General features: G+C 44.6%; 3 protein-coding genes across 4 annotated transcripts; 1 reads left to right on the top strand and 2 right to left on the bottom strand.

Moving 5' to 3' along the window:
- Positions 1 to 33,668: 33,668 nt before the first annotated feature.
- LOC123122700 (histidine--tRNA ligase, chloroplastic/mitochondrial) lies at positions 33,669 to 37,316 on the bottom strand. 2 transcript variants are annotated; one of them, XR_006460348.1, is made up of 3 exons: positions 35,827 to 37,316; positions 34,365 to 34,769; positions 33,669 to 34,208 (listed from the first exon to the last, which is right to left on the bottom strand). XR_006460348.1 is itself a non-coding variant. In XM_044543022.1 (2 exons), exon 1 carries the CDS (start codon positions 37,243 to 37,245, stop codon positions 35,845 to 35,847), a length of 1,401 nt encoding a protein of 466 aa, XP_044398957.1. In that variant the 5' UTR covers positions 37,246 to 37,316; the 3' UTR covers positions 33,669 to 34,208; positions 35,827 to 35,844. The 2 variants fall into 2 exon arrangements, 1 of the variants encoding a protein (XP_044398957.1); XM_044543022.1 differs by lacking the exon at positions 34,365 to 34,769.
- LOC123122701 (7-methylguanosine phosphate-specific 5'-nucleotidase A) lies at positions 37,283 to 44,699 on the top strand. The gene is made up of 9 exons (XM_044543023.1): positions 37,283 to 37,577; positions 37,661 to 37,721; positions 37,824 to 37,956; positions 38,496 to 38,619; positions 39,408 to 39,464; positions 39,539 to 39,635; positions 40,033 to 40,240; positions 44,307 to 44,367; positions 44,476 to 44,699. The coding sequence occupies exons 1-9, from the start codon at positions 37,317 to 37,319 to the stop codon at positions 44,527 to 44,529; spliced, it is 1,056 nt and encodes a 351-aa protein (XP_044398958.1). The 5' UTR covers positions 37,283 to 37,316; the 3' UTR covers positions 44,530 to 44,699.
- An 836-nt stretch (positions 44,700 to 45,535) lies between these two features.
- On the bottom strand, positions 45,536 to 49,102 carry LOC123122699 (uncharacterized). Its single transcript, XM_044543021.1, has 4 exons — positions 48,455 to 49,102; positions 47,776 to 47,928; positions 47,024 to 47,665; positions 45,536 to 46,881 (listed from the first exon to the last, which is right to left on the bottom strand). The coding sequence occupies exons 1-4, from the start codon at positions 48,791 to 48,793 to the stop codon at positions 45,796 to 45,798; spliced, it is 2,220 nt and encodes a 739-aa protein (XP_044398956.1). The 5' UTR covers positions 48,794 to 49,102; the 3' UTR covers positions 45,536 to 45,795.
- Between the last annotated feature and the right edge of the window lie 22,987 nt (positions 49,103 to 72,089).

Below are 72,089 nucleotides of genomic sequence, written 5' to 3'. Positions count from 1 at the left end.
CTCTAGCGTCACCGAACCTTAAGTGTGTAGACCCTACGGGTTCGGGAGACATGCAGACATGACCGAGACGACTCTCCGGTCAATAACCAACAGCGGGATCTGGATACCCATGTTGGCTCCCACATGTTCCACGATGATCTCATCGGATGAACCACGATGTCGAGGATTCAATCAATCCCGTATACAATTCCCTTTGTCAATCGGTACGTTACTTGCCCGAGATTCGATCGTCGGTATCCCAATACCTTGTTCAATCTCGTTACCGGCAAGTCACTTTACTCGTACCGTAATGCATGATCCCGTGACCGAACACTTGGTCACATTGAGCTCATTATGATGATGCATTACCGAGTGGGCCCAGAGATACCTCTCCGTCATACGGAGTGACAAATCCCAGTCTCGATTCGTGCCAACCCAACAGACACTTTCGGAGATACCTGTAGTGCACCTTTATAGCCACCCAGTTACGTTGTGACGTTTGGCACACCCAAAGCACTCCTATGGTATCCGGGAGTTGCACAATCTCATGGTCTAAGGAAATGATACTTGACATTTGGAAAAGCTCTAGCAAACGAACTACACGATCTTGTGCTATGCTTAGGATTGGGTCTTGTCCATCACATCATTCTCCTAATGATGTGATCCCGTTATCAATGACATCCAATGTCCATAGTCAGGAAACCATGACTATCTGTTGATCAATGAGTTAGTCAACTAGAGGCTCACTAGGGACATGTTGTGGTCTATGTATTCACACATGTATTACGATTTCCGGATAACACAATTATAGCATGAACAATAGACAATTATCATGAACAAGGAAATATAATAATAACCATTTTATTATTGCCTCTAGGGCATATTTCCAACAGTCTCCCACTTGCACTAGAGTCAATAATCTAGTTACATTGTGATGAATCGAACACCCATAGAGTTCTGGTGTTGATCATGTTTTGCTCTAGGGAGAGGTTTAGTCAACGGATCTTCTACATTCAGGTCCGTATGTACTTTACAAATATCTATGTCTCCATTTTGAACATTTTCACGAATGGAGTTGAAGCGACGCTTGATATGCCTGGTCTTCTTGTGAAACCTGGGCTCCTTGGCAAGGGCAATAGCTCCAGTGTTGTCACAGAAGAGAGTCATCGGGCCCGACGCATTGGGAATAACTCCTAGGTCGGTAATGAACTCCTTCACCCAGATTGCTTCTTGTGCTGCCTCTGAGGCCGCCATGTATTCCGCTTCACATGTAGATCCCGCCACAACGCTTTGCTTGCAACTGCACCGGATTACTGCCCCACCATTCAAAATATACACGTATCCGGTTTGTGACTTAGAGTCATCCAGATCTGTGTCGAAACTAGCATCGACGTAACCCTTTACGACGATCTCTTCGTCACCTCCATAAACGAGAAACATATCCTTAGTCCTCTTCAGGTACTTCAGGATATTCTTGACCGCTGTGCAGTGTTCCATGCCGGGATTACTTTGGTACCTTCCTACCAAACTTATGGCAAGGTTTACATCAGGTCTGGTACACAGCATGGCATACATAATACACCCTATGGCCGAGGCATAGGGGACGACACTCATCTTTTCTCTATCTTCTGCCGTGGTCGGGCATTGAGCCGTGCTCAATTGCACACCTTGCAATACAGGCAAGAACCCCTTCTTGGACTGATCCATATTGAACTTCTTCAATATCTTGTCAAGGTACGTACTTTGTGAAAGACCAATGAGGCGTCTTGATCTATCTCTATAGATCTTGATGCCTAATATATAAGCAGCTTCTCCAAGGTCCTTCATTGAAAAACACTTGTTCAAGTAGGCCTTTATGCTTCCCAAGAATTCTATATCATTTCCCATCAACAGTATGTCATCCACATATAATATGAGAAATGCTACAGAGCTCCCACTCACTTTCTTGTAAACACAGGCTTCTCCATAAGTCTGTGTAGACCCAAACGCTTTGATCATCTCATCAAATCGAATGTTCCAACTCCGAGATGCTTGCACCAGCCCATAGATGGAGCGCTGGAGCTTGCATACCTTGTTAGCATTCGTAGGATCGACAAAACCTTCCGGCTGCATCATATACAATTCTTCCTTAAGAAAGCCGTTAAGGAATGCCGTTTTGACGTCCATTTGCCATATCTCATACATAGTATGCGGCAATTGCTAACATGATTCGGACGGACTTCAGCTTCGCTACGGGTGAGAAAGTCTCATCGTAGTCAACCCCTTGAACTTGTCGATAACCCTTAGCGACAAGTCGAGCTTTATAGATGGTAACATTACCATCCGCGTCTGTCTTCTTCTTAAAGATCCATTTGTTTTCTATCGCTCGCCGATCATCGAGCAAGTCTGTTAAAGTCCACACTTTGTTTTCATACATGGATCCTATCTCGGATTGCATGGCTTCAAGCCATTTGTCGGAATCTGGGCCCGCCATTGCTTCTTCATAGTTCGAAGGCTCACCATTGTCTAACAACATGATTTCCAAGACAGGGTTACCGTACCACTCTGGCGCGGAACGTGTCCTTGTGGACCTACGAAGTTCAGTAGGAGCTTGATCCGAAGTACCTTGATCATCATCATCATCATTAACTTCCTCTCTAGTCGGTGCAGGCACCACAGGAACATCTTCCTGAGCTGCGCTACTTTCCGGTTCAAGAGGTAGTACTTCATCAAGTTCCACTTTCCTCCCACTTACTTCTTTCGAGAGAAACTCTTTCTCCAGAAAGGACCCGTTCTTGGCAACAAAGATCTTGCCTTCGGATCTGAGGTAGAAGGTATACCCAATGGTTTCCTTAGGGTATCCTATGAAGACGCATTTTTCCGACTTGGGTTCAAGCTTTTTAGGTTGAAGTTTCTTGACATAAGCATCGCATCCCCAAACTTTTAGAAACGACAGCTTAGGTTTCTTCCCAAACCATAATTCATATGGTGTCGTCTCAACGGATTTCGACGGAGCCCTATTTAAAGTGAATGCGGCAGTCTCTAAAGCATAGCCCCAAAATGAGAGCGGTAGATCGGTAAGAGACATCATAGATCGCACCATATCCAATAGAGTGTGATTACGATGTTCGGACACACCATTTCGCTGAGGTGTTCCAGGCGGCGTGAGTTGTGAAACTATTCCACATTTCCTTAAGTGTGTGCCAAATTCGTGACTCAAATATTCCCCTCCATGATCTGATCGTAAGAACTTTATTTTTCTGTCACGTTGATTCTCAACCTCACTCTGAAATTCCTTGAACTTTTCAAAGGTCTCAGACTTGTGTTTCATTAGGTAGACATACCCATATCTACTCAAGTCATCAGTGAGAGTGAGAACATAACGATAGCCACCGCGAGCCTCAACACTCATTGGATGGCACACATCAGTATGTATGATTTCCAATAAGTTGGTTGCTCGCTCCATTGTTCCGGAGAACGGAGTCTTGGTCATCTTACCCATGAGGCATGGTTCGCACGTGTCAAATGATTCGTAATCAAGAAACTCCAAAAGTCCATCTGCATGGAGCTTCTTCATGCGTTTGACACCAATGTGACCAAGACGGTAGTGCCACAAGTATGTGGGACTATCATTATCAACCTTACATCTTTTGGTATTCACACTATGAATATGTGTAACACTACGTTCGAGATTCATTAAGAATAAACCATTAACCAGCGGGGCATGACCATAAAACATATCTCTCATATAAATAGAACAACCATTATTCTCGGATTTAAATGAGTAGCCATCTCGAATAAAACGAGATCCTGATACAATGTTCATGCTCAAAGCTGGCACTACATAACAATTATCGAGGTTTAAAACTAATCCCATAGGTAAATGTAGAGGTAGCGTGCCGACGGCGATCACATCGACCTTGGAACCATTCCCGACGCGCATCGTCACCTCGTCCTTTGCCATTCTCCATTTATTCCGCAGCTCCTGCTTTGAGTTACAAATATGAGCAACCGCACCGGTATCAAATACCCAGGAGCTACTACGAGTGCTGGTAAGGTACACATCAATAATATGTATATCACATATACCTTTGGTGTTGCCGGCCTTCTTGTCCGCTAAATACTTGGGGCAGTTCCGCTTCCAGTGACCACTTCCCTTGCAATAAAAGCACTCAATCTCAGGCTTGGGTCCATTCTTTGGCTTCTTCCCGGCAACTGGCTTACCGGGCGCGGCAACTCCCTTGCCGTCCTTCTTGAAGTTCTTCTTACCCTTGCCTTTCTTGAACTTAGTGGTTTTATTCACCATCAACACTTGATGTTCCTTTTTGATTTCCACCTCCGCTGATTTCAGCATTGAATATACCTCAGGAATGGTCTTTTCCATCCCCTGCATATTGAAGTTCATCACAAAGCTCTTGTAGCTCGGTGGAAGCGACTGAAGGATTCTGTCAATGACCGCGTCATCCGGGAGATTAACTCCCAGCTGAGTCAAGCGGTTGTGTAACCCAGACATTTTGAGTATGTGCTCACTAACAGAACTATTTTCCTCCATCTTACAACTGAAGAACTTGTCGGAGACTTCATATCTCTCGACCCGGGCATGAGCTTGGAAAACCATTTTCAGCTCTTCGAACATCTCATATGCTCCGTGTTGCTCAAAACGCTTTTGGAGCCCTGGTTCTAAGTTGTAAAGCATGCCGCACTGAACGAGGGAGTAATCATCAGCATGCTGCTGCCAAGCGTTCATAACGTCTTGGTTCTCTGGGATGGGTGCGTCACCTAGCGGTGCTTCTAGGACATAATCTTTCTTGGCAGCTATGAGGATGATCCTCAGGTTCCGGACCCAGTCCGTATAGTTGCTGCCATCATCTTTCAGCTTGGTTTTCTCTAGGAACGCGTTGAAGTTGAGGGCAACATTAGCGTGGGCCATTTGATCTACAAGACATATTGTAAAGATTTTAGACTAAGTTCATGATAATTAAGTTCATCTAATCAAATTATTCAATGAACTCCCACTCAGATAGACATCCCTCTAGTCATCTAAGTGAAACATGATCCGAGTCAACTAGGCCGTGTTCGATCATCACGTGAGACGGGCTAGTCAACATCGGTGAACATCTTCATGTTGATCGTATCTTCTATACGACTCATGCTCGACCTTTCGGTCTTCCGTGTTCCGAGGCCATGTCTGTACATGCTAGGCTCGTCAAGTCAACCTAAGTGTATTGCGTGTGTAAATCCGGCTTACACCCATTGTTTTCGAACGTTAGAATCTATCACACCCGATCATCACGTGGTGCTTCGAAACAACGAACCTTCGCAACGGTGCACAGTTAGGGGGAACACTTTCTTGAAATTATTGCGAGGGATCATCTTATTTAAGCTACCGTCGTTCTAAGCAAATAAGATGTAAAACATGATAAACATCACATGCAATCAAATAGTGACATGATATGGCCAGTATCATATTGCTCCTTTGATCTCCATCTTCGGGGCGCCATGATCATCTTCGTCACCGGCATGACACCATGATCTCCATCATCGTGTCTTCATGAAGTTGTCACACCAACGATTACATCTACTTCTATGGCTAACGTGTTTAGCAATAAAGTAAAGTAATTTACATGGCGTTATTCAATGACACGCAGGTCATACAAAAAATAAAGACAACTCCTATGGCTCCTGCCGGTTGTCATACTCATCGACATGCAAGTCGTGATTCCTATTACAAGAACATGATCAATCTCATACATCACATATATTTCATTCATCACATCCTTTTGGCCATATCACATCACAAGGCATATGCTGCAAAAACAAGTTAGACGTCCTCTAATTGTTGTTGCATGTTTTTACGTGGCTTCTATAGGTTTCTAGCAAGAATGTTTCTTACCTACGTAAAACCACAACGTGATATGCCAACTTCTATTTACCCTTCATAAGGACCCTTTTCATCGAATCCGATCCGACTAAAGTGGGAGAGACAGAAACCCGCTAGCCACCTTATGCAACTAGTGCATGTCAGTCGGTGGAACCTGTCTCACGTAAGCGTACGTGTAAGGTCGGTCCGGGCCGCTTCATCCCACGATGCCGCCGAAACAAGATAAGAATAGTAGTGGCAAGAAAATTGACAACATCTACACCCACAACAAGTTTGTGTTCTACTCGTGCATAGAAACTACGCATAGACCTAGCTCATGATGCCACTGTTGGGGATCGTAGCAGAAATTTAAAATTTTCTACGTATCACCAAGATCAATCTATGGAGTCATCTAGCAACGAGAGAGAGAGGAGTGCATCTACATACCCTTGTAGATCGCGCGCGGAAGCGTTCAAGAGAACGGGGTTGATGGAGTCGTACTCGTCGTGATCCAAATCACCGATGATCCTAGCGCCGAACGGACGGCACCTCCGCGTTCAACACACGTACGGAGCGGGGATGTCTCATCCTTCTTGATCTAGCAAGGGGGAGGAGAAGTTGATGGAGATCCAGCAGCACGACGACGTGGTGGTGGAAGCAGCGGGGATCTCGGCAGGGCTTCGCCAAGCTCAGCGAGAGGGAGAGGTGTCACGGGAGGGAGAGGGAGGCGCCAGGGGCTTGGGGTGCTGCTCCCATGCGCCTCCCCACTATATATAGGGGTGGAGGGGGCTGGTTTCTTGCCCTCCAAGTCCATTGGGGCGTTGGCAAAGGTGGGGGAAAGAAATCCCATCATTTCCCTTCCCCACCAATTGTTATCCCCCTTTTTAGGGATCTTGATCTTATCCCTTCGGGATATGATCTTATTCCTTCTAAGGTGGGATCTTGGTGCGCCTTGACCAGGGGTGTGGGGCCTTGCCCCCACTACCCACGTTCATGTGGGTCCCCCCATGCAGGTGGGCCCCACTTCAGAACCTTCTAGAACCTTCCCGGTACAATACCGAAAAATCCCGAACATTTTCCGGTGGCCAAAATAGGATTTCCCATATATAAATCTTTACCTCCGGACCATTCCGGAACTCCTCGTGACGTCCGGGATCTCATCCGGGACTCCGAAAAACTTTCGGTTAACCGCATACTAATATCTCTACAACTCTAGCATCACCGAACCTTAAGTGTGTAGACCCTACGGGTTCGGGAGACATGCAGACATGACCGAGACGACTCTCCGGTCAATAACCAACAGCGGGATCTGGATACCCATGTTGGCTCCCACATGTTCCACGATGATCTCATCGGATGAACCACGATGTCGAGGATTCAATCAATCCCGTATACAATTCCCTTTGTCAATCGGTACGTTACTTGCCCGAGATTCGATAGTCGGTATCCCAATACCTTGTTCAATCTCGTTACCGACAAGTCACTTTACTCGTACCGTAATGCATGATCCCGTGACCAAACACTTGGTCACATTGAGCTCATTATGATGATGCATTACCGAGTGGGCCCAGAGATACCTCTGCGTCATACGGAGTGACAAATCCCAGTCTCGATTCGTGCCAACCCAATAGACACTTTCGGAGATACCTGTAGTGCACCTTTATAGCCACCCAGTTACGTTGTGACGTTTGGCACACCCAAAGCACTCCTATGGTATCCGGGAGTTGCACAATCTCATGGTTTAAGGAAATGATACTTGACATTTGGAAAAGCTCTAGCAAACGAACTACACGATCTTGTGCTATGCTTAGGATTGGGTCTTGTCCATCACATCATTCTCCTAATGATGTGATCCCGTTATCAATGACATCCAATGTCCATAGTCAGGAAACCATGACTATCTGTTGATCAACGAGCTAGTCAACTAGAGGCTCACTAGGGACATGTTGTGGTCTATGTATTCACACATGTATTACGATTTCCGGATAACACAATTATAGCATGAACAATAGATAATTATCATGAACAAGGAAATATAATAATAACCATTTTATTATTGCCTCTAGGGCATATTTCCAACAGATGTAGCCGTGAAAGTTGTGGCCCAAACAAACATGTTCCAAGTCTAACAACTACCACGGGCTAGTCTCCAGCCAACGGACTTGAGTTTTGCTTGTTTTTATGAAATCGTACTTCCACTTCTGCATCATCTCCATTGCGAAGATCTCGTCGAGCATAACCAAGTGGATTGAATCGTTGGACTAGGAAAGTTTGCCGCCTGTAAAGAATATAGAAAAAAATACTTATACGGTAATCTATGATTATACAATTATCATAAATGATCGCCGAGTACTAAATCTTTTATTCTACTGCAATGGTGGCGTATTGGGGGTTAGAAATATCCATATTTAATAGTTAAACAATATGCAAACTTCAGTTTCAGAAGTTTGGAATTGCGAATTGCATCATATCTGATGAACCATATAGGTTTTGCACTACTCTTTGCTTACCATATGGATGAGAGCTGTGGCGTGTAAATCCTGAATGCATCCCAAACCTACTTTGCCAACATGATGATCTGAACGTTGAAGGATTTGCATCATGAATTCTATAGTCATAACTTAGATTTTGTATGGTATGGCTCTTTAGCCTTGTGGTATTTATATTCGGGTGTTGCCTATGTGTTACTCCGAACAATAAAAGTTCACCTAAAATATATGTCACATTTATAGTTGTTTCTCACTTTAACTCTCTCACCTACCAAACATTTAAAGGGAATTAATTATAGTCACGGAGCTAACTCAGCAATGCAATTCATATATCGTCACATATATATTCTAGTTATGCAAGCAATTTTACTGACAAATTTTCTTGATTGTTTTTGTCACTTGTTGGCTAGCTCATATTTTCATATATACACTATATATGAATCATGAGATTCTCCATGTACAAAACATGCAAAACTACTTATGCTCTATGAACATGCCATCAGAGAATAGGGAATATTTCACATTAGGTTGGGCGCTTTCATGAACACTTCAGCGATGTTGTGGCACAACATTTCTTCAATTGGTGCCACTGTATTTATATAAACTAAATCTTGAAGAGCTCGCCGGAATGGCGACCAGTACGGGCACGGGGGCGGCGTCACACTGGGGTAGGGTAAGGGCGTGGCCGGGGCAGGGGCGGCGGCGCGGAGCTCATGGGAGGCCCGGCGGCTGAGCGCAGGAGCTGCAGGGGGAGGCGAGAGAGGCGCGGGATTTTTACTCCATGCCGGAGCTGGAGTAAAAATAGGGAAGGGATAGGGGTACTCCCTTACGGCGGATTGGGAATCGATTAGGTGCGCGTTAGAGGAGTAAAATCGACTTTTTACTCCTCTAACACCGGATAGGGGATCGGTTAGAAATGCCATAAGGAGCAAGCAACGGCAACTTGTTTACTTGCGTGATATTGGCAAATCAATGATTTATTTCTATGAACAGCGACGAAGAAGATATCCTCGTATCCGGTAAAATGGATAATCAGCGGGGATGGTCATATTCAACAAGGAAGCCACGGATGACATTTTTGCTACAATAATGTGGTATATTGTGATCCAAATGACTTCACCTCAACTCCGACTTGTTAGTCACATCTAGCAATTATAACTGTGCAAGTCCGAGCCGTGGCACCTGTAGCCGTGAAAGTTGTCCCAAACAAACACGATCCAAGTCTAACAACTACCATGAGTTAGTCTCCAGACAATGGACTTGAGTTTTGCTTGTTTTTATGAAATTTGACTTCATGTTCTGGATTATCTCCTATGCGAAGCTCTCGACGAGCATAACCAAGTGTATTGAATTGTTGGACCAAGGAAGTTTGCCGCCTTTAAATAGTTATGATTATACAATTATCATAAATGATCGTCGAGTACTACTCTAATTCTACTACAATGGAAGCATGTTGGGGGGTTAGAAATATCCATATTTAATAGTTAAACAATATGCAAACTTCAGTTTCAGAAGTTTAGAATTGGTAATTGCATCGTATCTAATGAAGCATATAGGTTTTGCACTACTCTTTGCTTATCGAACTGATGAATTTGGTGGCCGTAATTCCCAGATGCATCCCAAACCTACTTTGCCAACATGATGAGGTTAACGTCGAAGGATTTGCCTCATGCATTCTATAGTCATAACTTAGATTTTGTATGGTATGGCTCTTTAGCCTTGTGATATTTTTATCCGGGTGTTGCCTATGTGTTACTTCGAACAATAAAAGTTCACCTAAAAAATATGTCACGTTTATAGTTGTTTCTCACTTTAACTCTCTCACCCCACCTACATTTAAAGGGAATCAATTATAGTCACGGAGCTAACTCAGCAATGCAATTCATATATCATCACATATATATTCTAGTTATGCAAATAATTTTACTGGTAAATTTTCTTGATTGTTGTTGTCGCTTGTTGGCTAGCTCATATTTTCATATATACACTATATATGAATCATGAGATTCTCCATGTACAAAACATGCAAAACTACTTATGCTCTATGAACATGCCATCAAAGAATAGGGAATATTTGATGTTAGGTTGGGCGCCTTCATGAACACTTCAGCGATGTTGTGGTACAACAATTCTTCAATTGGTGTCACTATATTTATATAAGCTAAATCTTGAATGTAGCTTCGCTAATTAGAGATCATATGCATTGATCCATCTACTTGATAATGTTGCACATCATTGAGTTTCAAATCATTACAATCATCGTAAGATATCGAATGTGTTGCCCCGAAAGCATGCATTGCCCCTCAATTTTCATAAAGATTAAAAATTCTTGATTTGCCGAGAAGTTATGTTGAAGCTCTGCATATACCGACCATCGCACCACCAGGGCATATGGTTCAAAAACTTTCTTGAGCGTGGTCGAGTGGGTTGTCTCTTCGCACTTACATTTACCGGTGCCTGCAATATACAAATTTCAATCTGAACAGTTTAGAATTGTGAAATGCATCATATCTATTGAACCATATAGATTTTGAACTACTTTTTGCATACCGGATTGATGAATCTGTTGGTGCGCAAATCCTGGATGCATCCCAAACCTATTTCGCAGTATGATGAACTGGGCAGCGAAGGATTTGCCTCATACATTTTAGAGTCATAACTTAGCTTTTGCATTGTATGCATGTCTTTTTAGCCTTGTGGTACTTTTATTCGGGTACTGCCTATGTGGTACTCGAAATAATATAAGTTCGCCTGAAAAAGATATATTGAGTTTATAGTCGTTTCTTGCATTAGCTCTTTCGCTCCACCCGTATTTAAAGGAAATTAATTATAACACAGAGCAAACTCAGCAATACAATTCATATACTATCACGATATATATTAGGATTGTGTTATTGTCGGTTTGTACAAGCAAACTTTCTTGATTGTTGTCATTGCTCGCTAGGTAATTCATATTTTCATAGACATTGTACATTAATCATGAGATTCTCTATCCAGAAAATTTGGTAAAATTACATATGCCCCGTCTTTTACCCATTGTGCCATCACAAAAATAGGGAATCGTCGACAATAGGTTCTGCACCTTCCTGGATTTTTTAGCATTGCTCGTGTACACTGATTCTTAAATTGCAGTAACTAGTACCTAGAATATGAGAAACTAATTTCTTGAACATAGCTTCACTAATATGAGAGCCTATGCATCAATACATCCTCGATAATGTCATAATTTAGTAGGGGAACGTTGGAATGCTTGGTTGCACCTGGTTCATAGGTTGATGGAGGTTCACCTATCGGATCAGCCCGATACAATTCACTGGAATTTAACTACGAATGGAATATTCTAAGTGAAAACCATGTATTCGGACCTAATTGATTCCGGGCCATTGTCGAGATCGTTGCACATTTGAAAGATTAAAGTTCCGCTTCGTATTAAAATCTTTATGTGGTTTGTCCATAAAGAAGTCATTCTAACCAAAGATAACTTGGCAAAACGGAATTGGGTTGGCAATTCTAGGTGCTGTTTTTGTGATCAAAATGAAACGGTTAAACACCCCTTTCTCGAATGTCCTCTAGCAAAATTATTATGGCGATCAATTCATATAGCTTTTAACTTTCAACACCCAAGGAGCATAAACACGTTATTTTGGACGTGGCTTAATGGAGTGGACGTACACTTAGCTAAACATATTCAGATAGGAGTATGTGCACTACTCTGGGCTATATGGAACACTAGAAATGATATGATTTTTAATGAGACACAATTCACCAATTTTTTGCAGGTTATCTACAGAGCTATAACGTGGATCCGTATGTGGTCCTTACTCATGTGTGAGCTTATGGTTATTGGGTGCAACCGTTAGGAGATGGTAGCACGGGCCATCTTCAGCCGATTTGGATGGCAAGCTAATAATAGGCTAGGTGTGTAGGCATCGTAGCTTGTTGTTTTATCGCTGGATGTGGCATTTTTCTGTTCTTTATCGCCGGTTGTGGCGTTTTTCAGATTTTATTTTGAATTCTGCTCATTTTATGAGCTTTTTTGGACCTCATGACTTTCTTACGTTTTTATTTAATAATATGGCTGCATGCATCGATTGATGTAGAGGCCGGGGATGATCCTCCCTTTAAAAAAAATAGGTTTATGGACCTTTGGGCATTCCTCCCAAAAAGAGGTTCGACCACGGAAATACTGTCTCGTTTTTTGCGAATAACAATCAGGAATACTTGTCCAACTCAGCATACTGTGGTAATCCATTGCCCCGGCGCAAGGTTCATGACAACTTAGGGCTGGATTTGTATATGATTTTTGAGGATTCAATAGTACCATAGGAAATATTCCTTGACGTGTGTTTTGGTTTGTAGGAATGAAACTAGAGGATTTCTTTTCCTTTGGATTAATTTGTGTACAATTAGACGGGAAGGCTTAATTGAGAACACGATAGGTGGTGCACGCACACCTGCATAGCAGGCAAAGTGAGCGGCAGAACGGTCACATAAATTACATTGGGAACACAGTCTTGAGGCAGACCGTGTCATTGAGATGTGGTAGCCCGGCGATATGGTCTGGCTTTTGCTTCCCAACGTGTGGTGTTGGTCCAGTTATCAGCACTAGTAGCATGGGGAAGACTAGTATGAGATCAAGAGTTGAGGTGCGATCTGCGATCCCTTATTCTGGGCCACCCGATGAATATTCAATGCTACAGATCAAGGGGTTGGTGGACATGATAGGGCATCTTGCAAAGTAACCCCTAAGCTTTTAGAGTTTAATGCACTTCAGATGTGTTTTTGCTAGATCCGTACTACTATTGATTCTGAGAACTATTCTGCTTTTCAAAATTTTGTATTGATCTCTAAATTAGGTACCTAAATAGAGACCCATAAAAAATAAAATAAAAAATATATGCTAGTAAAATGATAAACATCATCGTCCAATGTTTCAAATGTCTCTCTCCACTTTTGTGCATATTTCTTTTTGTTCAACACAGCACAACACCATCAAGGTATTGTATTCTTCAAGAACATGCTGCACATGTTCCCCTAAAAAAATGTATAGAGTATAAGATTTCACTGATAAAATAAACAAGAAGACTTCCAGGAAACCAAGTAAGGTTGCTTCACTTGCGTATAATAAATTTAACAAGAACGAACAAGATGTGGAGAAAATATGAACACTCTAGTTTTCAACTAGCAAAGCCCGCGCAGCGGCACGCCGCGCCGGTTGGTACGGTGTGTCCATATGAAGTGTGTTTACTATTCACAACAAGTGTTATTGGTTTAAGATAAGGAAAACTCTGCATAATGTGGACATAGGAAAATAAGATGGAAATTGTAAGTGCATCAAGTGCCACCCCTAGTTGGTTTTGGAGTATTGACGACAAACCTGGTTGAGGGACTAATGTGTTTGTGAGAATTGCAGGATAACACAGGTAGTAGTCCCTCATTGATTCGGTTTACCTACCGGAGATGACCCCTAAAAATGTGTGAAGACATTGAAGATAATGGTGGTCTGTGAAGATTTTCACATTGAAGACTATGACATGAGAAGACATCACATGAAGACTATGGAGCGCGAAGACTTAGTTGTTTCGTAGTTTCCTTTTCTTCTTTGTTGAGTCATAGGAACCACCGCACTGTTAAGTGGGGTCCAAGTGAACAAAGTCAGAGTGACTAAAGTGATGCTTAACCAAATCCTATGTCTTCGAGCGAAGACAATGAGAGCAAATCTTATCCAGAGTCGGATAAGTCAGCTTTACTTGCAGCCCAAGTCAAGCTGCCGCGTGTGTTTGAAATCTGACCGTTGGACACGTGTCAGTTCCTTAGTGACCCAGGGTAATTTCGGACAAATCAGGTCGGGTTGCCTCCTGGCTATAAATAGCCCACCCCCTACACCATAAATTGGTGGCTGCTCAGAGTTAGTGCACGACTTTGTCGTTTGAGAGCAACCCACCTCCGAAGCAATTGAGAGAGAGATCCTTGCGAGGACAAAGCCCAAAACACCCAGAGCCCAAAGAGTGTTTGGCATCACTGAAGTCTTTCTGTCCGCGTGATCTGAAGACTTGTTACACTTGAGGACTGTGAATCCTCCAGCCGGTTAGGCGTCGCGTTCTGAGCATCCAAGAGTCATTGTGGATTGCCGGTGAACGAAGTCTGTGAAGGTTTGGAAGTCTACCTTGAAGACTTACCAGAGTGATTGGGCGAGGACTAAGTGTCCTTAGCTCAAGGGGAATAAGGTGAATACGCGGTCTTCTGAGTTAAATCTCAGCCTCCCTAACCAGACGTACAATTGTCACAGCAACTGGAACTGGTCCAACAAATCACTGTCCTCACCAAGCAACTGGTTCTATCTCTTACTTCTCTTTACTTATAGTTTGTCCTTGTGAAGTCATTGCCTGCTTGCATTATCTGTTTGACTTCACTGTGTGACGACTATTGTTGTTTGGCTTCACACTATCTTCCATCCTGATCCATACTACCTAGCTGCTAATAGTCTTCGTGCTTTCACTTCATTGAATACTTGACTATGGCTTGTCTAGTGTAGTCTACCTTCCGCTGCATGTCAATAGGTTCATTTCTATTGTTTGTCTTTGAAACTCCCATGTTTTGAAGACTTTCATAAAAATCGCCTATTCACCCCCCCTCTAGTCGATAACTAGCACTTTCAATTGGTATCAGAGCAAGGTACTCCCTTGTTCTGTGTGATTCGGTTTAACCACCTGGAGTTTTAGCTATGTCGACTGCAGGGATAATCAAAGTCTCCGCTGCGTGCCCTGTCTTCGATGGCACTGATTACCCCTACTGGAAGAATAAGATGCGCATGCATCTTGAAGCCATTGATGTCGATCTATGGTATGTCGTCAAGAACGGCGTTCCCAAGACTGGTGAAGGTGTCACCCCTGCTGATGTCAAGAAGTTCGTTCAACTGGATTCTACTGCCAAGAACATCATCTGTGGTCATCTGACCAAAGGACAGTATGGCCGTGTGAGTGCTCTGGAAACGTCGAAGCTAGTCTGGGACTGGCTCTCCAAGGTCAACGAAGGCGTCTCAACCCAGAGAGACTCAAGGATCAGTCTTCTTCGCAATCTCTTCAACCGCTTCAAGAGACACGACAATGAGAATGTCCAGCTCACATTTGATCGCCTCACTGACATCACAAATGAGCTTCAGGCACTTGGCACCACTGAGATCACCAAGCATGAAATCGTCAAGACACTCCTGAGATCACTTGACAGCTCGTTTGACACCCTAGCCCTGATGATTCAAGAACGCCCTGACTTCAAGACACTCGATCCGTCTGACATACTTGAGAGGCTCAACACACATGAGTTTCAGCTATCTGAGAAAAGAGATATCTATGGTCCCAACTATGGCCGAACTCGCGCTTTGAAGGCAAAGGCTGTTTCCTCATCTGAAGAAGAATCTGACTGCAGTTCTGGTGATCCTGAAGACATTGGAAAGGAGCTTGCTATGCTTGTGAAGAAGTTCCAGAAATTCACTAAGAAGAAAGGCTTCAGAAAGTCTTCACGATCCAGCTCAAGAAATGATGAAGCTTCTACTCATGACCACAAGAAGAGAACATGCCACAAGTGCAAGAAACCTGGTCACTACATCTCTGAGTGTCCACAGTGGGGCAATGAGAACAAGAAGAAGAAGAGCAAGGAATATGATTCTGATGACAAGAAGAAGAAGAAATCCTCAAAGTCTTCTTCCAAGTCTTCATTGAAGTCTTCATCACATAAGAAGAGTTCATCTGGCAAGGCTCGTGCTTTTGTTGGCAAGGAGATGGATTCAGAGGAGGAGTCTGCTTCTGAGGAGGCGGAGGTGGAGTCTGAGGAGGAGTCCGACTCTGGCGTTGCAAGTCTGGCTCTAGCTACAGCCTACGTTGCCAAGTCCATCTTCAACACTGAAGACAATGGCTCCATCACCAACGCTGATGCTAATGACAAGGACGACTCTGCTCCCACCTACTGCTTCATGGCACGTGGTGCCAAGGTAAACTCACGCAATGCTTACTTTCAAACATCAAGTGAAGATGACTCTGATTGTGAATCCAAACCTAGCTACAAAACACTTGCTAAAATTGCAACTGAACAACAGAAAGCTATGGAACATATTCAAAAATTGCTAGACAAAAGCGATGACCTGTTGGACGCGGAAATGACCCGATCTCAGTCCTTAATTGAAGACATCAAAAACCTTCATGTTAAGTACGAGGAACTTGAAAGTCGTCATGATACGCTCTCAACAACTCATGAAAAGCTTTCCTACGATTATCTTCAAAGGAAGCAAGAGCTTGAGAAATTGAGAGCGGCTCATGAAGATCTTCAAAAAGAGAACGAGTCACTTCGCGCTCAACAGATCAGTCCCGCTCAGGAAGGATTTGAACCACCATGTCTAAAATGCCTTGAGCGTGATAACGCTACCTCTGTTGCTGAATGTTCTACTGCTGCTACTCTTGCGATATCTTCAACTGCTGATGTGGTAACTAACCCCTCTGCTGAGGATACCACTACTATTGCTGATGAAAATGCTAGGTTGAAGACATTGCTTGAGACAGGGATGTACAAAAGCCTCAAAGGGCATAAGACATTATGTGATGTCCTCAAAAAGCAGATTCTAAACCGAAACCCTAGGAAAGAGGGTGTTGGGTTCGAGAGGAAAATGAATGTTGATGGTTCTTACTGGAAGCCTGAGCAGTACCCCAAAACCACATGGGTTGCTGCGAAGGAACCTTCAGTGGATCCATCCACCTTATCTGGCTTTACTTGTGCTAACCCCATTATCATTGATGAATCCTTTGATGCAAACTATAAACTTTTTAAGAATCAGAATGGTGAAGTGTTTGCTAGGTATATTGGTACTAATTGCAGGAAGGGGCCACCTATGAAGAAGATCTGGGTTCCCAAAAGTTGTCTTGAGAATCTTCCTGTGAATGTCATCATGGCATTACAAGGGAAGAAGACAAACCCCAGACCAAAGGCTTCATATGGTCCAAAGGCTTCATACAGACAGAGGACTCACCAGAGCCACCCTAACGCAAATGTTTTGCAGGGAAATCATACTCAGGCTTATGAATATGAGCGTGTTTCTTCAAACCGCTATGTTCATTTCTGCTTATTCATATGAGTACTATTCACCTCCTGCAAGGCTATTTGCTAGGGCTCCAAAGCCGAAGTTCTCAGATGCTGCACTTAGACTCATTGCTTCGAAGCCACCCCTGAAAATGTGGGTGGTTAAGAAAACTTAACTCTCTTTTGCAGGGAAAGGTCTCCAACCGGAAATCAAAGGCGTCCGATGCTATTGCTGGGGACCTAAAACATCTTGTAGGGCGTAAGATAAAATGCCCAAATGGTCTTACTATGTATTTTGTTCCTAAGTCGCTTGCCAGTCATCCTATCAGTCCTAACCTGGATCTAAGCTTTGATAATCCGCTTGTTCTTCAAATGTTTATGCTTCACAATACCCTTGGTGAAGCCTATCCCCCTAACTGCACTGTAGGGTATGACACCAAAGTCTTCAGAATGGATTATGGACAGTGGATGCACTAACCACATGACTGGTGATCGAAGTCTTCTGATGGATTCAACACTACGTCCATCTGACAAGAGTCACATCACATTTGCTGATACTGGTAAAAGCAAGGTATTGGGTCTAGGTAGAGTTGCAATCTCAAAGGATCATCACATGGATAAAGTGATGCTTGTTGAATCCCTTGGTTTCAACTTAATGTCTGTCTCAATGCTTTGTGACTTAAACATGATTGTGATATTTGGAAAATATCGTTGCCTTGTTCTAATGGAATCTGACAAGTCTCTAGTCTTTGAAGGGTATCGGAAAGATGATCTGTATATGGTAGATTTCTCAGCAGGACCACAGTTGGCCGTATGTCTTCTAGCAAAAGCTTCAGAGTGCTGGCTCTGGCATCGGAGGCTAGGGCATGCTGGCATGAGGAACTTGTACACTCTCGCGAAGAAGAAACACGTCGTTGGCATCGAGGGCGTCAAGTTCAAGAAGGATCATCTGTGCGGTGCCTGCGAAGCTGGAAAGATGACAAGGGCCAAGCATCCCTCGAAGACAATCATGACTACATCTCAACCCTTCGAGCTGCTTCACATGGATCTCTTTGGCCCTACTCACTACTCTACTCTCACTACCACTGCTTGCCTCTATGGCTTCGTCATTGTTGATGATTATTCAAGATATACATGGGTGCATATAATCCTCTACAAGAATGAAGTGCAGGATGTCTTCAGACGCTTCGCCAATCGTGCCATGACGAACTATGGCATCAAGATCAAGCACATCAGAAGTGACAATGGCACAGAGTTCAAGAACACCGGCCTCGACCTTTACCTGGATACATTGGGCATCACTCATGAGTTCTCTGCTCCATACACACCTCAGCAGAATGGCATCGTGGAGCGCAAGAACAGAACACTCATTGAGATGGCTCGGACGATGCTTGATGAATACAAGACTCCAAGGAAGTTCTGGCCCGAAGCCATTGATACTGCATGCCATGTCATCAACCGTGTTTATCTTCACAAGCTTCCTGAAGAAAACATCCTATGAGCTCCTGACTGGTAAGAAGCCAAATGTAAGTTACTTCAGAGTATTTGGTGCTAGGTGCTGGATCAAGGATCCACATCACACTTCAAAATTTGCACCGAAAGCACATGAAGGTTTTATGCTTGGTTACGGAAAGGATTCGCACTCCTACAGAGTCTTCAACCTCTTTCACTATAAAGTGGTTGAAACTGTGGATGTGCGGTTCGATGAGACTAACGGCTCGCAAAGAGAGCACCTGCCAAATGTGCTAGATGAAGTTCCACCTAGTGAATCCATCAAGCTTATGGGAACTGGAGAAATCATACCTTCTGAGGCACAGGCTGAAGAGGAACTTATTATTTCTGCGCCTAATCAACCTGAAGACAATGCTCAGCCTGAAGCCAATGCTCAAATGAAGACAATGATCAGCAAGAGCAAAATCTTCGTCCAGTTCATCCTCGTGTTGCAAATGAAGTACAGATTGAGAAGATAATTGATAGCATCAATGCACCTGGTCCACTCACTCGTTCAAGAGCAACACAGCTAGCAAATTTCTGTGGGCACTTTGCATTTGTCTCAATATCTGAACCCAAGAAAGTTGCTGAAGCCTTCATGGAACCTGAATGGATTCAAGCTATGCAAGAAGAGCTTCAACAGTTCGAGCTGAACAATGTGTGGGAATTGGTCAAGCGTCCTGATCCTCGCAAGCACAACATCATAGGCACCAAATGGATATATCGCAACAAGCAAGATGAGCATGGTCAAGTTGTCAGAAACAAGGCTCGTCTCGTTGCTCAAGGATACACTCAAGTTGAAGGAATTGACTTCGATGAAACATTTGCTCCGGTGGCTAGGCTTGAAGCCATTCGCATACTGCTAGCCTATGCCAACCATCACAACATCCTTATGTATCAAGTGGATGTGAAGAGTGCCTTTCTCAACGGCAAGATTGAAGAAGAAGTGTATGTTGCACAACCTCCTGGCTTTGAAGATCCAAAACATCCTGATATGGTATACAAGCTCAACAAGGCACTGTATGGCCTCAAACAAGCCCCTCGTGCTTGGTATGACACACTCAAAGACTTCCTGAAGAGCAAAGGCTTCAAACCTGGTTCTCTAGATCCTACACTCTTCACGAAGACATATGATGGAGAACTATTTGTATGCCAAATCTATGTGGACGACATTATCTTCGGCTGCACTGACAAGAAATACAGTGATGAGTTTGGACACATGATGCAATAGCAATATCAGATGTCCATTATGGGTGAGCTGAAGTTCTTCCTTGGTCTTCAAATTCGTCAGCAGAGCAACGGCATCTTCATATCTCAAGAGAAATACCTCAAAGATTGCCTGAAGAAGTTTGGAATGCAAGATTGCAAGGGATACACGACGTCAATGCCAACCAAGAGCCATCTGAGTCCCGACGCCAATGGTAAAGAGTTCAATCAAAAGGTATACCGCTCCATGATTGGTTCTTTACTTTATTTATGTGCATCTAGGCCAGATATAATGCTTAGTGTTTGCATGTGTGCCCGATTCCAAGCGGCACCAAAGGAATCGCATCACTTAGCTGTGAAGCGAATTTTTCGATATTTGGCTTACACCCCAACACTAGGATTATGGTATCCAAAGGGCTCAGAGTTTGATCTAGTTGGATTCTCAGATGCTGATTATGCTGGTGACAAGGTTGATCGCAAGTCCACATCAGGCACATGTCACTTTCTGGGACGATCACTTGTCTGTTGGTCTTCAAAGAAGCAGAACTGTGTATCTCTCTCCACTGCTGAATCTGAATACATTGCTGCTGGATCTTGCTGTGCTCAGCTTCTCTGGATGAAGCAAACTCTCAAGGACTATGGTGTCCATCTGAAGCATGTGCCACTCTACTGCGACAATGAAAGCGCCATCAAGATTGCCAACAACCCAGTTCAGCACTCGAAGACAAAGCACATTGAAATTCGTCATCACTTTCTCAGAGATCATGTCATGAAGGAAGATATTGATATCATTCACGTCAACACTGAAGAGCAATTGGCAGATATCTTCACAAAGCCCTTGGATGAGAAAAGGTTTTGCAAGTTGCGGTGTGAGCTAAATATCTTGGAATCCTCAAATGTCCTGTGATTGGACACACATCCTAACACTTATGCATATTGATGACTTAGATGTGCAACACACGAAGTAACGTATATCTTCAATCAATGAAGACATACACTCTAAGTGTGAATACATTAATGCGGAATTTGACTTCGGAGCGCCACGATAATTGTGCGCCGTGTCTGGGTCTAATACTTCCTATACGGTGGGTAACGCCACCACCAAACTTTTGTTTGAAGTGTTTCATTTGGCGTTACATTTGCAAAGTCTTCGCATTTGGTTTGTCTTCAACATTGATTTGTCTTCATGTTTATCTTCACAATGTTGATTTGGTCTCATTCTGATATATACATATAATTGTGTTCTGTCCTCTATAGCATTCACTTATAGCTATGTCTTCATGCTTGAATCTTTTGATCTAAGTGAATGTGATCGGACCCCAACCTCTTCTATGCTTCTACCTCAAATTCTATCTATCCAAATCATATGCATTCTATTGAAACTGTCAAATGTCTTCTCTGCGTCCTTGTCAGCAGAAGATACAGAGACAAAAATTGAATCTGTTTTAAATGCTATATCCTTATTGCCTGAAACCCGGAGAAGCCGGAATGACCACCCGACAGTCCAGGCGTGCGTGGGAACATGGAACAACTTCCAATGTGTTGCATGTTTGCCACGTGTCCTTCAGATGTGAACCGCCAGGGGCACCTGCGTAATTGCGCTGTGTTGTCCCTTTCCTTATAAATACACATCACATCGCGGTCAAAATCCTTCTCCCACCTCTCCACCTCGCACAAACCCTAGCGCCACCGCTAGCTCTCGACGACGCCGGTGACGAAGCGCTTAGCTGCCGCGACCTCACCGACGCCGTCCTCACGCCGGCCGCGGACCTCGTCTCCTCCGCCACCGCCGTAGGTGTCTTCCGTCGCCAAGTTAGGGCACGGGAGATTGAACTGCTCGGCCTCCCACTCCGCTCCGTCTAGCAGTTCTTCGTGTGGAATTAAAACTTACTTTCTACTGCTTTTTGATCCGATAGATTCATCCTTCTCCACCAAAAGTGGTTTCTATGCCTACAAAATTGAATCTATCCTGTTCTGCATCTCATATCATGCCTAGTATATTCACTTATGCTTCACAACAAGTTAGATTCCTCACTTGTACCTATTCTTGGATTCGTACAAATCTGGAACCAACTCTCAACAAATAAGTGAATGTCTTCGCGCTATGAGGTCAATGTCTTCAAACTGATTTATCTTCAAAATCTTCTGAGAATGCATATGACCTCTTCCCCTTCCCTCGCACCTCTAATGTTGTCACAGGTACATGTCCGTGGGAGAATCCTTTGGTTCTCATAGTCTGCATTCATTTGCAGAATTCTTACAGCGTCACATCAATTCTCCCGAAGCCAGTTCCTGTCTGACCAGCAGACGGAAGCCTTTGCAAGCTCTGAAGCCATTCAGTTTGAACTTCATGGCCATAGAAAAGTCAGCAAGAAAGGGCGGCAGACAGTGCCGTGGGAATACATCCAAAGATTTGCCACCAGATCTCTATGAGCTATACAAGACAGACACTGAAGAAACCTATGGCGAACGCAAGACTCAAATCCAATGGATTCGCAGATACTGGGCTGAACAATGGTTTCTGTACAGATTTGTGACTGCAGAGTATGCAGAGAAGAATGCCATCAAGCGACCATGGGGAGATATTCTCTTCAAAAATCTTCCACCCAGGTCCAGAACAGAAGCCATTGCTCAGGGTATCTACCCTTGCATGGTCCGTGGACCTCAGCCTGCTAATGCCGACCCATCTTCTCTGTTATGGTGTCGTGATGACAATCTATTCAAGCACAACTACAAGTTTGCCAAGGATTCTGCTGTGAAGAACAAGAAAGCATTTGGACTCAACTTCAACCCTGGTCCATCTGCTCCTCAGGCTGATGGCACACGTGATGCTGAACCCAATGTCATCGGGCCCTTCTACAACCTCGAAGGTCTCCTCACTCACATTGCTATTCAGGGGGCAGCCGTGGAGCACTCTGATGACGACGTTGATACTGATGAAGCGCCTGCTCCACCTAAGCCACAGAAGCAGAAGAAAACTAAGGCTTCAAAGCCCTCTGCTGCACCTAAAGCTTCACGTGCGAAGCCACTGGCCACTGCTCCTCCTGCATCCAGTATGCAATCTGAAGATCTTTCTCGTGTCTCCAAGAAGACAGAGCAGTCCAAGAAGAAAATCGTCAAGAGTTCTGGACCTGCACTGACCCCAGCTGCCGTTTTGAGGAACGAAGATGAAACCATTGATCTGTCAAGCGACGAAGATCTTGGTGATGATGCTCTAGAGCTGCTGATAAAGAGCAAGCAAGAGGCGGAGATCTTCAACGATCTGCCCCTCTTTGATGTGGAAATTTTGAATAACTTCATTGATGAATGGTTTGACAACCCAAGCATCAGCATCGATGATCTTGAACTTCCAATTGGCATCAGTGTCTCTTTCCACTGTACCATTGCTAATGAGCTGGCTCTGGCTCAAAAGGTCATTGAACTGAAAAACAAGATTGATCATGAGAAAGCCCAATTCAAGAGGAACATGGCCAATCTCAGTGTGGCTGATGTTCAAAGCTTCAAGAATATGTTGCATGAGCTCAAAGAGCAGTTTCAACAGAAACGTGAAGCTGCAAAAGTATCAAGAGAGCGGATGAAACTCTCTGCCAGCAAATGTGTTCAAGTTCATAACGAAGCTGAAAAGCGCAAGGCACTTGGGCGTCCTGGCATCGACCCCAAGTTAGCTGCCAAAAGGAAGAAGCCTGCTGTGGCTCAAGCTGAAATTTCAAGGCAGGAAGCACCTCGCATTGTCTTCCCAGCCAGCATGACAGGCTCGAAGCCTATGGTCCCCACAGTTGCTTCAGAACTGAAGAAGACAAGGGAAGCTGAGGCCGAAGCCAGGAAGCACAAGAACAAGAATGCCACTCATGACGCACCATAGACCAAGAAGCGGAAGACAAAGTCTTCAAAGAAAGATCGGGCTGCTCCCTCAGAGCCCCTTGTTGTCGAGCCCATCTCTGTTGCTCGTCCTGCATCCGAACACCAAGAGCGTCAGCTAGTACTTCATAAGCCTACTTCCATAGAGGCTCCTGAAGCTGAAGCAGTTCCAGCTGTTAACCCCACCGCAGCTGAAGACATTGGTCCCCAAGACAATGTAGATGATGATGAAGTCCTTCCTCAGATCGAGCACCAAACGGTATCATCGCCTGTTCTCACGAACAGCAAACTCATCAGCATTGGTCGTCCCTTGACGCCAATCGCTCAGGATGCATCGTGGGCTGATCACCCCCAACAAGAAACTCCAAGTCAAAATTCACCCAGTACTCCTCCACCTCAAGTCACCACTCCGGTGCTTGACGATGACGACTATGTGGTCCAGCCAACTCCCTCTCCAAAAGCGTCGCCCGCATTCCGCAGGCTTTGCAAAGGACCAAGGCCACAAGTCGCTATGCCGAGCGTTCCAGCAGGAGAAGTGCAACACAACTCAGTAACATGTCAAGTGTTTCCTGAAGCCACTCCAACTGTGAACTTCTCTGTGTCTGAAGCAAAAGTTGCTGAAGACATTCTAACTGCATCAGCCGATGACCAACAAGAGCCCCGCCAAGAAGAAGAGCGCGTTGCCACACCCCCTACCAACCAAGAAGTTGTTCTCGAGGAGAACGAGTCTGTGCCCAACCCTCCAGCTACTCAAGTGGAGGTTGAAAATACTGAGGCGGCCACCAACAACACTACTGAAGCCAATGACGTTGTCATGGCTGAAGCTAATGTGGCGCCTGCAGTGAATATGGTGCCTGAAGCCAATGATGCACCTGAAGCCAATGTGCAGTCTGAAGCCCATGTCAATGCCAATGCTCCTGTACCACCTCCAAGGCCTCACACCATTGAGCAAGCATTTGATCGCGGCCAGCTTGTCACTGTTCGATGGCCTATTCCGGTTCCTCCGCCTGCTCCCGGACCACAGTTTGACTACCATGTGTAGCACAGGCCTCAGGTTCAGAAGCCAAAGCCCCGGCTGCCAAGGTTTCCAGGTACTGCGTCTTCGCCAGGATCATTCAATGTGAATGGCTTCAAAGCACACAACACCTTCTTTGATAGTGCCAAGAACCCATATTCAAGGCCAAGAATTTCATCTGATCGGTTCTGGAGCTATCAGCAGCACAGTTATTATTCTTGTGTCTTATACAATCAAAGGCACATTTTTTCCCATATGCGTCTAGACTGCAAAGCCATTGCTGGCCTGCCCTGCTTGGAAGAAGCCCTCGACTGCTTCAGAGATGCTGGCCTTCTGCAGTTTGTAACCGACAAAGAAAATTGGAATGAAGAGCTTCTGTTACAATTCTATGCCACTCTTCACATTCACGGATACAACAGGGATCCGAAGACTCAGGTCCTTGATTGGATGACAGGCAATGTACACCATGAAGCCAAAGCTCTTGATATCATTGAGCTTACTGCCCTACCCACTCCAGGTGAACTTTATGAACCTGGTTGTCAGCTTCACCGCAATGCTTTGGAGAGCATATTCCAGAAGCCTGAGCCAAATGCTGAGCATGATGAAGCCACTGCCACAAGATGCTGAATATCCAAAGGAATTCTTTGTTGAAGACCTAGAGTATCTGCCCCGCACCATCTATCATATTATAAGGCAAACTCTATGGCCCGTCAAAGGACATTCTTCTGCAGCAAAGCTTGAAGGCTCAATGAAGACATTGGTTTTCTATATTCTCAATTTCATCAGCTTCAATGCTTAGGATTTCTTCATCAGACAACTTGCTGAATCTGGCTTTGATCTATTTGGTCTGAAGTTTTATGCTCCATGGGTAATGCGCCTCATCAAGCTTCACTCTGCTATCAACTATCAGCCCTCTGCGCGCAACCATATTATCTTCTTGCCAGAGGTTGATATGTCTGTCGAAGCCATATACCCAGAGCCTGCCAAGGAGCTAATTTATCTTCACAACGTTGATCGTCAAAGTTTCACTCAACCTATTGAAGGAGTTCTTGCTGCAACTCGTGTTTATCCTTCGGCTGGAAATACTCGTGCACCTCATTGTGCCCATACTGAAGCCACTGAGAGCACTATTGCTCAAAGGCCTCGGAAGCGATCTCGTGTACTCAATGACCGAGAGCTTATCATGGCCTTGCATCAGAAACAAGATAAGCATCATGACTGGCTCAAGCGTCAGATGCAGAGTCTCTTGGTGGATGTTAATCGCATTCGCAATCTAGCCACCAAGAATGCATTTGTCACTCATGAAACCTGTCGGCGTTCGTGGAAGAGTCTGACAATTCTCAGTTCTGAAGATGATCTTCAACAAGATGGCTTCACAGAGAGATTGAAATTTGATTCCACTCCTCCCAGGAAAGTTGTCTTGCATCGGACTCCCTCACTCGAAGACTCTGAGTACTCCTCCTCAGCGGCAACTGTCAATGCCAGAGTCATTGATGACGAAGATGATGCTACTTCACCAACTACAACTTCGGCGCGTATCGACACTGCACCAAGTTCTTCTGCACCACCGGACTCCAACGTCGACCCTGCACCTTCACCTACTCCTCATGGGAACGAGTAGAGGCTCTATGTCTTCAAACCTTTTTGGTCCTTACTGACAAAAGGGGGAGAAGCATATGAGTTGATAGTCTTCAAGCGGGTCCTTATGGGTGGTTGCTTTATATTTTTCCAAGTGGTTACAACTCTCGTTTTGATACATTTGGTTCTTTGAGTTGTAACACTTAAACTTGATGGTCGTCTGCTACCTTTTCTGTCGAATATGTGATGCGATGATAAATTCCGCACGAAGTCATTCCGCAAACGTCCATTTTTCATTATGCATATAATTATCTTCGTTATATCTTTTCATGCATGATGAATTGTCTTCTTAAGTTGAAGACGATCTTCACAAGTACAACCTGCCATGTGCATTTGCATTCGAAAGCAAAATACTTATATGCACATCTTCAGGGGGAGCCTTTTGCTACTTATGAAGACAATACCTTAACCCTTACAATTTCACATACTTTTATCCCCGTTGAAAACTTCAACCAGTTTGTCATCAATCACCAAAAAGGGGAAGATTGTAAGTGCATCTAGTGCCACCCCTAGTTGGTTTTAGAGTATTGACGACAAACCTGGTTGAGGGACTAATGTGTTTGTGAGAATTGCAGGATAACACAGGTAGTAGTCCCTCATTGATTCGGTTTACCAACCGGAGATGGCCCCTAAAAATGTGTGAAGACATTGAAGATAGTGGTGGTCTGTGAAGATTTTCACATTGAAGACAATGACATGAGAAGACATCGCATGAAGACTATGGAGCGCGAAGACTTAGTTGTTTCGTAGTTTCCTTTTCTTCTTTGTTGAGTCATAGGAACCACCGTACTGTTAAGTGGGGTCCAAGTGAACAAAGTCAGAGTGACTGAAGTGATGCTCAACCAAATCCTATGTCTTCGAGCGAAGACAATGAGAGCAAATCTTATCCAGAGTCGGATAAGTCAGCTTTACTTGTAGCCCAAGTCAAGCTGCCGCGTGTGTTTGAAATCTGACCGTTGGACACGTGTCAGTTCCTTAGTGACCCAGGGTAATTTCGGACAAATCAGGTCGGGTTGCCTCCTGGCTATAAATAGCCCACCCCCTACACCATAAATTGGTGGCTGCTCAGAGTTAGTGCACGGCTTTTGTCGTTTGAGAGCAACCCACCTCCGAAGCATTTGAGAGAGAGATCCTTGCGAGGACAAAGCCCAAAACACCCAGAGCCCAAAGAGTGTTTGGCATCACTGAAGTCTTTCTGTCCGCGTGATCTGAAGACTTGTTACACTTGAGGACTGTGAATCCTCCAGCCGGTTAGGCGTCGCGTTCTGAGCATCCAAGAGTCATTGTGGATTGCCGGTGAACGAAGTCTGTGAAGGTTTGGAAGTCTACCTTGAAGACTTACCAGAGTGATTGGGCGAGGACTAGGTGTCCTTAGCTCAAGGGGAATAAGGTGAAGACGCGGTCTTCTGAGTTAAATCTCAGCCTCCCTAACCAGACGTACAGTTGTCACAGCAACTGGAACTGGTCCAACAAATCACTGTCCTCACCAAGCAACTGGTTCTATCTCTTACTTCTCTTTACTTACAGCTTGTCCTTGTGAAGTCATTGCCTGCTTGCATTATCTGTTTGACTTCACTGTGTGACGACTATTGTTGTTTGGCTTCACACTATCTTCCATCCTAATCCATACTGCCTAGCTGCTAATAGTCTTCGTGCTTTCACTTCATTGAATACTTGACTATGGCTTGTCTAGTGTAGTCTACCTTCCGCTGCATGTCAATAGGTTCATTTCTATTGTTTGTCTTCGAAACTCCCATGTTTTGAAGACTTTCATAAAAATCGCCTATTCAACCCCCCCCTTAGTCGATAACTAGCACTTTCAGAAAGAGGCATACGTATTGCCATCATGCATGCTGGTAAACAAGAAAATACACATTCATACATATTTGATACGACCAATGTTGAGGATATAGCTTATCGGGAACTTATGGGTATACCCATCTGTTGCAGTTTCTTTTTTGTCTGACCGATGACTAACTTGCATCCATGACAGAACAGTTGGAAAACATTTTCTCAGCAAGAAGCCAGGCAAAAGTAGACACATTTCACTGAGCTTTTAGAGTGACAATTATCTTATACAACGTTAAAAGGAAAAACAAACATACAACATAGGGAGACATAGCTAGGGCGATGGGAACACACCACACGAAGAAAAAGTACAGTGATGGCAGTATAAAGTATAAACCCAGTTGACTGCGCATACAAAGCTTGATTCATGAACGAAGTATTTTTTGCTCCAAAATATGCACACGCTGACTGGGCCAGCAGCGGCACGCACGCACGAACACCGACTGGGCCAACAGCGGCACGCACGCAACCCGATGACCAATAACAAGCCACAAAAGCACCGAGGCGGAAGGAATGTATCAGGCCGCGAAGTCAAACGTACAAACTGGCCCACCCACAGCAGAAAACGCTAAACGAACCAACACAACATGTACACATGTTCAAAAAATTTCAAACGAAAACCTAGATACACCACATGTTCGTACACGGTCATTTCCCAAAAAAATACACGTGCCCTAGACTGGTTTACCAAGGAGTCATTTTCAGCCAAGTGGTTAAACCTCAAAGCGAAAACATCCCCGAAAATAAGGGCTTGGGTATTAAAGTTAAGATGGAGGTTTTACCACACAGATTAGGACGTTCAAGCAATGGATAAACAGCATCCACCGGCCAAGGTGTCTGAGAGGAGCTCGGCATGCAATATCTGGTACGCAGTGGGGGTTTGTGTAAAATCTATCCACCAGTCTCCCTGCTCCAATCTGTCCCGTGGGAAATCTATCTGATGGACAATACTGATGGATCGCACGATCGCACCTAAGATGCTGATCTCATACTAGTCGTGCCCCTAGTAGCATAAAGAAGAAGAGATGTGGTGATTCCAAAGTGGTTATCCCCGCTGCAGTCAGATGGTCTAATGCAGGGATTGAGGGAGGGGATATTAAAGTTCCTAATACCTCTCGTTCCTATACATTTGAGACTGCCAACCGTAATGCCGGGAAACCAAGCAAGTCATAAACAAATGGATGAAGGAAAGCAAGAATGCATGCCATCTGAGCTTTCGTATTTATCTTCTCTTCTGTTTGAGCTAAGCTATTGTCGAGAGATACATGTGAGTTCACTGCCACGCATCACATGGGATGGGAGGCTCCAGCTTTCAATGCAAACTTATGACGGTACTGCCATATATGTCAAGCATAAACTTGGTGCCGATTGCTGTTGTATGTACGTTTTACCATTACTGTGTGATGCTTATATTGGTTTTCCACACAACAAAGATCAGGGAACGCCACACATTTGCATGCAGATTCCGGAAGGAAGTGAGTTAACCATCAACTCAGAAGGCTTAGACTTTTGACATTGCAGTGGATTGCTCCCTCCGTTTTTTTAGTCTGCATATAAGATTTGATCAAAGTCAAACTTTATAAAGTTTAACTAACTTTATAGAAAAAATATCAACATCTATAATAAAAAAGTTATATGTTATGACAATTAGTTTCATCATGCATCTAATAATATTGATTTCATAGTATGAATGCTGATATCTTTTCCTACAGAGCTAGTGAAACTTTACAAAGTTTGACTTTGATCAAATTTTATATGCAAACTAAAAAGAAACAGAGGAAGCATCATAATCCCATCGGCTTAACCTGTTTCTGCCTATGTATTTGTGGGACTAATTTTCCATCGCAGATTATATATCTATATGTATATAATAAAAAGTAGCATCGCACCACACAGTTTAACAACCACAAACCGAGCCTTGCTGGACTAATTTTCCATGCCTCTGCCGAGACTGGATTTTCTACCATTCACGGGAGGTCCCGTGCATGGTCTAATTGGCACTCTTTGTACAATACCTCATCCATACGTCTAGAAACTATTCATCAACATTAACTGAGAATAATGATACATGGGCCCAGTAATGCAAATTTCATCCCTGTGCAGAATCAGTCTATCTATACAAAAGCTAGCATTATATTTTTCTCGTGAGATATTAATTCACTGATATCTTTTCAATATTAATTCCATTTTAAAATATTTTTATATATTTGAATTCCTAACAACATGATTTTTAAAACAAGGTTAATATTGAATATATTTTAAATGAGTTTAAATTTCATCAACATATTTCAGTCATTTAAAAAAACTGATTTGACTCATTTAAAAAAACACATTTCACTTATTTCAAAATGTTGATTTTAGCCATTCCAAATGCTGCTTTTACTCATTTAGAACAAACTAATTTTGCTTAATTTGGAAAAACAATTTCAATAATTTAAATTAAATAATTTCACTCATTTTTTGTATTTCACTCATTAAAAATTCATTTCTAAGACAGATTTAATTAAAAATATATAATTAGTGAAAAGTGTATCAAAACATTGAAATTTTAACGTGTTTAGAATCTATCCAAGATTGATCTTTTTCTGAAGGCCTTGATGCAATGGGTTCAAATATATAAAAACTTCCAGAAAATGAGTTTTAGTTTTAAAGATCTGAACAATTTAAATTTTGTAAAGGAAACTAAAATTGATGAATTTTGAGAGGAAGAGACAGATGTTATCAGACATGCATGTGTCATAGTCTGTTGCGAGCAGCGGAGAGAGAGAGAGAGAGAGAGAGAGAGAGAGAGAGAGAGAGAGAGAGAGAGAGAGAGAGAGAGAGAGAGAGAGAGATGCATGGCATTAAGTGGACTGACATGATACGATGCTATACTAATGCGAACGGCATAGTCTATACATATACGATGAAGCATAGTTTGCATGCACTCGGATCTCCAGCATAACCAACGATGTATGCATGCACCAGACCTCCCGTGCATGAGAGAATTCTTTATTTGGCCCTTTCTTAAAATTCGCTTCCCTATTTGGCCCAAAACAAAATTTTCTTCTCTATTTGACACCTAAAATAATTTTTGTTCCTTATATGACACTTTCGTCATTTTTAGTCAATAACGGGGTTAAGTGTGAGATGAAAAGACCATCTTGCCCCTAGCGCATTGTGTAGCTATCCTGGATGATGTAGAAGAAGCAGTCAGTTCACCCATGTTTTAGGGTTCAACAGATGCTGCCCCTGTATATGTATGCTCTAATATTTTGTTCCTTAGGTAAATTGACCTGTACGTGTAAAACTCGTACAAGACATTCATAATACTAGCAAGTGCAACAGTAGAGAGACGGCTCACGACGCGGAGGCCGTGACGCGATCGGCAATCTGGGCGATGTGTGCGAGCTGCGGCCGTGACGCCATTGAGGCCGGCCGCGATCGGCAATCTGGGAGATGTGTGCAACAGGTAATTGGTGGATGGCAGCGCATGTGGCGGGTAGAGGAGGTTGACACAGGTCTCGACTCGTGTACCTTGTGATGAAACGGAGCTTGAAGTACGGCCGAGTACTTTCCGGCGAGATGCACGTACAAGCTAGCCCCAGCTGATTACTTTCCGGCCGCGGATCGAGAGACGTACAAGCAGTACGTAACCAACTGGATTGATTTGCACTAATGCACTTGCACGTACTACTAGTCGCCGGTTAGTAGATCGACCATGGCACAACTCGAGACACATGCACGCGAGGAACAGGAAACGCCAACTGATCGCCATGGGAGTTTGTCGCTCCCTTTAATCTCTTCATATACGTGCGTTGAACATCCCAACAGCATGTCTGAACTGATTGCTTTTCTATTTCATCTAGGATAGTTAAACAATGCATCAGGGGTAAAATGGTCTTTTCGCCTCACACTTAACATTTTTAGTGTCTAAAATAAACGAAAGTGCCATATAAGGAACAAAATTTACTTTAGGTATCAAATAGGGAAGAAAATTTATTTTAGGCCAAATAGGGAAGCAAATTTTAAGAAATGGCCAAATAAGGAATTCTCTCCCCGTGCATGGGAGAATCGCTTTTCTCTGCCTCTGCCCCATTATTCCCTCTCGTTCTCCTCCTTCATCTTCTCCTGCTAGAGATCCTTGGCATCCTTGCCTTGCAGCGGAGGCAGACCGACACGGAGAAAGGGTCACATCGTCACTGGAGCGAGAGCGACCGGCCGCCGCCGCCGCTACTCCTAATCGTGGAGGCTCATTGCATGTCCTTCCCTTCCTAGGCTGTCACAACCATAGTTCAAGGGCGAAGGACATTTGGTGAAGCCATAAAGGATGGTCGAAGACAAGGTTTAGGTTGATCCCTTGAGACAATTAGGGCTGGATTTGTATATGATTTTTGAAGGATTCAATAGCACCGTAGGAAATTTTCCTTGACGTGTGTTTGGTTTGTAGGAATGAAGACCAGAGGATCTTTTTTCTTTGGATTAATTTATGTGCAATTAGACGGGAAGGCCCCTTAATTAAGAACACGATAGGTGGTGCACCCACACCTGCATACCAGGCAAAGTGACCGACAGAACGGTCACATCAACTGCACGTGGCGGAGCTACAGCAGCAAACCTGGACGGGCCAGTACAAAGAAAGCCAACCATTTTTACCAGCATGGCCTAATTTATCCATCAATCTCCATTAAACTTGCTACAGGATGGGCGGGCCATAGCCTACGTTGCTAACACGTAGCTCTGCCGGTGCGTGGGAACACTGTCTTGGGGCAGATGAGATATGCTGGCTATGGCATGTATGGCCTGGTTTTTGCTGACCAACATGTCCAGCTCTCAGCATTAGCATCACAGAGAGTACGCGTGGTGATTCCAAAGTAGTCATCCCTTCTGCAGGCAGATGGTCTAATGCAGGGATCGAGGGAGGGGATATCAAAATTCCTGATGCCTCTCCTTCCTATACATTTGAGATTGCCAAACGTAATGCCGGGAAAACCAAGCAAGTCATAAACAAAAGGGGTGAAGGAAAGCAAGAATGCATGCCATCTGAGCTTTCGTATTTATCTCCTCTTCTGTTTGAGCTAAGCTATTGTCGAAAGATACATGTGAGTTCTACACATGGGATGGAGGCTCCAGCTTTCAATGCAAACTTATGACGGTACTGCCATATATGTCAAGCATAAACTTGGTGTCTTTTTTGTGTGTGATGGAAACACAAAGACCAGGGAGCTGATAAAAACTACCAGAAACCTCTCGCCACACGTCGATTCCAGAACAAAATGATTTAACCATCAGCTTGGAAGGCTTAGAGTGTGTTTGACATTGCAGTGGTCTATCACAATCCCATTTGCTCAACCTGTTTCTGCCTGTATACTTTTGGGACTAATTTTCCATGGCAAATTATGCATTTATATATGCATAATAAAAAGTAGCACCACACCACAGTTTAACAACCACAAACCGAGCCTTGCTGGACTAATTTTCCATGCCTCGTGCCCCATTATTCTCACTCGTTCTCCTGCTAGAAATCTGTAGCATCCTTGCCTTGAAGCGGAGCCAGGCCGACACAAAGAAAGGGTCACATCGTCACAGCAGCGACCGGCCCCCTAATCGTGGAGGCTCCTGACATGTCCTTCCCTTCCCAGGTTATCACAGCCATAGTTCAAGGGCGAAGGACATTTGGTGAAGCCATAAAGGATGATCAAGCACAAGGTTTAGGTTGATCCCTCGAGACAATGCCGTCGATGTCCCTCCTTCGCCGGCCATCACATGTTGCCATCATCCACCAGCCTCTGCTCACGACCTGCGTGAAGGAACAACACGTTGTGACGACGAAAGGGAACGCACCGGAAGAGAGTAATAGACGAGGGAGACACGTGGCTCTTGATCCTTTCTTAAGGCCCGAGATTTCCTTTTTAGAAACTTGAGACTAGAAAGAGGGGGACTTAGGAGGGCTTACCGATCAAAGAAAGAAAGGGGCAAACCAAAGGTGCTGGAACTGAAAGTCTCTTGGTATTCATTCCCTTTGGGCGCCCCCTGTCCCTCCTTTATGTACAACACAACTCACTACAGTTTAGACTGGATTTTTCTTAGTTAACGCTGGCCACCGGTGCCACCTGTGAATCTTCGCAAGTGTCAGCTACATCTACCATCAAGACCGCCACCAGAACCATCCATATACTTATTCTCAAAACTGTAATTTCTGCTTGTTTTGCGATTTCTTGCAGGAATAGTATTCGTTATCAAGTTGACCGTGCTTCGTGTACCGTCAGTAACCTTCCAGTCTTTTTTGTTGTTGTTGAATTAGTAACCTTCCAGAGTTGGCTTACTGATTTGCTATCGCAACGTCTCAGTTTTGAAACCACTGTCAACCAAATCGACATTCCTTGTCAGAAGATCTCGACATCGATAGTGCTATCGAAAAACATGATCGTTGCAATCATCCATGTTGTTACTACTAGAGGCTAGAGCATTTAACGTACAAGTCAGTGTATGGTTATGGTTAACCCTTGAAGTGAACATATCTTCTTGGGTTTGACATATGGGCTGGGGTGGAGCGTACGAAGTGAACGCCGATATTGTTTGATCTGCTTATCTAATATGTCGCCATATCGATTCAGTCTTTTGTAAAGGTCTGCATTCCTGAAGGTTGAAGCATATGAGTTTCAAATGCTTGGTGCTTGTATCTGGGTCGAAGCATGGGGTCATGTGATCAAGGTTGCGAGTTCCAGAGTACTAAAGTGATGATGCTAACTGCTAGTTTGCTACCTGCTAGTAGTTTGTGCCATCAATTTTACAACTAATTCTCTAAAAAATGCACAATAGTCAATACATGTTTATATTTATATATCCGAAACATGATAAATGGGATAATAACTTGGATACATGATTGATTAGTTCTGAAGTTTTTTTGTCGGGTGATGGTGAATGTACGTTGGCTGTCCTTTAGAGCCTAGCTTTCTTGTGACCCACATAGTTCATCAGGCATATTAGCTCATTGTATCGGTGTTGTGTATTATTTTGTATTCTGCTACTTAGTAGTTAGCACAAGGCAGTTCAATCAATTTCGCAAATAATTCTCTCATTAACATGTACTATCTGTATTTAGATCTACAAAACTGTTTACAACGGACATAAAAATGCATATCATGGTAGTATTCTTAACGCACTCGTGATGTTTTCATGCCATTGATCAGTTGTCCAGTATACAATTCGACTTATGAATATAATATGCATCTCAATACTACATGATTATTTCTTGGAGTTGCGGTTATCTTAACATAAGCCTCAACTATCATGGTCCCATGATATTTACTCTATAATATGGCATTAAAGGCACGGCTTAAAATGTTGCAAAGGGAGGACTAACAGCGGTAGACAACAAAAACGAAGAAAATATGGGCAAGGTTTGGAAGGAAAACCTCCAGATTGGCTAGCAATTACTGTAATTCGCCTGCCTTGACCTCAAATTCCTCTTTGGTAGACAGAATCTTCACACGAACCATGCCTCGCTCCCACTCAGATTTCCCAACCAGAACCAGCCTGCTAGCATTTACCCTCTCCGCATGTTTAAACACCCATTTCAGACGCTTGTCTTGCACAAGGTCTACAGATCTGCCATTCTTCCGCAGAGAGGATGCGACACAGGATGCTGGTCCCTGAAGCTCATCATCCAATGGGAAGACAATGTCGTCTATTTGGGGCGACAGATGAGGCAGAAGACCCTTCTCTTTCAGCAGTTCGACGATAACAGCGTCCCCAAACCCAAACCCACAGGCCGGCACATCTTCACTTCCAAATGTTGAAAGCAGCCTATCATACCTCCCCCCACCGCAGATCGCCCTCAGCTCCCCTTGCCTATCGAAAGCCTCGAACACGATCCCCGTGTAGTACGCAAGGCCGCGAACAACCGACGCGTCGAAACAGATCCAATCGGCGTAACCATACTGCTCGGCGAAGGAGAAGAGCTTCTTCAGGTCAGCAACAGCTTCAGCAGCACCAGAGCCCAGCACCTGTTCGAGCTCAGACAGTGACTTCAGAGAAAGCACATCAATGATGCCCTGCACAGCTTCACATGGCAGCCCAGTGGAGACCAATTCCTTCTCAATCTCGTCTCTGCTCATCTTCCCCAGCTTGTCAACAATCACACAGACCTTGGTGAACAGGTGCTGCGGCACGGAGTACATGTCGAGCACCACCTGCAGAACCTTCCGGCTGGAGAGCCTGATCCCCACGTCGGAGGACGCGACCCCGAGGCGCTCGAAGAGGAGCACAATGGCCTGGAGAAGCTCGGCCTCGGCGCGAACGCCGGGCACGCCGAAGACGTCCATGTTCCACTGGTAGTGCTCGCGGCGCCTCCCTCTGGTCATGCGCTCGTAGCGCCAGCACTGGCCTATGGTGAACCACTTGAGCGGGAGGGGCGCCGAGGTCCCTCGCCGGATGACCAGGCGCGCGAGGGACGGGGTGATCTCCGGCCGGAGGGCCACGCGGCGGCCGCCCTTGTCCTCGAAGCTGTAGAGCTGCTCCGTGATCTCCTCGCCGGCCTTGCGGACGAAGAGCGCCTCCGACTCGAGCACCGGGAAGTCCACCTCCTCGAACGCCATCAGCCGGGACACCTCCCTGAAGTGGTCGAAGAGCCAGGTGCGCAGGCGCATCTCCTCCGGCGGGAAGTCCCTGGTGCCGCGCGGCGGGTTCAGCTCCACCACCCCCGCCTCCGTCGCCGCGGAGCCATGGCACCCGTGGTCCGGCGCCGAGGGAGGGGAGGAGGAGGAGGAGGCGCAGAGGAGGCGGCGGCGGGCGGGAAGGCGGAGGAGGTGGCGGCGGAGCGCCGCCGACGACATTCTTCTCTCCCAAGGCCAAGGGGAACAAACAGAAGCAGGGGTTCGTGCTGCTCCGGCCCATTCATTTCGAAATGAGGCCCATGACGAGCCCACTGCTCCTCTCCCCATCCCCTTGCCGTCTCCTCCGCCGCCTCTTCTCCCGCGCCCCTCGCCGCCGCAACCCTACGACCCCGCGGCCCCTCGCCCCACACCTCGGCCGCCGCCTTCCCCTCCGCCTCCCGGCCTCCATGTCCTCCTCCAGTGTCGGGACCCCCGACTCCGTCGTCGCCGACGCCGACGCCCTCGCTCGCAAGGTCGCCGCCATCCGCGCCGCCGGCCCAGCTAAGCTGCAGGTCCGCTCCCTCGTCGGTCTCACCGCCTCCGTGGCATCTACCTATGGCTTTGCACTTCTAACTAGGGTCTTCCATTGGTGTAGGTGATTGCCGACTTCGACGGCACGCTCACTCGGTACTGGTACGACGGCTCCCGCGGCCAGAGTACGCCCCTCGTTTCTGCTGATTTCTCGTCAGACTTGGGAGCTTAGGATTTCGGAGGTTGAATTGTCCTGAGGGCATGCGTGTGTGTGTGTGTGGTCGTAGGTAGCCATGGGCTGCTCAGACAGGGGAATGAAGAGTTCGACTCCAAGAGGGAGGCACTGTTCGAGCACTACCACCCCATCGAGATCAACCCCGACATCCCGGTGCTGGAGAAGGCCAAGCTCATGGAAGAATGGTGAGTAGTAGTAGTTGGAAGTCTTCCACAGCAAAATGTGGAGCGTGTAAAGTGAACACTGAAAGTGTCTGTTCTGCTTGTCCAATGACATGTTGGATACATGATTGTTTAGTTCTGAAGTCTTTTTTGTCAAATGGTGGTGCTTGTACATTGGTCGTTCTTTAAAGATAGTTTTCTTGTGACCCACATGGTTTGTCAGGCATAATAGCTTTTTGTATCAGTATATTGCATATTATTCTATTTTGTATTCTGCTGCCTTCTAGTAGTTAGCAGACGCCAATTCATGTGTGATCAGTTTCATAAACAGTTCTCTCAAAGAAAAATGCACATTACTAAATATGTACTTGTATTTATATATGTGAAACCCTTTACAACAGAAATAGTAATGTTTCTTATGGTAGTTTTCTTGATTCGCTTTTGATGTTTTCATGCCATTGATCTGTTATCCAGTATACGATTTCACTTTCGAATAAAATATGCATTTCAATTAGAGATTCTGTGTAGTGTACCTTGGCCTCTGATTTCATTACTTGCTACAGGTGGGGGAAGACTCACGGTCTCCTTATTGAAGGGGGGCTTACACAAGAAGCTATAAAGAAATCGGTGGCCGATGCTGCAATTGCTTTTCGAGATGGAGTGGTGGAGCTGTTTGAATTTTTGGAGGTTTTATTTCCTTTCCAATGTTTGCTTAGTGTTCCAGTTTTAGTGACCAAGCGTTTGATGGTGTACTCATCCGGAACATGCATATTTACTTTTGTCCCTGGTTATTTTAGTACGGTTAAGTCCATCGGTAATTATTTTGTTGTGTAAGAGAAAAAAAATCCCCGTGATGAATTTGTCGAATAGGAAGGCAACAAACATCACTCCCTTTTATAAACCATTTGGATAGCTATTTTGGATTCTTTTGTTGAGTGATTACTTGTATCCACAAGAATACATGTGCTGAGTGAAAAAAGAACCATAGGCTGCTTTTGGCTGTGCATATGAGTGTGGAATTCATCTTCTCGCGTTTCAGCGAGTTTGACTTCGGATTTGAGAAGCAAACTAGTCATCCTCCTGAAGCTATTAGACACATTCATACAAGCATAAGAGAGCCTAAATTGCGGTTATGTAATTTTCCCTTAGTCTGTTTCTTGTCCTTCCCGTCTTCTGTTTATATCATTGGATGGAATCTTTCATATTCTAGGCACATGTTATTTTAGGCAACAAAGAATATGTTGTTTCCTGGAGTTTTCCGGCGCTTATTTCAATTTTTTCTTTCTTGCATATATGTTGGTAATGAAGTGATATTATTGGTAGATCAAGTTGGCTTGCCTGAGATTACAACATTTTCGGGAGATATGAAGAATGAACCTCTGTTATGGCTAGTCTAATAAAACCCTGCAACTGTTGTTGTTATGGCTACAATTAAGACATAAGTGTTTGATAAAGCCTTTAAATATAATTTTCAGGCTAGAGATATTCCAGTGCTAGTATTTTCGGCTGGACTTGCAGACATCATTGAGGAGGTAAGTTCTAAAAGGAACGAAACCAAATGTTGAACGAACTTCGTTGCAGATGACACGCCTGCTCTACCTTTTAGGTCTTCCGGCAGAAACTCCACCGATCATTCAAGAACATCAAGATTGTGTCCAATAGAATGGTCTTTAATGAAGAGGGTTGTCTTGTAGCATTTAAAGGTGATTTTTAATCCTCTACAGATGTCTATGATTCGTGGATTGTTTCTACCAGATGTGAATGCAGGATATATATGTTCATAATATCCAACTCGTAAAAAATAGTAGTTTCATGCAGTTGTCCTACATTGAACAAATCCTTTTTTATGAAAATATGTGACATGTGAAATCTCTAAGATCCAAAAGTACGGTTGTTGGTTTGCTGTTACCTGATTGTCTCATTGGACCTTTGTCTAAAGACCACTCTTTATTTGTATTGTGTATCTCCGTTCATATGGATACCCTTTATCCCTTTTCCATAAACAATCTTTTCAAACTGATGATAACACTTGTTTACGCCATGTATGCATTTTTCTAACCTTCTCATTACCTCATACAATCTAAATAATGTCTAATGCAGGGAAGACAATTCATGTTCTAAACAAAAATGAGCATTCCTTGGACATGGCAGCTCCAGTGCATGACAGTCTGGGAGATCCAAATGGTTCTATTGATGACTATTCATTGGTGAAAAAGAGGACCAACGTGTTGCTACTTGGAGATCACATTGGAGACCTGGGAATGTCTGATGGTTTAAACTACGAGAACAGGATTGCTGCTGGATTCCTGTATGTGAATTTCCAATTTGCTTGCCTTTTGCTTGATTCATTCAAAGGAATTACAATTAAACATATTGAGAATAATCACATAATATTTTTTATTCTGGTCAAGTCTATTTCGTTGGAGATGAAACCCAATAGATTTTCGTTGGGGCGTAACCCTCTCAGCGACGCGCCACATCGGAACCCGGGTGTGGTGGAAAATGGGCAAGGGCCGGGCCGTCACCCCCCAGGTGGCGCGCCGTATCTTGATCCGGATACGGTGGCAAGTGAGCGAGGATCGGGTCGTCGCATCCTTAGTGGCGCGCTACATCGGCGCCCGGATGTAGTGGAAAATGAGCAAGGGTCTTCGCATTTGACTCGACGAGTGCGAAGGGTAAGGAAGCTAGCCGAGCCTAGGAGGATTCGCTTAGGTAGCTGGAACGTAGGGTCTCTGACAGGGAAGCTCCGGGAGCTAGTTGATGCAGTGGTGAGGAGAGGTGTTGATATCCTTTGCGTCCAAGAAACCAAATGGAGAGGACAGAAGGCGAAGGAGGTGGAGGATACCGGCTTCAAGCTATGGTACACGGGGACAGCTGCAAACAGAAATGGTGTAGGCATCTTGATCAACAAGAGCCTCAAGTATGGAGTGGTAGACGTCAAGAGACGTGGGGACCGGATTATCCTGGTCAAGATGGTAGTTGAGGACTTGGTTCTCAATGTTATCAGCGCGTATGCCCCGCAAGTAGGCCACAATGAGAACACCAAGAGGGAGTTCTGGGAAGGCCTGGAAGACATGGTTAGGAGTGTACCGATTGGTGAGAAGCTCTTCATAGGAGACCTCAATGGCCACGTGGGTACATCTAACACAGGTTTTGAAGGGGCGCATGGGGGCTTTGGCTATGGCATCAGGAATCAAGAAGGAGAAGATGTCTTAAGCTTTGCTCTAGCCTACAACATGATTGTAGCTAACACCCTCTTTAGAAAGAGAGAATCACATCCGGTGACTTTTAGTAGTGACCAACACTCTAGCCAGATTGATTTCATCCTCTCGAGAAGAGAAGATAGGCGTGCGTGCCTAGATTGTAAGGTGATACCTGGAGAGAGTGTTGTACCCCAGCATAAGCTGGTGGTTGCTGACTTCCGCTTTCGGATTCGTGTCCAGCGGGATAAGCGTGCCAAAGTCGCTAGAACGAAGTGGTGGAAGCTCAAGGGGGAGGTAGCTCAGGCGTTCAAGGAGAGGGTCATTAAGGAGGGCCCTTGGGAGGAAGGAGGGGATGCGGACAATGTGTGGATGAAGATGGCGACTTGCATTCGTAAGGTGGCCTCGAAGGAGTTTGGAGTGTCCAGGGGAAGGAGAAGCGGAGATAAGGATACCTGGTGGTGGAATGATGATGCCCAGAAGGCGATTAAAGAGAAGAAAGATTGCTTCAGACGCCTATACTTGGATAGGAGTGCAGACAACATAGAGAAGTACAAGATGGCGAAGAAGGCCGCAAAGCGAGCTGTTGGTGAAGCAAGGGGTCGGGCGTATGAGGACCTCTACCAACGGTTAGGCACGAAGGAAGGCGAAAGGGACATCTATAAGATGGCCAAGATCCGAGAGAGGAAGACGAGGGATATTGGCCACAAATGCATCAAGGACGGAGCAGGCCAACTCTTGGTGAAGGACAAGGAGATTAAGCATAGATGGCGTGAGTACTTCGACAAGCTGTTCAATGGGGAGAATGAGAGTTCTACCATTGAACTGGACGACTCCTTTGATGAGACCAGCATGTGTGTTGTGCGGCGAATCCAGGAGTCCGAGGTCAAGGAGGCTTTAAAAAGGATGAAGGGAGGCAAGGCGATGGGCCCGGATTGTATCCCCATTGAGGTGTGGAAAGGTCTCGGGGACATAGCGATAGTATGGCTAACCAAGCTTTTCAACCTCATTTTTCGGGCAAACAAGATGCCAGAAGAATGGAGACGGAGTATATTAGTACCAATCTTCAAGAACAAGGGGGATGTTCAGAGTTGTACTAATTACCGTGGAATTAAGCTGATGAGCCATACAATGAAGCTATGGGAGAGAGTCATTGAGCACCGCTTAAGAAGAATGACAAGCATGACCAAAAATCAATTTGGTTTCATGCCTGGGAGGTCGACCATGGAAGCCATTTTCTTGGTACGACAACTTATGGAGAGATATAGGGAGCAAAAGAAGGACTTGCATATGGTGTTCATTGACTTGGAGAAGGCCTATGATAAGATACCGCGGAATGTCATGTGGTGGGCCTTGGAGAAACACAAAGTCCCAGCAAAGTACATTACCCTCATCAAGGACATGTACGATAATGTTGTGACAAGTGTTCGAACAAGTGATGTTGACACTGATGACTTCCCGATTAAGATAGGACTGCATCAGGGGTCAGCGTTGAGCCCTTATCTTTTTGCATTGGTGATGGATGAGGTCACAAGGGATATACAAGGAGATATCCCATGGTGTATGCTCTTTGCAGATGATGTGGTGCTAGTTGACGATAGTCGGACGGGGGTAAATAGGAAGTTAGAGTTATGGAGACAAACCTTGGAATCAAAAGGGTTTAGGTTTAGTAGGACTAAAACCGAGTACATGATGTGCGGTTTCAGTACTACTAGGTGTGAGGAGGAGGAGGTAGCCTTGATGGCCAGGTGGTACCTCAGAAGGACACCTTTCGATATTTGGGGTCAATGCTGCAGGAGGATGGAGGTATTGATGAAGATGTGAACCATCGAATCAAAGCCGGATGGATGAAGTGGCGCCAAGCTTCTAGCATTCTCTGTGACAAGAGAGTGCCACAAAAGCTAAAAGGCAAGTTCTATAGGACGGCGGTTCGACCCGCAATGTTGTATGGCGCTGAGTGTTGGCCGACTAAAAGGCGACATGTTCAACAGTTAGGTGTGGCGGAGATGTGTATGTTGAGATGGATGTGTGGCCACACGAGGAAGGATCGAGTCCGGAATGATGATATACGAGATAGTGTTGGGGTAGCACCAATTGAAGAGAAGCTTGTCCAACATCGTCTGATATGGTTTGGGCATATTCAGCGCAGGCCTCCAGAAGCTCCAGTGCATAGCGGACGGCTAAAGCGTGCGGAGAATGTCAAGAGAGGGCGGGGTAGACCGAATTTGACATGGGAGGAGTCCGTTAAGAGAGACCTGAAGGATTGGAGTATCACCAAAGAGCTAGCTATGGACAGGGGTGTGTGGAAGCTTGCTATCCATGTGCCAGAGCCATGAGTTGGTTTGCGAGATCTTATGGGTTTCACCTCTAGCCTACCCCAACTTGTTTGGGACTAAAGGCTTTGTTGTTGTCGTTGTTGTTGTCAAGTCTATTTCGATGGATTTGGTCATTTGCAATATATAGAATTTACTTAGAAAATGTGAGGATAACTCCTGCTGATACTGAAATTGATTAGTTATTGCGATGAACCGAGTAAATTACTAAACAATTGAATGGGTCATATACATTTTCTTTCTATTGTATACTCTGGGGGGGGGGGGGGGGGGGTATTCTAAGCTTATATAGTCCTGACTTTGCTCTACCCATGACGTATTCTAAGCTTATATAATCCTGACTTTGCTCTACCCATGACTTACTTTCCAAAATTCCAGCTGAACTTCTCCCCATTTGTCTTTTGACTCTTGTCATATAATATAAGTAGCTTATTTTGTTACCAGAAGTGTGAGTTAGACGTGTCATCTTCATTAATTTTTTGCAGATTTGTATACTTCACAAGCTCTGGACATAAATTGCTGTCTTTTCTTTAAAGTATAGTTTCTTTGCAGTTGCATCAAAGCTTAGCAATCACAAGAACGCCGATGTTTGTGCTGTACCAGTTTCCTTTTAACCAATGCAAGCCAAAATTTGATCACGTCACATGGAACTCCATGTGACTAATCAACATTAAATAAACCATTTTAACCAAGGAAACCGTATATTCTTCTTATCAAACTTCAACTGTTCATTTTGGAAAGCAAGCTGCTTTGTTCAATTCCTGTTTAATAGCAGGTGCAAGTGATGAGATTCAGTTTCCTTCAGATTTATGCATCAATTGAGAAAGAACCGGTTTTGCAGGAATACAAACATCGAGAAATCTCTGAAAGATTACTCCGGGGCATTTGACATTGTTTATCTGGTGAGATATGGTTTTGCACAGTGCAATCACTTTACTTATCATGGTTATACACCTTGTTTAGTTCCCAGTTCTTACATCATATGTCTATGGTGATTCAACTCTATGCAGAATGATGCGTCGATGCGGGGAGTTGTTGAGCTTGTGTCTGATCTGTGTCCTTAACCGAGTCATCTTTAGCTGAACCTAGCACCCTGAAATATGGGTGTTTATCTATGCCCGAAACTTGCTAACTTGGTAAGCTTGCTTCATGAGAAGCACTTGTACAGCTAGGCAGCAGCCTGTGTGAAATGATTATGACGTACCCAATTCCTAGGCATGCCATGGTTTTCTTGTGTGCTCTCTTCTTAGAAATTTGTCTATCATTTTTTATGGTGCCTATGTCACAGGACAAGAGGTCGTAGTCGCTCACAAAATAGTAAATACTAGTACTATGCCAGCGTAATAACTATAGAAAGATTGTGAAGGGGACATTCAAACATATAAAACTAGGGAGAAAAATAACATTATATTCCTTCTCCAGCACATGCATTGTGAGCACTAATTGGCCGCCCAGCTCGGTTATGCGTGTCCTGGCTGTTACATCACTCGTGAGCTAATCGTATTCTGACCAAGTATGAACGACTATGACAATTTTCCAAACGCACTATTATATTCAGACAAATCAAAGGTTTTTCTAGCGGCAAAATTATTTAAAAGTCAGCATGTGACGAAACGAGTTACTCCACTACAAACTAAAACTCAGGCCCGCGATACCAATGTTCTCTAGCGAAAGTTCCAAATTTGCCGGTATTCATCAAAAGGTGCCTAAAAGAATCAACTGCCATTTAACAGTATCACGAGTTGGCGAGATCACATGACGATCCAGAAAAAGATTGGAGGACGCTTTTGATCCACATCTCGCAGCAGCTCGTGTGTCGCATTCACTGAAGATGTACTTCACGCTGGTGACAGCTTTGGTTCCGGTAAACCAGCACGTCTGGACGATGCCTCACCGTCAAGAAGCCACAGCACCGGCACGAGCCAAAAAAGTTTCAGCAACAGCATTTCAGCAAGAACGGGCAGTCATTTTCAGGGGGCAGTCATTTTCAGGCAGCATCGACAGACGGTTCAGAGTTTCAGCAATCTCTGCTCCTCGCACCAAGTTTGCATACAGAAACAAGGTCAAAACTTGAGTAACATGATGGCATTCCTCATCGATTAGTACAAGGGTTATGCGCGATTACAAAGGTCGGTCGGTTAATACAAGATAGGCAGGAGCAATCGCCTCTTTGTACAAATGCAGGCGGCTGGCTCCGATGCCTGTGACAGGAACTCTATACTAGTCAGGTCATATTAGACATGAACGAGCACGTACAGGGGGAAAAAAGGCAGCAAAATCTTCGAGTAGGTTCCCCTCCATGGAAAAAACTCAGCCAGCGCAGTGGCAAGCTATGCGACGGCGACCGCGGGTGCTAGGGCGAGCTCCATCGCCGGCGGTGGCTCGGGCCACGAGAACTCGAACGGGGCTTCGATGGCGAGGGCTTGAGGCGGCGGGGCAACCTCTGCCGGGACCGCCTCGGTGTAGTGGAACTCGATCTGGAGGCGGTGGTGCAGCGGTGTTGATGCCACCGTTCCCCTCTTGATGTCCCCCTGTAGCTCCCTGATCGGTATGGCCGCCAAGAAGCTCTTGATGTACTCTTTGCACGACTCCTTGCCCTTCGACACGAGTACGTTCTCCTCGGCGTCGTCGTCTTCGCTGTCCTGCCCCGACGAGGAGCTCGCTGAAGAACCCTTCAGCGGCCCGCTTGAGTCGGGGCTAGGTTGCGCCTTCTTCTCGCCGGACACCTTGTGAATCATGGTGGTGTCGTCAAATTTCAAAATGTAGGCCTGGCTGCATCCTTCGTAGAACCTTTCTCCAAGCGTGTCGATGATGTAATATGCATCACGCTCAACCTTGAGGAGAAAGAAGTGGTCATTCCAGCTCACTATATATAGGTTAGGGTTGTCACTGGATGAGGCCTCTGCTGCCTGGCTGATCTCATCCCAGATGTTATCAAAGGACATGGCATCATTGAGGAAGTCAAGTCCTCCCATGTCATCAGCTCCTTCGGGTACGAAGAATCCGATAAATGACTTGCTGGGGGAGACTGTGAGTGGCCGGGTCTTGGCATCAAGGACAGTTTCAAGATCAAAGTGCTTGTCAGGAAAACGCTCTCGGTATGTCTTGTTCTCGCAAAGGTTTCTCCACTCTAGTGATCCTTCTCGGATCAGGTTATCAAACTGCGACTGGATAGGCATCAGATTCTGATTTGCCTGGAACCAGTCTGCAATGACAGCCACAAGTGACGTGCATGCACTCGCCCCAGCAACCCGCTCACTTCTCTGGTCTATTGACGCAAAGAACACCTGGGAAGAAAGCCTCATATGACCATCACGGCTAAGTACCTCCTTTGATTCCCAGTTCCCCACAACAAAATTGTCATCGCCAAATTCTGACATCATACCATGAACTGACCCATCTTCACTTCTTGATCGCTGCAATTGAAAGAAATATTGTTCAGCAAAAGCCACGGACATTCAAAAACAGTTCTGTGGTATACAAACAAGGCCTCTCGGCTAAGAACAGGATGCTGATTATTATTTTTTTAACGCAGTGAAAAGAAAAAGGAAATTTTACCTGTGATCCATCGGAAGAGGTTAGCAGCCGTCGATCATGGTCAATATCATCACCTCCCTCTTCTCCATTTGCTCTCTTCAACAGAGGTTCACCTTTAGCCTTTAGTGACCGTAAACCCAGTTTCCTCTTTCTCCAAGGAAGGATACTCCGTTTTACAGCTGGCAACACAGTTCCCACAGCAGTTGATGACTGTGGTTCATCTACATGGTAACCGGCATCAGATTTCCGGTGACTGTAATAGACCCAGTCCTCATGGTCACCAACATGGTTGACAGACTGCAGTGAACCATAACTGAACGATTTCCTGATAGTTGAATCCGCAACTTCATCTTCATGTGTTCTATCATCAAGATCTTCATCCACAGGCTCGGTACCATATGGATATTCAGTACCATCACTGTGAATATAGCAATTATCTTCACTGCCTTCATCGCTTTGGAACGTCTTCTTGGACCGTCGAGCTGACACTATATGCCTGAGGATTTTTACCTTTCTTAGCCCTGCTTTAATGACTGAAACCTCATCTTTTCCTCCAGGGACAGAATCACAAGATGACGGGGATAACGGAGCGGCCACAGCAGACCGTTGTGAAGCGTCAGAGGTTTCTTGATGAGCTCTCAGTTCCACCATACTCAGAGTGAGCTGCAATGAAAAAGAGGATGTCAGACACACAGGTGGCAATTAAAATGAGTTTTTCTTTTTTACGCCGAGAATCATTAGCTAGAAGCTTGTTGTTCACAACAAAAACTCACATGAAGGGACGGAGCAGACTCAGGCGCACCAGAGGGCACGGACAAAGGGAGAATTATCTCAATATCCTCTTCGGCTGCTGATGCATAATCTGCTAGGCTAAGGGAAGCGGTTCCCAGAATTGTTGGTTTAGTCTTTGGGCCTTTGTTCACATCCTGCCACGAGGAAAAGAAGAACAAGGCATATCAGATTCCCTGCTGAAGTCACTCAAACAAACTGGCTGTAAGAAATGACTCAAAAGAAAATATGCCAACTTGCTAAGGATAATTTGCAATTGTTTGTGACGCCCAAAAATGGGATGGTGTCCAGGGTTATGACTTATGAACTTGTAATCGTGAAATTCAACTAGATCACAAGGCTATAATATAAATTCATTCTGGAAGGGGTTATTTGAGAGCAGGAAACATGATACTATGGTCACACAGAAAAGCAACTGTAGTTATCGTTACTGGTAAACATAATACTCCATATCTTCATAAGGTGTAATGTTACTATCAGTTTTTGCTCCATATTAACAGGAATACAGTTGCACGCTATGATTGATCCATTGACGGCCACCAACTACAAATATTCGTTCAAGCAACTGAAAAATAATAATTTTACTCTAAGGATGAGATAATTAACAATCAAGAGAAGGCAATGGAATCCAGTTCCAGCAAGGAGTGGAGAGGAGATACTCACGGTGAAGACGGTGAAGGCGAGCTCCCACGGCTGGAACGCGGCCGCCTCCCGGTGAGACGCGGCCGCGAGCGTGACGGCGCTCTCGAACCCCTCCTCCCACGCCACGGCCCCGGAGGCGGCCAGCTCCTCGCCCCTGGTGCGGTTGCGCCGCACCGCGCGCCGCAGCGAGCCGAGGCCGGACGCCCTCGGCCCCTTCCACCTGACCTCCGCCGCGACCCTCTGCTCCTGTCCCGCGGGCTCCACGGACGGCGGCAGCCCCTCCGCCCGCCGCACCACCAGCCGGACGCGGAACTTGCGCGCCTGGGGCGGCCGCGGCCACCGCATCATCCTCGCCACCATCTAGGCCGCGTTGGAACCCCCTCGACGAAGCCCGGCCGAATCGCGCGGAGGAGGAGAGGAAAAAGCCTCGGCTCGGCCACCAAGAACCGACCGAAATGTCGCAAGAACACCCACACCCCGTGTGCCTCTGCTCCAAGAAGACGAACCACAGCACACCAAGACGAACTGAGGAATCCTCGCGCCGGATCGGTCAGGAAAGCCTTGAATTCGTCGGATTTTGCCGGGAGTTTCGCTCGATTTGTTGAGAGTCAGGGGAGGAGATGGTGGGGAGAGAGAGGTTGTGGGGGAGGGGACAGTGGAGGGAGGCACGAGGAGAGAGAGGGGTGCAGGTCTCGGGCATAAATAGGGGCAGAAAAACGTTGGGGAGGGGAGGCGCGGGTGGGTCACCGCGGTGGGGCCCTCCTTTGTTTTTCTCTGCTTGTTTAGATCGCGGGAGTGGGGCCCCGCGGCCGGCTTTTCCATGCTGTCTCTGTACCGGCAGCATAAATTTCGTTTTTCTTTTGTTATTATTACTTTCTTCTCTCGGTTTTACAGGACATATTTTTGCTTGTCAAAGTATATAAGGTTTTGGGCTTTATTGATCAAATGACAAGTGCTAATGTTTTTAAAGTCCCCGAGTTTTTTTTGTGTGTGTAGAAGGACCTAGATCTATTATAAAACTTCACTGAAAGTACAAAGCTCTTCAAACATAATAAATCATAGGTGAAAACCCCAAACACATTAACATACGGGTGTGTCTAGATGTGCCCTAGTTATTGCATATCTAAGTGAGTGAATCAAGCACAAAGAGAAAAAGAAGAAAGAAAAAGAAAATATCCACACGAATCTCGACTAAGATCAATGACATAGGACTTAGATGTGCTTTTTTAACAGATAATAAATCATAGGTGAAAGAGGGGGAGGCAAAGCTGTCGCACCGCGACAAGCTAATCCATGAGGGTCATTCATATTTACTTTATGTGATGCTGAATCACAACTGCAATAATAAGCAAATATTTTCTGAAGATAAATGAGTAAATGACAGTAATATATGTGAAATAAGATACATAAGTGTAAAATTAAGTGTTGATCAAAGCCTTGTCTTGACGGATCAAATTCCTCTTATATATCTGGACGAAAGGACTTTCTTTTAGAAAGGCAGGACTATAATTTAGTAAACTGGAAAATGTTTGAGCTGCGACCTTCTGTGATACACTAAGGATGGCTCTTTTGCATCTTCTTTAGTAGGGTTAACCATCCACAAAGTTTTCTTTTTTCCTTACAACACAAGGGAGACTATCTATGTTGCTGCAAATTGGTTAGAAGCATTCCTTGAACTGCTCCATTGCACAAGAGGAAGTGAACTCAGGGAGAACATACATCAAACAGGACTATGCTTAGGGATCCTTCGCAAAGTAGCAAGGACAACACGGCGAAGGAGTTTCACCATGAGATTGACTATCGCATGAGTAGTAGCCAATGTATGTGCTCTCCCTACCAACAACACACGGAGTCATGATAGCACATCTTGTACCTTGCATGAAGTCATCGTATTATCTTGGAATTCATCGACGTCGACGACATGGAAAAGAGATAAATGTGTTTGTAGTGTGAGCGGAAGAATATAGATCAAGCGAGGAAATATTTATTTGAATATATGAAGAAGTAATCGTGGAGAGAACCATAGCATGGGAGAAGATGTGAGTCAAAGTGGAGGGCAAAGTTAGGACAGAGAATAAGAGGGGGTGAAAATTGGTTGGACTAGAATCCATTTTAGGGTTGGTGATGGCCTTATTGTTAGGGTTTCGACGCTAAAAAAAGTCGGCGACCGGGGGGGGGGGTCACTAGAGTTGCCTTACAAAGATGGCAAGTGGTTTGCTAGGACAAAGCATAAGAGATGAGGACAAAAGGGTGTTGGCCAAACTAGTAGGGGGTAGTGTTGGGGAACGCAGTAATTTCAAAATTTTGCCTATGATCACGCAAGATCTATCTAGGAGAAGCATAGCAACGAGCGGAGAGAGTGTGTCTACGTACCCTCGTAGACCGAAAGCGGAAGCGTTTAGTAACGCGGTTGATGTAGTCGAACGTCTTCGCGATCCAACCGATCCAAGTACCGAACGCACGACACCTCCGCGATCTACACACATTCAGCTCGATGACGTCCCTCGAACTCTTGATCCAGTTAAGGCCGAGGGAGAGTTTCGTCAGCACGATGGCGTGGTGACGGTGATGATGAAGTTACCGGCGCGGGGCTTCGCCTAAGCAGTACGACGATATGACCGAGGTGTCTGAACAGTGGAGGGGGGCACCGCACACGGCTAAGAGATTGTCTCTTGTGCCTTTTGGGTGCCCCTTGCTCCCGTATATAGAGGAGGGGAGGAGGAGGCCGGCCAACAAGGGGCGCGCCAGGGAGAGGGGAGTCCTACTAGGACTCCAGTCCTAGTAGGATTCGGCCCCACCCTTTTTTCCTTCTACCGGAGGGGGAAAAGGGGAAGGAGAGGGAGTAGGAGAAGGATAGGGGGTGACGCCCCCTTCCCAAGTCCAATTCAGCCTCCTCCCTTGTGGGGGGCGCACCAGCCCCTTGTGGGCTGGTTAGCCTCCCTCCTATGGCCCATAAGGCCCATATCTTTCCCCGGGGGTTCCGGTAACCTCCCGGTACTCCGGAAAAAAATGCCCGAATCAATCGGAACCATTCCGATGTCCGAATGCAACCTTCCAATATATGAATCTTTACCTCTCGACCATTTAGAGACTCCTCGTCATGTCCGTGATCTCATCCGGGACTCCGAACAACCTTCGGTACATCAAATCACATAACTCATAATACAAATCGTCATCGAACGTTAAGCGTGCGGACCCTACGGGTTCGGGAACTATGTAGACATGACCGAGACACATCTCCGGTCAATAACCAATAGCGGAACCTGGATGCTCATATTGGCTCCTACATATTCTACGAAGATCTTTATCGGTCAAACCGCATAACAACATACGTTGTTCCCTTTGTCATCGGTATGTTACTGGCCCGAGATTCGATCGTCGGTATCATCATACCTAGTTCAATCTTGTTACCGGCAAGTCTCTTTACTCGTTCCGTAATGCATCATCCCGCAACTAACTCATTAGTCAGATTGCTTGCAAGGCTTATAGTGATGTGCATTACCGAGAGGGCCCAGAGATACCTCTCCGATACACGGAGTGACAAATCCTAATCTCGATCTATGCCAACCCAACAAACACCTTCGGAGACACCTGTAGAGCATCTTTATAATCACCCAGTTATGTTGTGACGTTTGATAGCACACAAGGTGTTCCTCCGGTATTCGGGAGTTGCATAATCTCATAGTCTGAGGAACATGTATAAGTCATGAAGAAAGCAGTAGCAATGAAACTGAAACGATCATAATGATAAGCTAACGAATGGGTCTTGTCCATCACATCATTCTCTAATGATGTGATCCCGTTCATCAAATGACAACACATGTCTATGGCTAGGAAACTTAACCATCTTTGATTAACGAGCTAGTCAAGTAGAGGCATACTAGGGACACTCTGTTTGTCTATGTATTCACACATGTACTAAGTTTTCGGTTAATACAATTCTAGCATGAATAATAAAAATTTATCATGAAATAAGAAAATAAATAATAACTTTATTATTGCCTCTAGGGCATATTTCCTTTGGTCTCCCACTTGCACTAGAGTCAATAATCTAGTTCACATCCCCATGTGATTTAACACCAATAGTTCACATCACCATGTGATTAACACCCATACATCGCCATGTGACCAACACTCAAAGGGTTTACTAGAGTCAGTAATCTAGTTCACATCGCCATGTGATTAACACCCAAAAGAGTACTAAGGTGTGATCATGTTTTGCTTGTGAGAGAAGTTTAGTCAACGAGTCTGCCAAATTCAGATCCGTATGTATTTTGCAAATTTCTATGTCTACAATGCTCTGCACGGAGCTACTTTAGCTAATTGCTCCTAGTTTTAATATGTATCTGGATTGTTACTTAGAGTCATCCAGATCGGTGTCAAAGCTTGCATGGACGTAACTCTTTACGACGAACTCTTTATCACCTCCATAACCGAGAAATATTTCCTTAGTCCTCTAAGGATAATTTTAACCGTTGTCGAGTGATCTACTCCTAGATCAAAATTGTACTCCCTTTCCAAACTCAGGGCAGGGTATACAATAGGTCTGGTACACAGCATGGAATACTTTATAGAACCTATGGCTGAGGCATAGGGAATGACTTTCATTCTCTCTCTATCTTCTGTCGTGGTCGGGCATTGAGTCTTACTCAACTTCACACCTTGCAACAGAGCCAAGAACTCTTTCTTTGACTGTTCCATTTTGAACTACTTCGAAAACTTGTCAAGGTATGTACTCATTGAAAAATCTTATCAAGCGTCTTGATCTATCTCTATAGATCTTGATGCCCAATATGTAAGCTGCTTCACCGAGGTCTTTCTTTGAAAAACTCCTTTCAAAAACTCCTTTATGCTTTGCAGAAAATTCTACATTATTTCCGATCAACAATATGTCATTCACATATATTTATCAGAAAGGTTGTAGTGTTCCCACTCACTTTCTTGTAAATACAGGCTTCACCGCAAGTCTGTATAAAACTATATGCTTTGATCAACTTATCAAAGCGTATACTCCAACTCCGAGATGCTTGCACCAGTCCATAGATGAATCGCTGGAGCTTGCATACTTTGTTAGGGATAACCCACAAGTATAGGGGATCACAACAATTTTCGAGGGTAGAGTATTCAACCCAAATTTATTGATTCGACACAAGGGGAGCCAAAGAATATTCTCAAGTATTAGCAGCTGAGTTGTCAATTCAACCACACCTGGATAACTTAGTATCTGCAGCAAAATATTTAGTAGCAAAGTAATATGATAGTAGTGGTAACGGTAGCAAAAGTAATATTTTTGGTGTTTTGTAGTGATTGTAACAGTAGCAACGGAAAAGTAAATAAGCGAAGAACAATATGTGAAAAGCTCGTAGGCATTGGATCGGTGATGGAGAATTATGCCGGATGCGGTTCATCATGTAACAATCATAACATAGGGTGACACAGAACTAGCTCCCATTCATCAATGTAATGTAGGCATGTATTCCGAATATAGTCATACGTGCTTATGGAAAAGAACTTGCATGACATCTTTTGTCCTACCCTCCCGTGGCAGCGGGGTCCTAATGGAAATTAAGGGATATTAAGGCCTCCTTTCAATAGAGTACCGGAACAAAGCATTAGCACATAGTGAATACATGAACTCCTCAAAGTATGGTCATCACCGGGAGTGGTCCCGATTATTATCACTTCGGGGTTGCCGGATCATAACACATAGTAGGTGACTATAGACTTGCAAGATAGGATCAAGAACTCACATATATTCATGAAAACATAATAGGTTCAGATCTGAAATCATGGCACTCGGGCCCTAGTGACAAGCATTAAGCATAGCAAAGTCATAGCAACATCAATCTCAGAACATAGTGGATACTAGGGATCAAACCCTAACAAAACTAACTCGATTACATGATAGATCTCATCCAACCCATCACCGTCCAGCAAGCCTACAATGGAATTACTCATGCACGGCGGTGAGCATCATGAAGTTGGTGATGGAGGATGGTTGATGATGACGATGGCGACGAATCCCCCTCTCCGGAGCCCCGAACGGACTCCAGATCAGCCCTCCCGAGAGGTTTTAGGGCTTGGCGGTGGCTCCGTATCGTAAAACGCGATGAATTCTTCTCTCTGATTTTTTTCTCCCCGAAAGCAAATATATAGAGTTGGAGTTGAGGTCGGAGGAGCTCCAGGGGGCCCACGAGGTAGGGGGCGCACCCCCACCCTCGTGGCTAGGGTGTGGCCCCCCTGGTCTTCATCTTTTGCAAGGATTTTTTATTATTTCCAAATAGACGTTCCGTGGAGTTTCAGGTCATTCCGAGAACTTTTGTTTCTGCACATAAATAACACCATGGAAAGTCTGCTGAAACAGCGTTAGTCCGGGTTAGTTCCATTCAAATCATGCAAGTTAGAGTCCAAAACAAGGGCAAAAGTGTTTGGAAAAGGAGATACGACGGAGACATATCAACTCCCCCAAGCTTAAACCTTTGCTTGTCCTCAAGCAATTCAGTTGACAAACTAAAAGTGATAAAGAAAAACTTTTACAAACTCTGTTTTCTCTTGTTGTTGTAAATATGTAAAGCCAGCATTCAAGTTTTCAGCAAAGATTATGACTAACCACATTCACAATAACTCTTAGGTCTCATGTTTACTCATATCAATGGCATAATCAACTAGCGAGCCATAATAATAATCTCGGATGACAACACTTTCTCAAAACAATCATAATATGATATAACAGGATGGTATCTCGCTAGCCCTTTCTGAGACCGCAAAACATAAATGCAGAGCACCTTTAAAGATCAAGGACTGACTAGACATTGTAATTCATGGCAAAAGAGATCTAATCATAGTCATACCCAATATAAATTAATAGTCATAGATGCAAATGACAGCAGCGCTCTCCAGCTAGTGCTTTTTAATAAGAGGGTGATGACTCAACATAAAAGTAAATAGATAGGCCCTTCGCAGAGGGAAGCAGGGATTTGTAGAGGTGCCAGAGCTCGGTTTTGAAATAGAGATAAATAATATTTTGAGCGACATACTTTCATTGTCAACATAACAACCAAGAGATGGCGATATCTTCCATGCTACACACATTATAGGCGGTTCCCAAATAGAATGGTAAAGTTTATACTCCCCCTCCACCAACAAGCATCAATCCATGACTTGCTCGAAACAATGAGTGTCTCCAACTAGCAACAGTCCCACGGGGAGTTTTGTTTGCAATTATTGTGATTTAGTTTGCATAAAGCATGGGACTGGGCATCCCGGTGACCAGCCATTTTCTCGTGAGTGAGGAGCGGAGTCCACTCCTCTTGAGAATAACCCGCCTAGCATGGAAGATACGGACAGCCCTAGTTGATACATGAGCTATTCGAGCATACAAAACAGAATGTTTATTTGAAGGTTTAGAGTTTGGCACATACAAATTTACTTGGAACGGCAGGTAGATACCGCATATAGGAAGGTATAGTGGACTCATATGGAATAACTTTGGGGTTTAAGGGATTGGATGCACAAGCAGTATTCCCGCTTAGTACAAGTGAAGGCTAGCAAAAGACTGGGAAGCGACCAACTAGAGAGCGACAACAGTCATGAACATGCATTAAAATTAATAAACATTGAGTGCAAGCATGAGTAGGATATAATCCACCATGAACATAAATATCGTGAAGGCTATGTTGATTTGTTTCAACTACATGTGTGAACATGTGCCAAGTCGAGTCACTTAAATCATTCAAAGGAGGATACCACCCCACTATACCACATCACAACCATTTTAATAGCATGTTGGCACGCAAGGTAAACCATTATAACTCATAGCTAATCAATCATGGCATAAGCAACTATGATCTCTAATTGTCATTGCAAACATGTTTATTCATAATCGGCTGAATCAGGAACGATGAACTCATCATATTTACAAAAACAAGAGAGGTCGAGTTCATACCAGCTTCTCATCTCAGTCAGTCCATCATATATCGTCATAATTGCCTTTCACTTGCACGACCGAACGATGTGAAAATAATAAGAGTGCACGTGCATTGGACTAAGCTGGAATCTGTGAGCATTCAATAAACAGGAGAAGACAAGGCAATATGGACTATTGGTTAAATCAACAATAATGCATATAAGAGCCACTTCAACAATTTAATCATGGTCTTCTCCTATCGACCCCCAAAGAAAAGAAAAGAAATAAAACTATTTACACGGGAAAGCTCCCAACAAGCAAAAGAAGAACAAGAAATCTTTTTGCGTTTTCTTTTTAATTATTACTACTACAGCAAGAAAAGTAAACTAACTAAAAGCTATTACTATTTTTTTGGTTTTTCTTAAGGTTTAACAAACACACAAGAAGAAAGCAAGAAAAAGAAAATAAACTAGCATGGATATTACAGTGAAAAAGTATGAGCACCGACATCTAGCAATGAGTGTGTGAACATAAATGTAATGTCGGTGAGAGATACGTACTCCCCCAAGCTTAGGCTTTTGGCCTAAGTTGGTTTATTGCCACGGATGGCCTGGCGGATATCCATAGTTGTAGCTGGGGTCGTACTGAGATGAAGAAGACTCTGACTGCCACTGGCTGGCAGTCATCTCCGGATCCCAAAAGTAATCAGACTGTCGTGGAGGCTCAAATTGTGGTTCCGGCTCCGTGGCTGGTGTAGGGTTCCTGTAGGCGTAAATGGCCATCCACGGAACGAGATACGGGCATGCAGATAAATTAAATAAGGAAGGAGCAGGTAAGCTAATAGTCTCAGGGTGATGTTTATCAAATAACAATTTGTATTTAAGCTCCCCTTCCTTGTTCTTAACAATAAAGTCATGCGCTACCATACTCTTATAATCTAAATAAGGAGTGGGCAGCAATTTTTCTTCCTTTTCATAGTGCCTAATAGGTACGTTATAGTGCGCAGCAAGGCGTGAAGCATAAATACCTCCAAAGATGGGACCCTTAGTACGGTTCAGACTTAACCGTTTAGCAATAATACCGCCCATACTAACAGTGTTATCGGAAAATAAACCATGGAACAAGATGATAATATCAGGAACACTAAGGTTTCCATAGTTTCCGCGACCAATCAAGCAATGACTAGCAAATATGGCAAAGTAGCGTAAAACAGAAAAATGTATGCTAGTGATTCTTGCATCGGAAACCTTCCTGGTTTCCCTTACAGTAATAGTGTCAATAAATCCATCCACATCTTTTTCGATGTGGTTCATCTAAGGTACCCTCGAAGGGTATTTTGCAAACCTTGCAAAATTCATCTAGTGGCATCTTCTTAACAACATCTTATATATGAAACTCTACTGAAGGAGGTGTTTCCTTAGGAAAATAGCACTACATGAATCAGCTATTTTGCCGTCTGCCACGGCGGACGGCAAAGGCATGAACGGCGGACGGCAAAGGCCTTTGCCGTCAGCCGCGGACGGCAAAAGGCCCCGGCAAAGTAGGCTACGGTAAAGAGCTACTTTGCCGTCTGCTTCCGGGCGGCTGACGGCAAAGGCCCTTTGCTGTCTGCCGCGGACGGCAATAATTGCGCTGTCAGTCCGTTAAGTGGCTAACGGCAGGCCTTAGCCGTCCGCGGCAGACGGCAAACTTTCTAGTGTCTTTGCCGTCCGCCGTATGTTGTCATCTACACGTCACTACATGGCAGGCCTTTGCCGTCCGCCGCTGACGGCAAAATTGTTTACTCTTTGCCGTCTGCCACTGTAGGCAAACTGACCAAATGGGTCAGCTCCCAGGAAGCACAGCTGGATGCCACGTGGCTTCTTTGCCGTCCGCGGCAGACGGCAAAGAGCCCGTTGCCGTCGGTGGCAGACGGCAAAGAGCCTGCATATTGGCTCTTTTTTCTGTTTTTTATTAAATCCAACAATTTTCACAGCAAATATATATGACATAATATAGATATATTTCACAGGCATTCATATCACATATATCCAGCACATAAGCTCCATACATTCATACATAAGCAAGTTCAATCCATTCATACATAAGCAAGTTCCATCCATACATATTACATAAGCAAGTTCCATCCATCAATTCATACATAAACAAGTTCCATCCATACATAAACAAGCACTCCATAGCAAGCTAGCTTCCATGAAGTGAATGAAATATGCAAAATGGCAAAATAAGAAAGTTAGAAATAGGTGTCTAGAATAAGAAGACTAGAACAAGAAGAGTAGAACAAGAAGAAGACTAGAACAAGAAGAAGACTAGAACAAGAAGAGTATGTCATTTATGAGCTAACTTACGTGAAATGGATCATATATGAGCTAACTAAGTTGAAATGGGTCGTTTATGAGCTAGCTAAGGTGAAATGGATCATTTATGAGCTAACTTAGTTGAAATGGGTCGTTTATGAGCTAACTAAGGTCAAATGGATCGTTTTTGAGGTAACTAAGGTGAAATGGATCTTTTTTAGCTAACTTAGGTGAAATGGATCATTTATGAGCTAACTTAGTTGAAATGGATCGTTTTTGAGCTAACTTAGGTGAAATGGATCATTTATGAGCTAATTTAGGTGAAATGGATCGTTTTTAGCTAACTTGGTGAAATGGATCGTTTATGAGCTAAATTAGTTAAAATGGATCGTTTATTAGATAACCTAGGTAAGATGGGTCATTTTGGAGTTAACCTAGGTGAAATGGGTCATTTTAAAGCTAACGTAGGTAAAATGGATCATTTAGGAGCTAATCTAGGTAAAATGGGTCATTTTTGAGCTAACTTGGATGAATTGGATCATTTATAAGCTAAACAAGGTAAAATGGGTCATTTTAGAGCTAACTTAGGTAAAATGGATCATTTATGAGCTAACTAAGCTAATTATGCAATTTTTGACATAAGTAAGCTAAGTACAGATTGTTTTAGAGCTAACTTAGGTAAAATGGATGGTTTTGGAGGTCAGTAAGCTTATTAAGTCATTTTGGAGGAGAAGAAGCTAAGTCTAGGTCATTATGGTAAGCATTGTAGGAAATAAAGCTAAGTCTAGGTCTTTATGCATGTGTTAAGCAAAACACTAGATAAACTTACCATGATCCAGGAGGTGTAGGAGCGGGCTGGCTCGTGTCGGTAGCTGGAGAAGGATCGTGCGATGCTTGTCTGGAGTTACGCTGCACCAAAGATAATTCCCAATGTCTTGTTAGCATGATGACACTCAAATGTTAAGACTAGCAAGTAATGTCCATTCAAATTAAACTCACCGTGGTCCCAGGAGCAATCACTGGCATCGGCGGAGCGGTCTGACCGGTCTTCTCGCACACAGACTGCACATTTGGTTTTGACGACTCAGTCATACTAGTTAGTAATGAGACAAACACTACATGAATGTTTTGGCTAATCTGAAGAAGAAACTTACCACAAGGAGCTCGTACATGGCCCTTGCCTGCATGTCATTCCGTGCCCTCTCCTCCTCCAACATCTTTGTCGTCCTCTCCTCCAACTCCCGCTGCCTCTCCGCCGCCTCCGCCAGAAGTTTCTCCATTCTATCTCTCTCACTCTGTATAGCAGCCTACAACACCACTCACATGACCATTTGTAATCATTGATGGAAGCGCACACAATGTAATGGAGAAAGATAGCTGAGTACGTATCACTAACCTTGATGGCGAGTTGCACTAGCCGTTCACGAGGCCTTATCTCAGGAGCGGAGCTTGACTGGCGCGCCTTGATCTCCGGGAGAGTGCTAGGACAACGGATAAGTCCATCTCCAATGGCTATGGAGCCATGGGACCTCCCGCCACCAGATATCATCACCAGCTCTGGATCAATGGGACCCTGGCTCGGGTTAAAGTCCTCCCCTTTCCTCGCCTTCCCCTCATCTCTATATCTCACGAGCTAGTCGAGGTCAGACTGAGAGAAAGCCTTGACTTTCTTGAAAGAGGCAGTGTGGGCCATGGCATACAGGTCGTACACCTCTGGCACCTTATCCACCTTATTGTGGCGTGCCTGAAAGAGAGAAACAATGTAAATTAGTAATTAAAGGGCTCAAGCTAGCATGATGAATGAATTGCATGAATCATGAAGCAAACCACATACCCAGTTCCGCCCGAACTGATATAAGTTGGAGCTGCCTTGATGGTGTGGCACACCTTCCATTTGGGCACGTTTGTCCTTGGCCTCGTTGTGGAGGGCTAGCCATTCTTTTGAGCACCACTCATCGACCAACACCTCCCAACAATCCATCCGATCCGCACACCATCTCGGAGGCGCCTAAGTTAGCAAATAGAAACTTGAGCGCTACGGCTAAGAATTACTAAATGAAGGAACTTAAGTAGAAGGCCTTAAGAATTACCTTCATGTACTGCTCCTTACTCAGGAACTTATCGCGGCACGCTGGCTTGGTCTTCTTGATACCACGCAAGGCGTAGTAGTCTCGAACAGCCTGCACCCGAGCCTCGTGCCGTAAGTTCTGTAGTAGGCGCTTGCAGGCGTTCTCGATAACATGTGCCGCGTCCTCCTCGTATCCCTCCTCACACCTGTAGAATGTCTGCAATCAAATGAGACAATATTGATTAGTACAATTAATAACTAGCTAGTTGAAGATTTTTAAATGTGTAAAGGAGAAATTACCCAGAACTTTCTGATCACCATGTCTGCCCTCGTGTCGCACAAGACACCGTCGATAATCTCATCCGGCGGGGCCGGGGCAGCCAAGTAGTGCTCCCAGCTCAATCCAAGCTCTGGAAGCCGACCCTCACCAGGCAACGTGACAAACCCCGGGAAGTTTTGCCGGCAAAGAACTCCAAGGACGGAGCTCAAGAGCTCCCTTGCATGTGGGGCACGGGAACCTTCCATGCACACACCAGCCAACGGATAGCGCATACGCCGGCAAGTCATGCGTCGAGTACATGTACCATACACGCATTATGAAGTTCCGTTTGCTATAGGCGTCGTATGTCTTGAACCCATTATCCCAGGCTTCTTGCAATTCGTCCTTAAGCGGCTGCATGTACACATTCACATTTTTCCCCGGATAGTTGGGCCCTGGAATTATCAACGTCAGGAAAATGTTCTTTCTTTGCATAATCTGTCCGGGGGGATTGAGTGGAAAGACAAATACGGGCCAACAACTTTATTGGGCTGCCGTCATACCAAACACACTGAACCCATCCGTGCTGATGCCGACTCGAGGATGCCTCGGATCTACCGCTTTGTCAGCATGTAATTCATCAAACTTTTTCCACGCAACACCATCCGATGTGTGTACAATCATCAGATTCCCATCTGCATCTAGTTCGGTTCTTTTGCCCGTTTTGTGCCATGTCATCTGTCTGGCCGTCTCTTCGACCATGAAAAGACGTTGAAGTCTTGGTACGATTGGCATATACCGAAGAACACTAACGGGGATTTTGGTCTGTGTCTTCTCACCCATACCGTTGTCTACCACAACATACCTGGAAGACTTGCAAATGGGACAATAGTTCAAGTCCGCATAGTCAAGCCTAAACAAGACACATCCTTTCTCACAGGCATGTATCTTATCATAGGGCGTCTTCAGTGCACGGAGGATTTTATCCGACTGGTACAGGTTTGCAGGCATTACATGGCCTTTGGGTAGAAAGCGTCCAAATACTGTCATCATTGCATCGTAGCATTCTCTGCCCAAGTTGAACTGAGCCTTCAAAGCCATTACTTGTGAGATGGCATCCAACTGACAAAGCTTAGTGTGCTCATGGAGCGGACGTTTTGAAGACTCCAACATTTCAGTGAAGGCCTTTGCAGATTCCTCCATCTCCTCGTCCGAATCCCGAGCATCATCGAAGTCTTGCACCATGTTTTCCATCCCGGTACCATGCTCGTCGGTGCGACCACGATCCACCTCAGCTCGGTCACGTTGGGCAGACTCACCATGAAATGTCCACACCGTATAATCGGGCGTAAAACCACTCTTCTGCAGGTGTTTGCCCATTTCAGCCTCTGTCCTCTTTTCCCAATTGCCGCACCGTAAACAGGGGCACCAGGTTTTCCTCTGGCCATTTGCAAATGCGGCTCGCACAAACCCCTTGGTTTTTGTGAACCATTCAGTGCTCCATTTGTTCTGACCAGTGTGACCGGTGTACATCCACGCACGATCACTCATCTTGACTTTCAGAGCTACTAGACACACAACAAATATATTCATCAGTTGATCTACTTTGTCAATTTTATTACGTCCATGCAACCTACACTCTAATAGGTAATGATAGGTCCTAATCCCACCCGAGTATGTTTAGATTGGGTTCATTTTCCCATGCTATGCTCCGGATCCTACGCAAAATTTCGGCAGCACCTCCCCGCTGTTCTCCTGATACACGTCTCTGCAATAAACAGAGAGGATGTGTACCCGGAGAACAACAGGGGAGGCACTGACAAAACTTATGCGTCAGGTCCGGAGCAAAGCATATGGGAAAACGAACCCAATCTAAACATACTCGGGCTGTCCATGGATAGCGTTGGACAATTCAAAAGAATCAAGGTTATAAATATGCAAATGCATGCATATTTATAACTATGACGCTTTCGAACGGGAGACACATATTGGTTACGCATACTGATGATTCAAGACACATATATAGCTAGCTATCAAGTTTCATCGGCACGAACACCGGAACAGAGCAAATAATTAACGGTGGAGGAGGACATGTCATTTGTGCTCACCCACGAACGAAGGGGCAGAGCTCGTCAAACGCACGGCGAGGTCGTCGACTACCAAACCTCGCAGCGATGAAACAACTGCACATTTAAATCTACCCGATCAACACAATTATATATGATGTTTTCATAACAAAATCGAAAAATATATGACCTAACTAATAATTCACAAATATACGACCCTGTCAGGGTGTCGGGGTCGGGGTGTGGGTCGGGGTGTGGTGTCAGGGTGTCGGTGGTCGGGGTAAGGGTGGGTGTGGTGTCAGGGTGTCGGGGTCGGGGTGTCGTGCCGGGGTGTCGTGTCGGGGTGTCGTGTCGGGGTCGGGGTGTCGTGTCGTGTCGGGGTGTCGTGTCGTGTCGGGGTGTCGTGCCGGGGTGTCGTGTCGGGGTGTCGTGTCGGGGTCGGGGTGTCGTGTCGGGGTGTCGCGTCGGGGTGGGGGTGTCGGTCGTTGGGGTCGGGGTGTCGGTGGTCGGGGTGTCAGGTGTCGGTGGTTGGGGTCGGGGTGTCGGTGGTCTTCTTCTTCTCCTCCTCTCCTCTAGCTTTCTCCTCCTCCTCCTCCTCCTCCTCCTCTCCTCTTTCTTCTTCTTCTTCTTCTTCTTCTTCTTCTTCTTCTTTCTTCTCCTCCTCCTCCTCTTCTTCTTCTTCTTCTTCTTCTTCTTCCTCTTTTTCCTCTTCTTAAACCTAGCACTAAGTAACCTAAAACAAAACAGGAAAAAACTACACCTAAACCTAGCTATTCTTCTTCTCCTCCTCTTCTTCTAATTATTCTTAGTTTTTTCATTACTAAACATAAACCTAAAACTAAACTAAACCTAAGACCAAACTAAAAGTAATCTAAACTAAACAAAATATAAAACCAAACTAAAAGTAATCTAAACTAAACTAAAAGTAATCTAAACTGAAAAACAGAAAAAACAGAAAAAAAAGGAGAAGAGGGGTGTGACCGGGGCTCACCTGCGGCAGGGGTGGGAGGCCTGTGGCACGCTGGCAGGGCCCAGGGGCGCCGGGCGGTGGGGTTGCTCGCCGACGGAGGGGCGCTGGCCGGGCGATGGTGGCGACGGGGCCACAGCTCTGGGGCGGCGGGGTGGCGCTGGCCGGGCGGAGGGGTGGGGGGCGACGGGGCGGAGGGGGCGACGGGGCGGAGGGGTGGGGGCGACGGGGCGGAAGGGTGGGGGGTGACGGGGTGGAGGGGGCGACGGGGCGGCGCCGGGCGGCGGGTGGGGGGCGACGGGGGCGACGGGGCGGCGGCGGGCGGCGGCGGCGGCGGTGGGGTGGGATGTGGTGGCGGGGCGCGTCGGGGAGGAGAGAGGGAGAGAAGAGAGAGTAACGGGCGGGGGGGGAGGGGGTAGGGGCCGTTAGGTACTCTCCTCTTTGCCGTCCGCCAATCTTTGTCGTCCGCCTTTATGTCTCTTTGTCGTCTGCTAGCAGACGGCAAAGAGGTGGGGCGTTAAGTTTTTTTCAAACGGGCGGGGGGTGGGGGCCACCTCTCTCTTTGCCGTCTGCCAGCGGACGGCAAAGATTCTTTGCCGTCTGCTAGCAGACGGCAAAGAGCTCGCAGATGGCAAAGACCTGTTTTGTCGTCTGCCATTTCTTTGCCGTCTGCTTTTGGGTAGTGATGGCAAAGAGCTTCTTTGCCGTCAGCTAGCAGACGGCAAAGAGCTGGCAGATGGCAAATTAGCTGATTCCAGTAGTGTAGTAGAAGTTTTGCACAAAATTATTGGTGAGTAAGAGATACTGATGACGTTGGTCGCGGAGGAAGTCGGTGAGGCCAGCATTCTCAGCCAATGAATAGAAATCATCATAAATCCCGGCTTCTCTCAAGAAATCATCGGAAGGCTATTCACATGGCCGGACCTCCGCGGTGCGAGGCAAATTATATTTGGGCCTCTGTGCTTCTTCATTTTTCTTTTCCTTCGAGCTTCGGCTCGATGAGCCCCTCAAAAATCTCTTCATTATTTTCTGAAAAATTCTGAACTTTTTAGTAACTTCAAACAAAAGTGAACCAAGCTCAACAAAATTGATAGCAACTACTCCTACAAGTGCCTAGAGACTATATCATGCATTAGAACTACTTGGAACCATATAAATTTAACATGCAAGCTCAAGAACATGGTCACCTAGGCAGCACAAACTTGCAATGAATAGAGCAGTAGAACAAAAACTAATTGGACCAATGGAGGAGTCACATACCAAGGAACAATCCCCCCAAGCAGTTTTGTGAGAGGTGCTTTGAGCAAGGAGATCGAAAATCGCAGCAAAATGAGCTAGAACTCGTGCTTGAGCTGCATATTGGTGTTTGTGGGAGGAAGGAGTGTATGGGTGCAGGAATAAGTGGAGGGGAGCCACCGTGGGCCCACGAGGCAGGGGGCGCGCCCTCCACCCTCGTGGCCAGGTGCTTGCCCCTCCTGCTGTGTTCTCAGTGCCAGATATTCTCAAATATTCCAGAAAAAATCATATTCCATTTTCAGGGCATTTGGAGAACTTTTATTTTCGAGGTATTTTTATATTGCACAGATAAATCAGGAAACAGACAGAAAAATACTATTTTTTACTTTATTTCAACTAAATAACAGAAATTAGAAAGAGGGTACAGAAGGTTTTGCCTTCTAGTTTCATCCATCTCATGCTCATCAAAAGGAATCCACTAACAAGGTTGATCAAGTCTTGTTAACAAACTCATTCTGAATAACATGGAACCGGAGAAATTTCGAATAACACTATGTTACCTCAACAGGGATATGCACATCCCCAATATTAAGAATATCATATTTCTTCTTGACAGTAGGAAGAGGAAATTCAAAACCTCCAAAAATAATCGATGTAATTTTTCCAATAGAGTTGATACTATGAACTTGAGGTTGTTTCCTCAGAAAGTGTACCGTATGCTCATTACCATTAACATGAAAAGTGACATTGCCTTTGTTGCAATCAATAACAGCCCCTGCAGTATTCAAAAAAGGTCTTCCAAGAATAATAGACATACTATCGTCCTCGGGAATATCAAGAATAACAAAGTCCGTTAAAATAGTAACGTTTGCAACCACAACAGGCACATCCTCACAAATACCGACAGGTATAGCAGTTGATTTATCAGCCATTTGCAAAGATATTTCAGTAGGTGTCAATTTATTCAAATCAAGTCTACAATATAAAGAGAGAGGCATAACACTAACACCGGCTCCAAGATCACATAAAAAAGTTTTAACATAATTTCTTTTAATGGAGCATGGTATAGTGGGTACTCCTGGATCTCCAAGTTTCTTAGGTATTCCGCCCTTAAAAGTATAATTAGCAAGCATGGTGGAAATCTCAGCTTCCGGTATCTTTCTTTTATTTGTAACAATATCTTTCATATACTTAGCATAAGGATTCATTTTGAGCATATCAGTTAATCGCATATGCAAAAAGATAGGTCTAATCATTTCAGCAAAGCGCTCAAAATCCTCATCATCCTTTTTCTTGGATGGTTTAGGAGGAAAAGGCATGGGTTTCTGAACCCATGGTTCCCTTTCTTTACCGTGCTTCCTAGCAACAAAGTCTCTCTTATCATAACGTTGATTCTTTGATTGTGGGTTATCAAGATCAACAGCAGGTTCAATTTCTACATCATTATCATTACTAGGTTGAGCATCATCATGAACATCATCATTAGTATTTTCATTAGGTTCATGTTCATTACCAGATTGTGTTTCAGCATCAGAAATAGAAATATCATTTGGATTCTCAGGTGGTTCAGCAATTGGTTCACTAGAAGCATGCAAAGTCCTATCATTTTTCTTTTTCTTCTTTTTAGAAGGACTAGGTGTATCAATATTATTTCGCTGAGAATCTTGCTCAATTCTCTTAGGGTGGCCTTCAGGATACAAAGGTTCCTGAGTCATTCTACTAGTTCTAGTAGCCACTCTAACAGCATAATCAATTTTCTTACTATTCATTTCATTGAGCAAATCATTTTGAGCCTTAAGTACTTGTTCTACTTGAGTGGTAACCGTAGAAGCATGTTTAGTAATAAGTTTAAATTCACCTTTAACATTAGCCATATAATTACTCAAGTGTTCAAGCGTATCGGAATTGTATTTCAATTGTCTACCAAAATAAGCATTGAAGTTATTATCAAACTCTTCTAAGCATTGTCTACCAGACTTATAGTGAGGAATATCACCTTCATCAAATCTATAGAGAGAATTTACCTTTACTACCTGTGTCGGGTTATCAAGACCATGAGTTTCTTCAATAGGTGAAGGATTAATATCATATGTTTCTTCAAAAAGCGGTAAATTAAGACCATGTATTTCTTCAATAGGAGGTAAATTCTTAACATCTTCAGCTTTAATACCTTTTTCTTTCATAGATTTCTTTGCCTCTTGCATATCTTCAGGACTGAGAAACAGAACACCTCTCTTCTTCGGAGTTGGTTTAGGAATAGGCTCAGGAATTGGCTCAGGAAGTGTCCAATTATTTTCATTTGTCAACATATTATTCAATAGAATTTTAGCTTCATTCGGTGTTCTTTCCCTGAAAACAAAACCAGCACAACTATCCAGGTAATCTCTGGAAGCATCGGTTAGTCCATTATAAAAGATATCAAGTATTTCATTTTTCTTGAGAGGATGATCAGGCAAAGCATTAAGAAACTTGAGAAGCCTCCCCCAAGCTTGTGGGAGACTCTCTTCTTCAATTTGCACAAAGTTGTATATTTCCCTCAAAGCAGCTTGTTTCTTATGAGCAGGGAAATATTTAGCAGAGAAGTAATAAATCATATCCTGGGGACTACGCACACAACCAGGATCAAGAGAATTAAACCATATCTTAGCATCACCCTTTAATGAGAACGGAAATATTTTAAGGATATAAAAGTAGCGAGATCTCTCATCATTAGTGAACAGGGTGGCTATATCATTTAATTTAGTAAGATGTGCCACAACAGTTTCAGATTCATATCCATGAAAAGGATCAGATTCAACCAAAGTAATTATATCAGGATCAACAGAGAATTCATAATCCTTATCGGTAACACAGATAGGTGAAGTAGCAAAAGCAGGGTCAGGTTTCATTCTAGCATTAAGAGATTGCTGATTCCATTTAGCTAATAACCTCTTGAGCTCATATCTATCTTTGCAAGCTAAAATAGCTAAAGAAGCTTCTTTATCAAAAACATAACCCTCAGGAATAACAGGCAAGTCTTCATCATCACTTTCATCAATATAATCAGTTTCAATAATTTCTTTCTCTCTAGCCCTAGCAATTTGTTCATCAAGAAATTCACTAAGGGGCACAGTAGTATCAAGCATAGAAGTAGTTTCATCATAAGTACCATGCATAGCAGAAGTGGCATCATCAATAACATGCGACATATCAGAACGAATAGCAGAAGCAGGTTTAGGTGTCGCAAGCTTACTCAAAACAGAAGGTGAATCAAGTGCAGAGCTAGATGGCAGTTCCTTACCTCCCCTCGTAGTCGAGGGATAAATTGTTGTCTTAGCGTCTTTCAAGTTCTTCATAGTGACCAACAGATATAAATCCCAAGTGACTCAAAGAATAAAGCTATGCTCCCCGGCAACGGCGCCAGAAAATAGTCTTGATAACCCACAAGTATAGGGGATCGCAACAGTTTTCGAGGGTAGAGTATTCAACCCAAATTTATTGATTCGACACAAGGGGAGCCAAAGAATATTCTCAAGTATTAGCAGCTGAGTTGTCAATTCAACCACACCTGGATAACTTAGTATCTGCAGCAAAATATTTAGTAGCAAAGTAATATGATAGTAGTGGTAACGGTAGCAAAAGTAATATTTTTGGTGTTTTGTAGTGATTGTAACTGTAGCAACGGAAAAGTAAATAAGCGAAGAACAATATGTGAAAAGCTCGTAGGCATTGGATCGGTGATGGAGAATTATGCCGGATGCGGTTCATCATGTAACAATCATAACATAGGGTGACACAGAACTAGCTCCAATTCATCAATGTAATGTAGGCATGTATTCCGAATATAGTCATACGTGCTTATGGAAAAGAACTTGCATGACATCTTTTGTCCTACCCTCCCGTGGCAGCGGGGTCCTAATGGAAACTAAGGGATATTAAGGCCTACTTTTAATAGAGTACCGGAACAAAGCATTAGCACATAGTGAATACATGAACTCCTCAAACTATGGTCATCACCGGGAGTGGTCCCAATTATTGTCACTTCGGGGTTGCCGGATCATAACACATAGTAGGTGACTATAGACTTGCAAGATAGGATCAAGAACTCACATATATTCATGAAAACATAATAGGTTCAGATCTGAAATCATGGCACTCGGGCCCTAGTGACAAGCATTAAGCATAGCAAATCATAGCAACATCAATCTCAGAACATAATGGATACTAGGGATCAAACCCTAACAAAACTAACTCGATTACATGATAGATCTCATCCAACCCATCACCGTCCAGCAAGCCTACGATGGAATTACTCACGCACGGCGGTAAGCATCATGAAGTTGGTGATGGAGGATGGTTGATGATGACGATGGCGACGAATCCCCCTCTCCGGAGCCCCGAACGGACTCCAGATCAGCCCTCCCGAGAGGTTTTAGGGCTTGGCGGCGGCTCCGTATGGTAAAACGCGATGAATTCTTCTCTCTGATTTTTTTCTCCCCGAAAGCAAATATATAGAGTTGGAGTTGAGGTCGGAGGTGCTCCAGGGGGCCCACGAGGTAGGGGGCGCGCCCCCCACCCTCGTGGCTAGGGTGTGGGCCCCCTGGTCTTCATCTTTTGCAAGGATTTTTTATTATTTCCAAATAGACGTTCCGTGGAGTTTCAGGTCATTCCGAGAACTTTTGTTTCTGCACATAAATAACACCATGGAAAGTCTGCTGAAAACAGCGTCAGTCCGGGTTAGTTCCATTCAAATCATGCAAGTTAGAGTCCAAAACAAGGGCAAAAGTGTTTGGAAAAGTAGATACGACGGAGAGGTATCAGCTAGCACCTTTAGGATCGACAAAACCTTCTGGTTGCATCATATACAATTCTTCTTTAATAAATCCATTAAGGAATGCAGTCTTTGACATCCATTTGCTAGATTTCATAAAATGCGGCAATTGGTAACATGATTCGGACAGACTACAGCATCGCTACGAGTGAGAAAATCTCATTGTAGTCAACACCTTGAACTTGTCAAAAACCTTTCGCGACAAGTCGAGTTTGTTAGATAGTAGCACTACTATCAGCGTCCTTCTTCCTCTTGAAGATCCATTTATTCTCAATGGCTTGCCGATCATCGGGCAATCCACCAAAGTTCATACTTTGTTTTCATACATGGATCCTATCTCAGATTTCATGGCCTTAAACCATCTTGCGGAATCTGGACTCATCATCGCTTCCTCATAGTTCGTAGTTTCGTCATGGTCTAGTAACATGACTTTCCAGAACCGGATTACCGTACCACTGTGGTGCGGAATGTACTCTGCTTGACCTACGAGGTTTGGTAGTAACTTGATCTGAAGTTTCATGATCATCATCATTAACTTCCTCACTAATTGGTGTAGGCATCTGATGTCTACTACACAACCTTCTTCTTGTAGACGTTGTTGGGCCCCCAAGTGCAGAGGTTTGTAGGACAGTAGCAAATTTCCCTCAAGTGGATGACCTAAGGTTTATCAATCCGTGGGAGGCGTAGGATGAAGATGGTCTCTCTGAAGCAACCCTGCAACCAAATAACAAAGAGTCTCTTGTTTCCCCAACACACCCAATACAACGGTAAATTGTATAGGTGCACTAGTTCGGCGAAGAGATGGTGATACAAGTGCAATATGGATGGTAGATATGGGTATTTGTAATCTGAAAATATAAAAATAGCAAGGTAGCAAGTGGTAAAAGTGAGCGTAAACGGTATTGCAATGCTAGGAAACAAGGCCTAAGGTTCATACTTTCACTAGTGCAAGTTCTCTAACAATAATACATAATTAGATCATATGACAATCCCTCAACATGCAACAAAGAGTCACTCCAAAGTCACTAATAGCGGAGAACAAACGAAGAGATTATTGTAGGGTACGAAACCACCTCAAAGTTATCCTTTCTGATCGATCTATTCAAGAGTCCGTAGTAAAATAACACGAAGCTATTCTTTCCGTTCGATCTATCCTAGAGTTCGTACTAGAATAACACCTTAAGACACAAATCAACCAAAACCCTAATGTCACCTAGATACTCCAATGTCACCTCAAGTATCCGTGGGTATGATTATACGATATGCATCACACAATCTCATATTCATGTATTCAAACCAACACAAAGTACTTCAGAGAGTGCCCCAACGTTTCTACCGGAGAGTCAAGACGAAAACGTGTGCCAACCCCTATGCGTAAGTTCACAAGGTCACTGGACCCGCAAGTTGATCACCAAAACATACATCAAGTAGATCACGTGAATATCCCATTGTCATCACAGATAAGCACATGCAAGACATACATCAAGTGTTCTCAAATCCTTAAAGACTCAATCCGATAAGATAACTTCAAAGGGAAAACTCAATCCATTACAAGAGAGTAGAGGGGGGAGAAACATCATAAGGTCCAACTATAGTAGCGAAGCACGCGATACATCAAGATCGTGCCAAATCAAGAACACGAGAGAGAGAAAGAGAGGGAGAGAGAGAGAGGGAGAGAGAGAGAGAGAGATCAAACACATAGCTACTGGTACATACCCTCAGCCCCGAGGGTGAACTACTCCCTCCACGTCATGGAGAGCGCCTGGATGATGAAGATGGCCACCGGTGAGGGATCCCCCCTCCGGCAGGGTGCCGGAACAGGGTCCCGATTGGTTTTTCGTGGCTACAGAGGCTTGCGGCGGCGGAACTCCCGATCTAGGTTATTTTCTGGAGGTTTGGGGATTTATAGGAGAGGTTGGCATCGAGAACAAGTCAAGGGGCCCCACGGAGAGTCCACGAGGCACAGGGGCGCGCTCTCCACCCTCGTGGGGCCCACGGGACTCCCCTCCGGTAACTCTTCGTTCCAGTATTTTTTATATTTTCTAGA

The sequence above is a fragment of the Triticum aestivum genome, chromosome 5D (genome assembly GCF_018294505.1).
Source record: "Triticum aestivum cultivar Chinese Spring chromosome 5D, IWGSC CS RefSeq v2.1, whole genome shotgun sequence".
NCBI classification, from domain to species: Eukaryota; Viridiplantae; Streptophyta; class Magnoliopsida; order Poales; family Poaceae; genus Triticum; species Triticum aestivum.
This window is presented reverse-complemented; position numbering and strand designations above follow the sequence as displayed.

Coding starts and splice junctions, on each gene's coding strand:
- LOC123122700 (XM_044543022.1), bottom strand. CDS start 37,245: ATGTCGTCGGCGGCGCTCCGCCGCCACCTCCTCCGCCTTCCCGCCCGC.
- LOC123122701 (XM_044543023.1), top strand. CDS start 37,317: ATGAGGCCCATGACGAGCCCACTGCTCCTCTCCCCATCCCCTTGCCGT. Junction 39,465..39,538: donor TTGCAGACATCATTGAGGAG/GTAAGTTCTAAA, acceptor TCTACCTTTTAG/GTCTTCCGGCAGAAACTCCA. Junction 44,368..44,475: donor CATTTGACATTGTTTATCTG/GTGAGATATGGT, acceptor AACTCTATGCAG/AATGATGCGTCGATGCGGGG.
- LOC123122699 (XM_044543021.1), bottom strand. CDS start 48,793: ATGGTGGCGAGGATGATGCGGTGGCCGCGGCCGCCCCAGGCGCGCAAG. Junction 47,929..48,454: donor TCGCCTTCACCGTCTTCACC/GTGAGTATCTCC, acceptor TCCTCGTGGCAG/GATGTGAACAAAGGCCCAAA. Junction 47,666..47,775: donor AGTCTGCTCCGTCCCTTCAT/GTGAGTTTTTGT, acceptor TTTTCATTGCAG/CTCACTCTGAGTATGGTGGA.